General features: G+C 39.1%; 3 protein-coding genes across 3 annotated transcripts; 1 reads left to right on the top strand and 2 right to left on the bottom strand.

Moving 5' to 3' along the window:
• Positions 1 to 11,187: 11,187 nt before the first annotated feature.
• On the bottom strand, positions 11,188 to 21,130 carry GLIP6 (GDSL-motif lipase/hydrolase 6). The gene is made up of 7 exons (XM_090013172.1): positions 20,995 to 21,130; positions 19,893 to 20,004; positions 19,641 to 19,781; positions 15,142 to 15,431; positions 14,610 to 14,755; positions 12,295 to 12,760; positions 11,188 to 11,437 (listed from the first exon to the last, which is right to left on the bottom strand). Exons 1-7 carry the CDS (start codon positions 21,128 to 21,130, stop codon positions 11,205 to 11,207), a joined length of 1,524 nt encoding a protein of 507 aa, XP_089869298.1. The 3' UTR covers positions 11,188 to 11,204.
• Positions 21,131 to 26,088: 4,958 nt separating this feature from the next.
• On the bottom strand, positions 26,089 to 42,701 carry LOC149832148 (26S proteasome non-ATPase regulatory subunit 2 homolog A-like). Its single transcript, XM_090014338.1, has 25 exons — positions 42,420 to 42,701; positions 42,172 to 42,272; positions 40,075 to 40,195; positions 39,892 to 39,951; positions 39,371 to 39,438; positions 39,203 to 39,245; positions 37,198 to 37,263; positions 36,952 to 36,990; positions 36,785 to 36,867; positions 34,485 to 34,599; positions 34,323 to 34,397; positions 32,657 to 32,818; positions 30,348 to 30,455; positions 30,157 to 30,261; positions 29,919 to 30,059; positions 29,264 to 29,368; positions 28,959 to 29,177; positions 28,504 to 28,617; positions 28,206 to 28,421; positions 28,058 to 28,117; positions 27,542 to 27,655; positions 27,332 to 27,417; positions 27,118 to 27,226; positions 26,815 to 26,993; positions 26,089 to 26,431 (listed from the first exon to the last, which is right to left on the bottom strand). The coding sequence occupies exons 1-25, from the start codon at positions 42,522 to 42,524 to the stop codon at positions 26,359 to 26,361; spliced, it is 2,667 nt and encodes an 888-aa protein (XP_089870464.1). The 5' UTR covers positions 42,525 to 42,701; the 3' UTR covers positions 26,089 to 26,358.
• Positions 42,702 to 45,143: 2,442 nt separating this feature from the next.
• LOC149832149 (zinc finger BED domain-containing protein RICESLEEPER 3-like) lies at positions 45,144 to 50,844 on the top strand. The gene is made up of 3 exons (XM_090012366.1): positions 45,144 to 47,497; positions 47,589 to 47,817; positions 49,590 to 50,844. Exons 1-3 carry the CDS (start codon positions 46,770 to 46,772, stop codon positions 49,599 to 49,601), a joined length of 969 nt encoding a protein of 322 aa, XP_089868492.1. The 5' UTR covers positions 45,144 to 46,769; the 3' UTR covers positions 49,602 to 50,844.
• The last annotated feature ends 21,245 nt before the right edge of the window (positions 50,845 to 72,089 follow it).

Here is a 72,089-nt window from a genome sequence, read left to right on the forward strand (position 1 = left end):
GATCATATTCTTGTCATTTTGGTATTGTTTTTTTTATTAATCATTTTCTTTTAGCTGGCTAGATTTCTATAATCGTTTTAAGTCTTCTTAGTTTTAAGTTGCTAGATCTTGTTATTCCTTGTTAATGTTCTGTTGTCGGTTAGTTTGTTCTTAATTAAATCATGTTCTTTGTGCTATTTTATCAGATTAGTTAATATTTTAATTAGTTTTAGTTAATTAATTAGTTTTCTTCTTGAATTTGGTAAATTAATTGTTTAGATTTTTAAAATAGATTAGAATTAAAGTCTTGTTTAGTTAGAATTCAATTAGTTTTAATTACAAAACTCTGATTTCACTTTTTAGTTTAGAAAATATTGTTATTCATTTTATTATCATTTTTCTTAATTAGAAATAAATTTAGCCAATTTTTGTTCTTTCTCAATTATCAAATTTTATAGTATAGTGTAGACATATGTCTATATTGGACATATCTTAATCACATACAGTATACATGTTTTAAAAACATTTCCTCTGATATACCATTTGTTAAAGGATCAACAATCATATCAAATATAAGTAAGTAGCTAACTTTGATTTCATTTCTTTCAATCATATCATGAATATAATGGTATTTTACCATTATATGTTTACTTTTTGAATTATCAGCTCCACTCTTCATAAGAGAGATGGCAGCCTGATTATCACAATGAATCTGAATTGGCCCGTTGGTTATTTCCTGCTTCAAAATATTAATAAAGCGGCTTATCCAAACGGCAAATATGGCAACTGCATTGCATGTAATATATTCAACTTTCTAAGTATGTTGAGCTACACAACCTTGTTTTTTATAAGACCAAGAAATTGCTACTCTTCCCAAGAAAAAAACATATCAAAAAGTGGATTTACTATCATCTCTGCTACGTGCAAAGTCAGCATCAGAATATCCAATTAATTATAAAGAATCACCTTAAAAATATAATTTAAAGTTTATAGTCTCTTTTAAATATAGAAATATTCTTTTTAGTGCTTGCCAGTGTGGCCAACCAGGATTACTCTGGTAGCGAGAAACGAGGACAACAACAAAGTTGATATCCAGCCTGGTGCAAAGCATAGCATACATCAAGCTTCCAACAACTTGTGCATAAGGGACATTTAGTCTTTTCTGTCCATCACTTGGACTATCATTTTTAAACAACTTGACACATTTTACTACAGGTGTTCTAACTGGCTTAGAATCACTCATTTTAAATTTCTTGAGTATATGATTTAAATATCTTTCTTGACTTAAGCTTAACAGTTTGAAGCTTCTATCTCTAGTGATTTTAATTTCAAGAACATAGGATGTTTCTCCCATGTCTTTCATTTTGAATTATAAATTTAACCATGACTTGGTTTTGACAATCATATCATTGTTATTTCTAGTTACAAGAATGCCATCCACGTATTGTGAGAGAATAACAAATTTACTCTCATTTTTTCAGACATAAACACAGTAGTCAAACTTATTTGCCACAAACCCTAATGATGTAATAGCCTTATGAAACTTTAAGTACCATTGAAGTGGTAATTGCTTAAGTCCTTATAGAAATTTTTTCAACCTATATATTTTATTTTCTTTGCCTTTTATTATATAACCTTCAGGTTGCTTCATAAAAATGGTTTTCATAAGCTCACCATTAAGAAAAGTAGTTTTAACATCCATTTAATGTAGATCTAGGTCGTAGTGGGCTACTATCGCAAGAATTATCCTTATCAAGGCAAATTTTGCAATCGGCGAATATGTGTTAACATAATCTAATCCTTCTTTTTGAGAAAAATCCTTAATAACTAATCTTGTTTTAAATTTGTCAATGCTATCATCACATTAGAATTTCTTATTTAATATTCATTCACAACCAATGGCTTTTTTTTTCTCAGATAAATTAGCTAATTTTGAGACCTGGTTTTTCTCTATGGACTCAATTTCTTCGTCTATGACTTTAACCCAGTCTATTGACTCATGTAAGTTTATTGCCTCACCATATGACAGGTTATCTTTCATGCCATCCATGTCTAAAGCATAACATATTTCCTTTGATAGATAGACATAATAGTCATCTAAGTAAGATGGAGGAGCTTCATACCTTTTGTATCCAACCTGAGACTGTTGAGAAGAAGGAGTTATTTTAGAAGGTTCGCCGTTACTTATAGGTTCTTGTATGTCATCAAAATCATAATGTAGATTAAGAGGATCATCTTTATTTATTTCTGGAATAACTTCTTTCATGTTTTGTTTTTCTAAGAAGATAACATCACTACTTTCGATTAAACATTTATCTAAGAGATAGAATCTATAGCCTTTAGATCCTTTGGGATATTTGATAAAAATATACCTTATAGATCTGGCATCTAGTTTATCCCTTGATTGCTCTATAACTTTTATATGAGATACAAAACCCCATCTACGAAAGTGACTTAGACTAGGTTTTCTTTCTATTCATGACTCATAAGGGGTTGTGATAATAGTTTTACATGAAACTCGATTTAGGACATATGTTGTTGTATGCAAAGTTTCTCCCCAAAATACTTTGGGTAATGAAGCGTTAGATAACATACATATAACCATATCAAGAAGAGTCCTATTAAATCTTTCAGCCACACCATTTTGTTGAGGTGTATCCGAAGTAGTAGTTTGCGATCTGATTCCATTGACTTTGCAATATTCAGCAAATTCATTTGAGGTATATTCTTCTCTCTGATCAGACCGTAAAACTCTAGTCTTTCAACCAAGTTGATTTTCGACTTCTTAATGATATTCTTTAAATTTATCTAATGCTTCATATTTATAAGTTATAAGATAAGCATAATTGTATCTAGAAAAATCATCAATAAATGATATAAAATATTGCATTCCTTTATGAGTTAGAGTCCTAAAGGGACCATATATGTTTGTGTGTATGATTTCTAATAATTCGAATGCTCTAGTGACATTTTGTGGGAATGGTTTCCTTGTCATTTTTCTATAAATACAAGGTTCACATCTATGAAATGACAATTCATCAAAGTCTGGTATTAATTATAATTCAACAAGTTTTTTTTATCTTTTTTAAGTTAATGTGACCAAGTCTTTGGTGCCATACATTTACATCCGCATTAAAGACAATATCAATATAAGCAAAAGTCAAAGTAATTTTATTCATGTCTAAGTCACAAATTTTGAACAATCCCTGGTTCTAATCAAAGACCCCATCAAACAAGACTCGACCATGTTTTCCTATAGTGACCTTCCCTAATAAAAAATAAACTTCAAAACCCTTGGCAACTAAGGCTGGGATAGACACTAGATTGTGTCTCATGGATGGTATAAACAACACATTGGACAACAAAATATTATTTTTAGAGGTTTCAATCTGATAAGTCCCAACACCCATAACGTCAAAGTAGGTGTTGTTGCCCATTTACACTCGATGTTCACCAGGTTTATAGTCGATCATGTCCATCATTCCCTCCTTTGTCATAGCAATATGTCGTGTTGCCCTAGAGTCCACCCACCAACCAAAAAGTGCTTGGTCTACATACGAGCATTTCGATATCACACAAATAATATCTTGCATCTCATTTTGCTCATTGCTTCCATTTTTTGCTAGTGTTATTATTTATTCGACTCCTATAATCTCTCTTGAAGTGTCCAGGTTTTTCACACTTGAAACACTTCACTTGTGAGGCGACTGTCTGCAACTTGCAGAATGTTGGATCATTTTTTTTATCAGATTTACCATTTTCAAAGTATTTCTTTTTGAATTATAGGCATCTAGAAGGGTTATAGCCCCAAGAAGGTCCATCTTTAGTGGTGTAATTCGCTCTTTCATTCTTGTTGCATGTGTTGTTGCTCAATTTTTAGTTGAGCAGGAAGTTGTTCTAAGGTTAGGTTTTTTGGAATTCAACCTAAGAGTAGTTTGTATCATCTTCCAAGAGGATGGTAAACTATGCAGAATGATGGATATCTGCATCCGGTTAGGAATTACATTCTCAACAATTGTCAGGTCCTTGGCCATAACCAGCATTTTGTTGACATGGTCAATAACATTGTCTTCAATTTTCTTCCAAACAACATGAATTATATTGTTTCAAGAGAAGTTTAATGTATGTTTCTAAGGTTGTGTCATATTTCTTGGATATGGCTTCAAACATTAACTTTGTTATAGGGTAATCCTCAAAAACCCTAATGAGATCATCATCCATATATGTTAATATAATGGTTCTGGTCAACATGTTGTCGCTTTTATATTTGGTATATGAGGTTTTAACCTCGTTAAAAGCAATAGGACTAGGGTCACTCATCTCAGTAGTAAGAGCATTCTTGATGCCCTCCAGAGTCAGAACAAGAGGAATCCTCCTCTTTCAAATGTGAAAATTTGTGTCATTGAGTTTATCAGTTTTAGCTAATTCAGTAGTACAAACTCTACTTGACATTTTTTCGTTGTTGGTTATTTGAATATGGCATAACATGATAAGTTTAAGTCCAATATTTAACAAGTATAATGACAGAAGAATATTAGTCATGAATGCATAAAAGTGCATGTTCATAATCAAAAGAAATTTCATGATCAATTTCACTATTTCATGTAAACACAAAAAAAAATTGTATGGCAATCAAGCTCTTTGATTTTAACTAAAATTGAACTCATTTGCCGAGTCTGACCACTTTTCTATAATTTCATAAAGGTCAAAGAACAGTTCTGCAAGAATAATTCCCCAAAATAGGAATTAAATAAAAACTAGGGTTTTTTGCAAAAAATAGAACATTAACCCTATTTCAGAAAATATTTTCTAAGAGGGAGTCTTTTTCTGGAATTACCAATAAAAACTAGGACTTCTGTTGTAATTAAGGGACACAAAAGTAATAAACATCAAAGACTATGATACTGCTGTAATTTTATAACAGAAGGATATAAACAGTAATTAAATTAAAAGCAGGGGCAGTAAGGTAAATCAACTACAACAGGACATAACCATCTTTAATGTAAATATGTAGGGTCAAAAAGGTAATTTAGTCGGTCAGGGACTTGATCAGACTTTCCAGAAAAGACAGGGGGCAAAAATATATATTGACCTGGAAAAACACATATAAATCGGTCTTTTTCGAAAATAGTAGAAGCTTCTCGATGAAGCTTCTAGTTGTTTGTTTGTTTTTTGTTATTCAGCTGACAAGATCGTTGTCAGTTTGTTCGTCGGAGAGAAGAAAATCGACAATGATGCCCTATTTCTTAAGGTGTTGTAGTTGCCCAGTGGTCGTCAGAGCAACCTTGCCTGTTGTTGCAGCGAGAAAAGGAAAAAAAACAAAAAAATGGTAATCCCCTTTCCTCTTTTTTGTATTTTTTTTTACAGTGAGAAAAACCATTGGTAGATCACCGGAAAAGAGGCAGATCTATGCCAGATCTTTACCAAAAATGCCAGAAAAATAAAGGGACAAACCGTTCGGTTTGCTGGAACAAGGTTAGTTTTTTTGTTTTTGTTTTTTGTTTTTTGTTTTTTGTTTTTTTTTAAAGAATAGGGGTCGCCTGATTCCGATGACCCACTATATTTCCCTTTTCTCCCTTTTTTTTAGTTGTTGTGATCTGTTTCTCGGATTGATCACAAAAAAAAAACAAAAAAGAAAAGGATTTTGTCGATCGGCTTGCCTAATGAGGTTGTCGACGAAAAAAAATAATAACCCCCTTTCCAATGATGGCAGACATAGGCCTCGGTTTGGGGTACGTGTTCTACTTTAAAACCCCTATTTTTTGTTTTGATTTTATTTTATTTATTTACTGAGGTCGCTGGATGTCGGCGTCCTACTTTTAAAAAAAAAAGAAAAAAAATTGGAGACCCTCGCCTTTTTTGTTTCTTCCTCTTGAGGTCGCCTGAGACCTTCTCAAAACTGATGCAGATACCAGATGAGATTTGTTTTTTTTTAAGGTCGATTGATACCAGCGATGGTGACCTCGACCTCTCCCTGCTTTATTACAGAGGTAGGGGAATCAAACCCTACTTTAATATATATATATATATATATATTCTAATCCATGAAAAAAAAACTTGTTCTCTCCTCTCTTTTTTATTGCAGTAAAGGAAGGTCATTATATGCTAGAGAGGAAAAAAAAGTTAGTGTTCGCCTGTTACTAGCAACCCTCTTAGAATAAACAAAAATAGCCTTTTTTTTAATAGACCCACCTCCTTGAGAGATTTGCAACCGCCAGACTGTGTCTAGGTCTATCTCTCTTATGATTTGCAAACAAAAATAGGGGTCATCGGAATTCAACGACCTGCCTGATATTTAAAAAAAATAGCACTGACTTGTTTTGCCGATTTTTTTTGTCTCAATGATGGTTGCTCGGTGATTCGAAGATTGTCATGTGCACACCGCCAACTCTGGCTTTGATACCATTGAAGGATCATGATTACCAAGTCTAACAGGGGGTTGAGATTGGTTTGTAAAAAGCCTGCTTCAAAGGGGGGTTTTAACTCACGCTTGTATATTGGTGAGTAATCCCTCCTCCAATTTATAGAAGAGGGTTGCTGGGAGTTTACCTCCTTTTGAATAGCCGTTTACCCCAGCAATTGTTAAATTGTTTTACTTGAAGCTTATCCAGAATGAGGAGAGCATTCTTGATAAGGCCCTAATCCAAGGCAGTTTCATCCGTTAAAGAAAGAGTGAGCCTTCTTCTCTTCTCTTTAACGGATGAATGTTCTCCATGAAATATGGCCACAGTTATCAACAAAATAGACACACCAGTGTGCAGCAATTTTCTATGTAAAACGCAAAACCCTGAAAATGATATATGCAGATTTGTTGTGTTTTGTGTGGTCCAAGTACTTTCCTAAAGTACTTGGGGGGGGGGGGGGGGGGGGGGCTTGATCATTGGATCTGCTGCGTCGTGTGCTTACCTAATTAGTAGTTGTAAATTGCAATATTTTAGTTCAGCAACTTTCGCAGGTATGTAAACTTTATCCACAAAGAGTTCTTGATTTTATTGGAAATATCATTCGGTTCATGGATCGTACAAAATTCATATCATCAATAAAAATGTAAAATATGTTTATGGTAGGAAGACAACTACGTACTTGGAACGTGGAATTTTGGATGTAGCTGTTGCGGCCATCGCCACTAACCATAGCAAAGGCTCCAGTTCCTCCCCTTGCTCTTTCCATTTCTAGTGCTAGATGATCAAGGCGCACATGAATATGTATAGTATGGAGAGACATTTGAGCAGATTTTGTCTATTCATGATACAGGTGCACTAAAGTGCTCAAAATCAACATAAATTTCTTAGTCACCGCTTGCCTTTCTAATCATGGAAAACGCCTACATGCCACTGTGTCCACGTGCATCTACCAGATGAGCCAATCTATTATTAATGGTCCAAGAAAGTCTATCAGCTGCCCCGTGATACTATTAAGGAAAAACCCAGTGTGCGGATTTGGGGGGCTTTCCTCCAAGATGCCTCATTGTTTGTTTCCACCACAAAATTAACAGTGCCAACATGTTCTTCTATGATTATTATTATTATTATTATTATTATTATTATTATTATTATTATTTAATTTTCTCTTTGAAAGAACCCTGAAAATTTGTTTAGAACTACCAATATTGGTAAATAGATTGACCCCTCTTGGCCAGTGGCTTCGTAGAGCGGTCTGATGGTGGTTCCCTCCATCTTATGCCCATGTCCTGCTCCATTTGTGGATCCCTTAATGCAATGGGGACTCCTCAGTAATGCCTGGGTTCTTGGTCCTGTATAAATGAAATATCTTGATTCTTCCACATGCCACATTTCTTGCTTATCCATCCATTGCCACCAACAGATTGCTATTGTTGGATTTATTTCATCTACCACTCCAAGTCTCTTACGTCCGGGCACAAGGTTAGAGTTCTAACTCATCCAGAGTAGTTTCTCATCGATGGATCAGGCAACCCACCAGCCCAGAGCCACACTGGCGTGATTCTTATCAGACCTTGGCTAGCTTATGTTATTTCTCAGCCTACAATTGGCCCTCTTGTACAAATTATAAGGTCCTGGACATACTGGGTCAGTGTATATCTGTTTTGACTATGGGCAAGTTGGGCTTGAGTTAGGCTCAAGCTAATAAGACTAAATCCAAATTTTGGGCCCCCAGGCTTTCTTCCCTCCAAACCTTCATCAGCTATCTGCACCACAGGGATAGAAAAATAGAAGTCCATGTCTGCAATTCGCCTAAACACTTTTAAGGGAATTGGGGTCCAGATAAATTCGGCAGTCTGCTTCTCATAATAAAATTTTGGATACGGGTTTTGGACTCTTTTTATGATACTAGTCCTGGTAAAAATGGATATTATCCTGTTGATTTTCAATATAAAAGTTAAAACAGGTGGTATGAAAGCCCCCTTCTGATCCAGATCCAAACTTGTGTCCGTACCCAGATCAAGATCTTTTCTCTTCTTTTTTCTTTTGAAATGAACCCCTGGATCTGGATCCAACAATACCTGATCATATGTGTTCCATGTCAGACCCTGATCCTGGTATCGTTGTCTGGATCTGAAAATATGGGTTGGACCTGGATCAAAACTCCGACCCATTTGCATCCCTAATTCCAAGAAGGTATTTAATTTGTCGTAGAGGAAAATGGACGAATTTAACAGCCTTTCTCCCATTGGAAAATTAGGAACTTCTGCTGACCAATATATGGATCTGGGTATGGTTTGTGAAATTTCATGCCAGACCTGAGTCCGACCCGAGTTCTGATTAAGACCCATGATTTTTTAATGTAAAAATATAAAAAATTATTATTTTATCGGGTATGAACCAGGTCTGGTTCATGTAATTATTGTAGGGTCCAGGTATGACTTTTCTTATAGCAGACCCGATAGGATTATGGTCCGGGCCTGGTACCCACGCCTCAAAACAGATCTGGGTTAGGACTCACCTGGGTCTGAACCAGATCCGACCCGTTGACATATATGGTATAACATTTGCCTCTTCTCGTAAGGACTTGGTTTCTTTCACAGTCATGCTGAGGTTAGCTGGCTTCCTGGATTGATTAGTGAATCGGTGTTACACTGCTTGTATGGTTTCAGCAGATGCAGAGTAAACTGGGTTTCAAAAATGTATGATATTTTACCTCGTGATCAGCTATCATAGTGGGCTGTCAGATGCAGCTAGACTTGGAAAGAGAAACCCCTTGATCGGGTACCTGATATCCATGATTTGTAAAATAACCTTTTGTTGCTCTCTTATAGTATATCAGATTTACTGGTTGTGTAAATAGCTGTCGTATATTTTTTTTTCGGGGGTTTATATAAGAAATGTGGGATGTTTCCATCATCTTCATATGCTCGTTTTTACTGTTGCCCTTTGAGCACCATACTCATTTTCCTCCGTTGGTGATTTTCAAATGGAGAGACGTTCACATGTTTTACTATATGATTTCTTCTGCTTGTTTGTTGTATTTTTTAAGAGTTGGGGAAGTGGGTGTGCTGTAATTTCATTTGGAGTGAAAGACCATTGCAAGTTTTGCGATTTTTTCTCTTATGTTATGGAACATCAGATTTGTGGGAGGAAGAGCAAACAGTTGAACTTTATTTTTGTATGTAAATGATATTTTGTTGCAAGGGTATAAGAGTACTTTTATATGTATATATATGAACCCAATTAGTAAATATGAAAGATATTAAAATTTTAAGGAAAAAAAGGTGCAACCCCTTTATTAAATAATAGAATTTTTATGTCCAATAAAAAAAATTTGGGCCTCAACTTCTCTTACGAAATCCTGATTTGAACCATACGACTAGGGTTGTCAATGTGTCGGGTTTACACAGACCCAACCCGAACCAAATCCTATAGGGGTCTGGGTATGGTGATAAATAAGAAGACTCTATTAAGACTCGGGTCTGGACCCAAAGGTCCGATTAATACATGGACCCAGGTATAGTTTGTGAAATTTTATACCAGACCTAGGCCAGACACGCGTTCTGATTAAGATCCACAAATTTTCAATGTAAAAATGATAAAAAAATATGGTTTTACCGCGTATGGCCTGGGTCTGGTTCATGTAGTTCTTATCAGGTCCGGGTATGGTTTTTCTTATGATGGGTCCAATTAGACCTGGGTCCAGACCTGATACCATACCCAAAAATCAGGGCCAGGTCTGGTTCCACCTGGGTCTGAACCAAACCCAACCCGTTGACACCCCTACATACGACCCACTTGACCCTATTAATTAGGCCCCAATCTGAATTATGCCTAGCAAAGCCAATACCGAGACCATATGGAATTTGACTCGATATATACCCAAAATTGTTTCCAGTCCAATTTATAATATTTCAGCTTTAGGTTCATAATTTATATACGATGTGAATATACAGTGATGCAGAAGTACCTGACCTGCCAACTACACCCCTGTTCCAGGTCTTGGTCTACAACCAGCACTTGAAGGTTAACTTTAACCAAAACTTACAGCTGGGGCCGGTAAAAAAACTGAGCAGCTCGGCTTGGTTCAACTTGTTCTTGATCGGTTCGTATAACTGGTGTGCCGAGCCATGAGCATCTCTTTCAGCTTAGATGAGTGGAGACCAAACACAGGGTGCTCGGCTCGGGTGAGCTCGAAGAATGCATAGAATATATAAATATTAATACATATAAGGAGAAGGATGCATGAAAAATACATGTGTAATATATAAAATGCGTATAATTTCAAATATATATATATATATAATTAGCATAGATTATTTTACACGAGCAAGCTCGTGGCTGGTCTCGTTCAGGCACAAAACATGCGCATGAGCCAAGTCACTAGCTCTGACAACTGGTAAACAAGCCGAGTCTGAACATGCCCTGTTCGGTTCATTCGGCTTGTTTATCAGCCCTACTTACAGCCGAAGTAAGGCCTTTTTTCTGACTTATCAAAAATTCAGCTCTCTTTTCTGTTAGCCTGTTTGGGTGATGTTGGATGGTAATAAGTCTTAACCAAACCCTACCAAAGAACAATCACACTTAAGGTCACCTTCCTTAAAGGAGAATACAGATCAGAATATGAAGATGACTAACTGATTCAAGCAACTAATATTGGTACAAGATAGGACTTAGAAGATTAATTTTTTGAATAATTAACCCAAAGGAACAAGTAAGAATGTACTATTTTTCGTGGGAATGGATATAACAAAGCTCAAATTATGATAATCATGTCCACCATAGCTTACTAAGGAGATTACAAAAGGATAAAATTAATGACTAAAAACACGTTAAATTTGCTAGGGTCTTTAGATTGATTGGTGCAATCCTGTGCTTGCTTCCACCCCATATGGCCTTGGATATAAGCTTATAAGCCCTCTCTGATGGATGAAAGAAATCCCAAAACATGAACTCATTTGGTTTGCTGCAAAGCTTGTAGCCTCCAGTGCCGCACTGGCCCAAGCCTCCTAAGGTGCCACTACCACAGCATGCACTAGATGTATTTGAGAAACCTGCAGTTTTTTCACTTGTAGTTGTAAGTGCTCTCAAGTATGTATGTTACGCCCCACAAGGGCTCTGTTCATTTGGTAGGGGCGACTTGTAAATGTCACTAAGTTGACTGGATGTCACAAGTTTGAAACACACGGGTACTGTCCCTTGCCCGTAAGGTCAAAGCTGGGTGTACTAAAAAAAAAGGTATGTAACTTACCATGAAAAAGTGACAAACCATATTTTGAAATATCACTGTTTTATCGCCACACTTTCAAGACAAATAAAATCCCAAATATCACAATAATATTAAAAGTATCCCCTATTTGTAAGGTATCTCAATTTATCATGATTTTCACTTTTTTATTTATACGATATATCTTCCAATATGTTTAAATTTATCGTCTGTATTTTCTGATTCTTTTCTGAAAAACAAATTTTTAATGTGTTTCAGCAGGTTTTTTTCCTTTTGGAAATAATAAAATAAATGACTAAATTGGGTTAATAATATAAAAGGGTTTCCCAACTCGGGTTAATGGTAACCCAAGTTAAACTGATGGAGCATGCATGGGTTTGGTTAATGGAGCACAATTTTAGGTGTGTTTTTAACAATTTAAAAAACTTAGATGTTTCTTTGATTGTTGCTAATAATTTATGCATGTTTTTTTTTATTTATTTATCCTTTTTGTCAGCCAAAATGATGGGATGCACCCCTCAGTTAAAGGGCAGTGTATGACTGCGAGTCCAGTTATGTTATGATCTCAGACTCAGCAAAAAGGGTCTTGGCTTTCTTAGAAGCACATTTAATTAGCTCAAACTAGAACTTTGTGGCTAAAATTTTAAAGATATAGAACCTTGACCAATATGTGCTGATACTTACCATAGAGCTTGGGAGAGGCCATGAAGAGTTGAACAATGTCATAGACTGCTCCATAAACACCAATTGCACCAGGATAACGATGGGGTATTCCTAAGGCAAGCTGTTGCAGACGTTGATTGAAGGCCTTAACCACCATGTTCATATCCTTATGGCATGAGTCAGCACGTGAACCCGGCAAGAGCATCCGTGCCGGTATGCATCCGACTGGACCAATGCCGAAAATGGCGAATTTTCGGCCTCCGGCCTCATAGAGCCTGTTGATGTGAGACTCGACCTCTCTTGCCATTGCATCGACCAAGGCAGAAGGTGAAAGCTTTGTTGCCAGGAAGGGGATGTAATAGTCGAAGATGTCATTTGACCCTGACTCCAAGAAGAAGATTGCTTCCTTGATTGTTTTCTGTTCAATTATAAGTGCCTTTACAAGGCTCTCAAATTGTTGTAGCTGGGTTTGGGTAGATATCACCCCCTGAGAGAGAGAGAGAGAGAGAGAGAGAGAGAGAGAGAGTCTTAGTACTTGAACATGGTCCCAAACTTCTTTTCCTTAAACTTAACAGTACGAAGCCAAAATCAATATCACAAAGATCATTCTTGGGAAGATCTCCCGATAAATAAAAATTTCGATTGGTTTTGCTAAATCTCAGAAAATTGTTGGTTTTTAGAAACTATATATAAAAATAATTAAATCTTACAAAATATACAAATAAATAAAATTCATGTGTTTTTATGACATTAATATCGGGACAATATTTGATATTCTCAAAATGAGTGATATTTTGAAAACATGGCTTTTTCAGGAGCACATTGACCTTTGAAAATATCGCAAGCAAATCTCAATATTTGCAAAGTATATATATCACTAATATTGGTCAGGTAGGCCAAGATGGCGCCTATCATCCACTGCCATGTCTTGTACCAAATGGGGCCCATTAACGTTAAACTATGTGTTGGGAGGAGATAATAAAGGGTTAAAGGGTGCTAGGGCAAGTTTATAAGCACCTTCAAGTTGAGAGAGTAATTCACTTGAGGGCCATTCCCCTTGAGAAAAGGAGTCACCAAATCAAACTTTATTCCCTTTTTTCCAGAGACGAGCCTTCACTTCCATAAGCGAACTTTCTCAACATGCGTTTGGATCTACCTTGATGTCGTGTCTGACACACTTGTACCCCTACTTACCTTTGTAGATTTGAGTGTCCAAACATACAATTCCTAATAATAGACTACAACGACCTAAATGCCCTGATATTGTGCATGAGCAGCGCACAAGTTATGTGGAGTTTGTGAAGAATTCATGATCTTGGTAATTTGTGGGTTGTGGGTGTCTTGAATTTTGGACTCGTTCTGATCATAACCCGATTCAAAAATATTTTGGTGGCCATACAATGACAAATTTTATTGAGGTTTCTTGTGGTGGCAGAAGGATCGAGCCATTAGGTCCGGGACCGGCGCCCACCATAAACCTCTCTAGGGGTGCGAGGGTGGAGCCCCTGTGGTATGGACTTGTTTAGTTTTCCAATTTTTCCTTTTATATCAGCTAGGGTTTTATGCCCTTCATCATATATAAAGTGGCTTCCTTTAAGAGATCGGTATGAGACTTTCAAGTGTATTAGGGATTAGGGTTTTGAGAGCTCTGAATTTTCTCTCATCTTGCTAGTAGATTTTTCCTTTTTTTACCCATGGATCTTTTGTCTTCCCTTGTTCTTTTCTTCTTGTTATCTTGTGGTTTGCTTTGTTTTTGTTTTTTTTGGTTTACATAACAGTAACGTTTGACATGGCCTCACATGCACGATTTGAAATTCTCAAAAATATGAAAAACAATAAATGAATAGACCACACTAAAAATTAGAGTGCCTACTTGAGCTCAATTTTATTCCATTCATTGCCCAAGTCATCCCTATCTTCATAACCCTCTTTAAGATAACATTGATGCAAGTTGTTTTAATTAAATCGGAATTCGTAGATGTGCTCTACATCATTCATTTAGTGAAGATCAACATTTAAATTGTCCAAATCTGAGTTGTATGCAAGATTTTTTAGTGATTCAAAAATCAATGGTTGACAAAATGCATAATTTTGTGATTAAAAAAATCATATATTTTGGTCAAAAAATATGATCTAAGTGTCATTTCTTATCAAATGGACCATGCTGAACACATATATGAGGTAGATTGATCAAAATAACCTACATCAATAAGATTTCAAAGGGGATGAGTGGAACCCAACTGCACTTGAGCTCCAATATGGACTATCACATAATAGTTTTGTAAGGTAATTGTGAAAATAATGAAAGCCCACAAAGATTTAGTCAGTATTAGTACCATGGCTTTGTTTGTTTCGATCAGGAGGCCACTCCCAGCACTAGCAAAATTGATGCCATTTTGAGTGCAATTCTTCCAGGTGCCATTACTTATTTTCTTTTCTATCTCAAGGTATGGCTTTTGCAAATCAATCCCCAAGTATTGAGCTGCATTTTACATTATAACAATCATGATTAGGAAAATTAATTTAATATATCAATTTTGGAGGATGTTAAATTGAAAGCAGTTGAGCAAGCCACATAGGAAGGGCAGTTCATTTGATGTTGGACTTGATGTAATATCTCTTTTTCTGTCTTGCACTATCAAAAAAAAAATTGCTCACATTGATTAAATTTACACATGCACATAAAATTTGATGTTGACAACTTCAAATTAGCATGCAGCAATTTTCTATGTTTTGTGTCGCTCGAGTACTTTGCAACCCATCACTAGATTCTGGGCATAAGAATACTATTCATATTAATCTAACAGGATTCACACACACAGATACACAGCGAGAAAGAGTGCAATGAAGAGTTTAGTGTCAACTCACATATGAAATCAACAACAGTTCTCCCATTGGTGAATCTTCCAGTTGGGCGGTGAAAGAAGTTCTGGCCATAAGGTGGAAAATTTGCTTGAATGCTACAATCCTTGATGAAACGATTGTTTCCTGCATCGAAGATCGAGTCGCCGAAGGTGAATATAGCGCTTGTTTTGCCCGAGATTAGAGTCATGCAATGCATGATGGTAAAGATGAACAGGAAAACCAGTGCTCTCTCCATTTCCATGCATCCACTGGCTCTAGAAAGTGCATGTAACTGACACTGGTTTATATATAACCTAAAAAAACAGGAGACCTCAGACATCACACGCAAGCCATCTCTCTCTCTGGTTTCCTTTTTTTAAAGTTGAATCCTTTTTTAACAAACTCGTCAAAAAGAAAATTTCGGTTTCCAAATGTTTCTTGCTTCTTCCAGACTACTCTTACACTGATGACTAGCATGCCTTCTCATATATCCAGCCTAATTTTTGCATAATAATTATCTTCATATTTCTCCAAATTCTTGAGGGACAGGAATACGGTGACAAATCCCATGTCCATTTTGTGAAGGGTTTATAACTTTATTGTGGGTCGTAATTTCTATGATCTTCTAATTGCATGTTCTAATGCCACCAAAATCTGTAGTCAGAAATCTTGGTTTCAGGATCCTTTAGGAAAAAAGAAAATTCTGCGATTTATTGTTCCTAAAAATTATGGATGTATCTAAAGTTTGAAAAGTAAAAAAATATATGAGCAAATAATAAACATTAAAAATACATGGAATTTTAAATGCTGATTCAAAATGGTCTGAAATTTGCAACAGAATCATGATCTATTTTTACTATTTTTATCGAGTTTTTATCTTTTGTGAAAATCATACTAAGCTTATGAATATTAGACCAAACTCAGAAGCTTATAAAATTCTTTTTCCAGCTTTCCAGCTGGGTATTCCTCCTTCGGATCATCTTAAACAATTTAAAATTTATAATTACCATTCTTAAACTATAGAGTTCAGTTTTACTTTTGGTCTTTGAGATAAAGAGAGCTAGCAATGAATGACAGGAAGGCATTGACAAGAGAAAAAAAAAGAAAAAAGTTAAATATATAAAAAAGTGCCTGTAATTATAAAGCTGCTTTAAAAAATAATAATAATAATAATGACTGTAAAGCATTGGCAAAAAAAATAACTCAATATTATTGTATATTTCCTAATAGCCTTCTACATTAAGTATCCTCAGTGTCTTCTAAAAAAGGATACAATCCTCTGACCTATGATGCCAAAGGATCCATGTTAATCATGGCTGTCCAACTGATGCATCTGGGAGGCTACGATTAGTCCACATCCAGGTGAGAGCATGGAATCATCTTAACCGTTGGTTGGACAGCTAGGATTAAACGTAGAATGGATCCGATCATATGTCAAATGATGGGACCTTGTCCTATAAACCCTATGTAAGCTTTTGGTCACCATGTGCTTTGTTCACTAAAGCAAAAAGATTTTGACATTAACATGTGTTACGTAGATCGGAGCATTTAGTCACTTTGGAAAAGGTGGAGAATATATTCCATGGGGTGCCTAAGGCTGGCTTCTTCATTTGTACTTTTACCCTTACTTTTTCTTTCTGTCCTTTTCCTGGTGCTGATGCTCCCAGTCACGCCCTTCTCCATCGACCCAGAAAACCTGGGAAGTTCTTTTGTTTGGATATGAGAAAAACGTAAACTTACACCTGTTATGCTAAATGCCGGGTCCATCTATCTGGTTTGGAGTCAGTCCGAGTCCAAATTGAATAGCTGAGCCTAAACACAGTCCAAATGGTTCAACGGACCTGCTAGCTGTTCAAATGTTTAATCAGCTTGAAAAAGGCAGCAAATGTGCCAAGCAAGGTATCTGCATAGCAGTACTAGCATGTTTCTGTGTGTGCATATGCGCACGTGAGAGCACATACATGTGTATACGTTCGTGTATATATATATATATATATATATATATATATATATATATATATATATATATATATATAGAGAGAGAGAGAGAGAGAGAGAGAGAGAGAGAGAGAGAGTAAGGGTTCTAACATTTGGTGCGCTCTTTCATGTTTTTTACACAGTTCCAACCCCATAATGTGTTGGGCATAGTCGATTTACAATGAATCAACACTGGGATCATGTGTTTTTGATGAAAAAAATGATATTTTAAGCCTCAAAAATTTATAAAGATTTTGGACCATTGATTTTTCTAACATTATAAAAACTCACTCATGTGTAGGAATCAAACACTTCAAGAGCTGGTCCCTATAAAATCTAAGTACATGGATCACATCTGTACGGTCAGAATTTAAAACTAAATGAAAAAACACCCATCAAGCACCTACGCTTTACTCTATATATATTCCCGTGTTCATTGAAGAGGACGAAGATAATCATTCTTATGATAAATACAGCATCCTTCAGCTTGCTTACCTCAGGAACCACCAGCATATCTTCAACACTGGATCTGGTGTGTTTGGCCCATTGGGAGAGAGAGAGAGAGAGACGAACTATAATCATCAACATTACCAAACAGGTTCAACCAACATTGAACCTACCAGATAACCCACCAGGCCCAGGACATGCCAAGGAGCCCCAAAACGAAAGGAAAAAAAGAAGAAGAAAGAGAAATGAAAAATGGAAAAAAAGTTAACAGAAAAGCACGGGACAACTCCAGTTTGTCGGCGAGCGTCACCCTGGATCATGAGTGGTCCTAGTGGGCAAATTGTGTTGTAGATCAGGGATGTTGATGCGAATAATGGCATACACGTCCGCCAAAATAAGGTTCACCATTTTGTTGAACACTGCCGGAATATGCCGAAAGATAGCATTGTTGCGAGTCATCCATACAACCCACCATGACGAGAGAAGTCAGGTTCGCCAAATGATCCGCCAATAATTGCAATGACGAACTTGCTTAGGACCCCACAGCAAATCGCTAGCGAACGATTCCTGGTGCACGCTGACCCCCGGCTTATTCCAAGTTACCATGAAAATGTTTTGAAAGACAGAGCACTCCCAAAAAAGGTGAAACGCAGATTCTTCGGCCGCCTCGCACAACACACATTTACTCGGCTGATGGAATCCGATGGATTTGAGGAAATTGTCAGTCTGCACCCGATCGTGTAAGATTAGCCAAGCCAGGAAACATGATCTCGGAGTCGGACCCTTGCCCCAGAGCAGGCTCGTCGGAAACCGGTCCACCCCCGACGGAAGGAGAGCGAGGTAGCCTTCTTTTGAGCGGAAAGATTCGTTCGGAGCAAAGATGCGTCCAACGAACTGAGACTGCGAGTCAACATTTCCATTATGAAACAGAACCGCAGACCAAGCTTGGATCCATGATCGACGAAGCTTTGACATTGTGCGCTGACGCACGCTAGTGGCCCCCACCAAGGATTCCACACCTCTGTATTTAGCCAGGAGCATGCTTGCACACGAGGACCCAGGTTGGTGTGCAAGTCAGCTCTGCTTCACGACGAGAATCATACTCCTCAGCCTTGGATCCTTGATTCCCAACCCCCCCCCTGTATAGGGGAAGTCGAAGTGAGTCCCACCCTATGAGCTGGCGTTTGTTTTTGGTACCTCACCCCGACCACAGAAAGTTCGTCACTACCTGAGTTAGCTTCTTACTAACCCCCATAGGCATCAGGAACAAAGACATAAAAAATTCTGGCATAGCAGAAAGAACGTGCTTGATGAGAGTCAGTCTACCTGCGATAGAAAGGTAAGAAGCTTGCCAGCCCGATATTTTGTTCTGAACTCTTTGAATAGTAGCGCTTCAGGTTGCCGTTGTTACACGACTGATTTGGAGCGGCAGACCCAGGTAAGAAAAGGAGTTTTTTGATACCGAGCACCCGAATATCCGCTGGCCCATGTCCAGCATTGACGGAGGAGCATTGACCATGGATAGACAACACTTATCGTAGTTGATGGATAACCCTGATCTCGATAGAAAAAAAAGAAGGACAAGCTTGAATCTTAACATTTGTTGGATGGACGCTCTTCCAAAGATAATTATGTCATCTGCGTAGGTCAGGATCTGACTACGACACTCCTGAATACCGAGAGACTCAATTAGACCATCCTCCACTGCCCTCTTAACCAAAACCACAATGCCTTCGGAGACGATGTTAAAGAGTAACGGAGACAGAGGACATCCTTGCCGAAGACCACGACCAAGTTTGAACTAATTTCCCTTGACCCCATTGATCTGAATTTGTGACTGGACATTAGTAACCAGCTCATGCACCCAGCTAGAGAAACGCCTACTGAAGCCCAGGTTCGCCAACATGATGAAGAGGAAAGGCCAATGAACCGAGTCGTAGGCTTTATGAAAGTCAAGTTTAAGAGTAAAAAAGCCCCCCCCCCCCCCGCTGATCTTCAGAGAGTGCAACACTTCTGTGGCCAAAATAAAGGAATGTTGAAGCCTTCTGTTAGGAATGAAGGCAAACTGCGCCTCCGAAAAAATCCTAGGAGCGACTGACCGCATCCTATTAGCCAAGACCTTGGCAATAATGCGATATAAGCTCCCTAACACTGATATAGGTCGAAACTGCGAGATATCCGATGTGGCTTCCTCCTTAGGAATAAGTGACACAATTGCTAGGTGAACATGAACCGACAATCTGCCATTGCGATGAAACTCAGCGAAGACACTAATAATGTCACTCTTAACACATTGCCAGAATATGCGAAAGAAATCCACTGGATACCCATCAAAACCTGGAGCTTTTCACCCAGACGTATCCTGCACCGCCGAGACGATTTCTTCTTCGGTGAATAACCCCTGAATCGAGTTGGAGAGCGCTCGATCCAAGGACAAAAATAAAGTCGTACCCATATTGCCACCTGCAGCTTGGTTGCAAGAATACAGATTAGAGAAATAGTTGGTAACAGCATTGATTATCTGATCGCCCGAAAAGGAGACACCGTTGATATACATAGAGTGAATCGCATGTCTTTGATGCCTGTGTGACGCTAAAGAATGAAAGAACCTTGTATTCCCGTCACCCGCTTTAAGCCAAGTCACCCTTGACCGCTACTTCCAACGAATCTCATCCTTTAGACGCCAAGATTGCACTAGAAGAGTCAGCTCGGCCGATCTAGCATTGAGGCTTTCAATATCTGATGCATTCATATAGGTCGTATCCAAGAGAGACTGATTTATAGAAGACAGCTCACGCTCCCAATCCTCCATATTTTGGAATTTGCTTATTTTATTGGAGATAAGCCAAGATTTGATATCGCGGGATAGGCGAAAAAGTTTAACCATGCATCTAGAAGCCACCCGGACCGCATAGCAAGGTCGACTCCAAGATTGTTGGACTAATGACTCGAAACCCGCCTCCTTAAGCCACCATTGCTCAAATCTAAAGGATCTGTCACCGGTGAAGCCTTGTCCTCATCGGATCACAATCTGACTATGGTCCGAGACAGATGGTGGAAGAAGGTAACATGAAATGTCATTAATAGAACTCAGCAGATCTGACGAAACAAGCAACCTGTCTAGCAGACGAAAGCATGGTCTAGATCGTCGATTGGTCCACGAGAAAGCTTCGCCTACATGGGGAACGTAGTACAACCGGTTCATCTGAATAAAGTTTTGGAAAATCCTCATTGAAGCCGAATAGGGCACCGGAATACTTGAGTCGATAGGAGACAAAAGGCAGTTGAAATCTCTCATGATAATATGATGGTCCCCAAATGAAGCAATGACCCTATTCAAGTCCAACCAAAACTTCTCTCGCCGACTTTGACGGTGGGGACCATACATCATAGTGACCACAGCTGGATTTGCGTTTGAAGGAAGTGGAAGAGTAATGGATATGGAAAACGTACCTTCATCCACCTGTTGTAAGGCTAGAGACTGCTTCCCGAGGATGAGGATGCCTCCCGCATATTGAATCGCAGGCTTGAAAAAGAACTCTGCTACACGCCAGATTTCGGAGACGACGGATCTCGGGATATCTGCCATCTTCGTTTCACAAAGTGCAATCAGATCAGACTTTTCTTGACGGATCCAACTCGCCAGGAAAAGACGTTTGGAGGGGCAATTCAGTCCCCGGATATTCCAACACAAGATCTTCATAACTGAAAGTCCGGAAATCCCCGAGGAGTGCGGATCCTCATAGACCGCTTGGGAGAGACCCCAGACTCGCCGGAAGGAGAAAGCGAGGGCCGACGACGTCTCCTTATTGGGAGACCACCCCGCTCAAGTTGAGATAACCCCCCGACCGAAGGAGATAGGGCGCTAACGTTCGTGAAACACCCCTCATCCACGACCGAGTTCGGTAAACGATCTGTGATTGCAGCCAGGGACTCACGCATAACAGATTCGATGCTGAGTAACTGGGTTTGGGTAAGCACGAGTTCGAGCCGCCGAGCTGCATCGTCCACAGACAGACCCATAATGAATGAAAGATGATCACTCATAGATGACGAACCCGCAAGCGACGGGTAGACCAAGTTTGGGGAACCCCCCATGCCTTCGAAGTCACCCTCCCAGATAAAAGAGGTGTTGTTCAATGCAGGCGGAGCCCTGCAAAACACGGCTAACAGAGGGTCACTTACCCAAGTGATGGAGACCAGGCGAAGCGGATAGACGGTGCAATTGTTTGAGATAGACGAAACCAAGGTTGAAAGTCCATCAACTAGCCTGCAGAAAAAACGTTGTCGGATCGAGACTCCGATACTAGGCGACCTGTGGGCCCGAGCAAGAACTGAGTCCTCCAAAAAGTGAGACTTCTTTCGAAAGAAAGGCCCAATACCAGACTCCCCATAGGACATGTCAAACGAATCTGAAGATGTTGCAACTGCATAGGGGATGAGAGAACCCTTAGTCGCCCAAGCGACCCCTGACATTCCCCGATCCTCAACAACCTCGAAGAATGGATCCACCAAAAAGGTTTGCAGCAACATAACCTGAGACTCAGACCGACCGGATTCCCATGACCACAAGCATCTACCTGACCGAGGCACAGATGCCTCGTCATACCCGCCAATCCACCTGATAGCCCGCCCGCCTTCGAGCAACGAGCTCAGAAAAGATGATACTACAAATAATGATGATGACAGCAGTCTCTCACCCCGAGGATGCAAAAATCCCCCAGCCAACACAGAGGCACATACACCGCCAAGGAGCCGAGGTAGCCTGTACCCCAACGCCCCCGAGGGAGAGCAAGATGAAGACAGCGGACGAAGAGAGTCCCCGCTCGCCCAAAAGGACCTCGCGACGTCGGTAAAGGGGCCCACACCAACCACCGAACGTCGAACGGCGTGAAAACCGAGTGGCCGGCACGACCACCAAAACAAAGAGAGGCGAGATCCCATTCTATGGATCGAGGAGAGCCTGCTTGCCTGCCCTCTGGCCTTACCATCTCCTCGAAAAACAAAAAAGGTGAAAGAAAAGTAATAGTACCTTTGTCGAAAAGAAGAACATGAATAAATCGTTGGCAACCCAGAGCCCGCAATCTGTACCCCCAAGCTTCGACGAAGAGATACAGACTGATAAAACGCAAGCACCCTAGAGCATGCCGCCTGCACCCCCGAGACTGCCGCCTGCACCCCCGAGCTGCAAGAATCACAGGAAGATGGGCCCTCATAGACGACGACATCACAGTGGATAGGCGGGCCCGACAAAGCAGAGCAGGAATCGACCCGACCCATGAGAGCTAGCGATCCACTGGGGCGGTTACGACAAAGATGGTTGAGACTAAAACACTTCCCTGAGAACGACATCGGCGCGGTCGGCGACGACGACATCGGCACCCAAACAGAGCCGATCTTGATACCCAAAAACGACGCTGAAGGATCTTCCAAAATGCCGATCTGAACCCAAGGCGCGAAAGACGTTTTGCGATGGAGGTGCCTCCCTCGCGAAGAGGCTCGACCTGGGGAGGAAGGAGAAGCTACCGCCCACGAGCGCCTGAGAATCGGGTGTCGCCGAGACCTGAACAACGAGGCACAATGGAGGCATGCACGACGCCTGCGAAAGTTGAGCGAAAGGCAACCCGCGCACCACCAGTCACTCGGTAGAGCCCGGGGAAGACGAGAACGAGACAACTTTTTAGAGAAAGATTGTTGCCAGGTTGCTTTCACCTCCTGCCAGCCCCGACCGACGCTTGAACTGGGAGGCGTACGAAAGAAAAACGGAGCCCGAAGAGAGGCACCAACAGAGCAAGCCTGAAAGGATTCCACCCTGACGGCTCGAAGGAATCGCCCGACATCACAAGCAAGCAGCGATCCGGCGGCGAGACAGGACACTAAGGCCTCTGATAGGGAGAAAAATACCCAAAAAGATAGGCGAAAATGGAGGGCAACAGAAACACCCTGACGGCGAAGGGCGAAGGCAAGCCCCCAATCGTTCAAAGCCTCTAGGATAGAAGAAAGAGCAAGTTGGTTGACCCGCAGGGGGTTGGAGGCGCCTAAACCCCAGAAGAAGAGGGATGGGTTAGGCATGAGTCACAGCCAAACGACAGAAAAGATGCGGATGGAGATGACGCTTGAAGCCTGCGGGGGCAAGATGGAGGTGGAAAAGGGTGGGTGGGGTCACGAGTGGAGCTTCACAGATTGAGGAACAGGGTGGGTGGGGTCAGGAGAGGAGGCAAAACCAAAGTGGGGTCCGGCCAACAATGGCAGATCAACACAGAGAGCGAAAAAGGAGTGCCCGGCTTTGGTTGGAGGGGTCAGTGGTGGAGCCTTGAGGGTAGAGGAGCGAGGTGGGTTGGGTCAGGGCGGAGGCAGGTGGAGTCATGCGACTATGGGCGGCTAAGGGCAGAAAACAAGCAAGGCTGGCATCGACTGATGCTCGATAGAGGGAAGGGGGGATAGGGTTGCAGAGAAAGGAGAAAAACGCACCTGATGCAGAGACCCGCATGAACACAGCCAGCAGAAAGTATCGGCTACTACGGAGGGTTTGACAGAGCGAACAACAAGTGGGGAAGGTGGGATTGCTTGCAAGGGGAAACCGAGGGTGGTCCAGCCGGAAGCTCGTGATGTCCGTGTGTTGATCCGACCCTGCTCCCCTACAGTGCTCGGCCTCCTGCAAGCCCTCCAACTCTGCTTGACACCAATGACAATGATCCCCGAAAAATGGCGAGGCTTGACACCAAGGACAGCGATCCCTCTTCGTTCACATCTTCCCGAGGAGGAGGATAAGGAAAAGGAGAACAATGGTTCCCGCAGGAACCCTATATCTTGAGTCCGGCTGAAATTCCTGTGTCGACCACCATTTTCCAGTGGCCGCAATCGATGACACACTGACTCCACCGGTGGACTCTCTGGATACTGAGTCGCTCTCCCGTCAGAGAGAGAGAGAGAGAGAGAGAGAGAGAGAGAGAGAGAGAGAGAGAGAGACCACGTGGCTGGGGTTAGTACAGGAGCAGAGGCTCGAAGCCTTGAAGAGGGTGAAGGGCAAGGGTAGAAGCTGCGGAATAGGCTGGGGCTGGGTGGGTGGCAGGGTGGGGTGAGGGGCAGAGCTGCTAAGGCGAAACAAGATGGGCATGGAGGTTCTGGGCTGCCTGGTACTGAGTCGCTCTCCCGTCAGAGAGAGAGAGAGAGAGAGAGAGAGAGCAATGAGAGAGAGAGAGAGATTAATTACCAAGGAAAAGGGGAGAGATGGCAGATAGGGCGAGAGACGATAGCGGCTTGGTGTTTTCCAACAGCAGAGATGATTAGCAACGACAGGGACTTGGGGTCGCCGGGGAAGGCCTGACATCACCGGCGGCAGCAGGTGAAAAGAGAGAACGAGAGGGAAAAGAGAAGGAGACACGAGCGGAGGTGGCTCTGGGGGTATCGGTGGTCGCCGGAGCAGTTGGATGTTGCCGGAGGGGTCGCCAGAGGTCACGCCAGCGAGAAGAGGGAGAGGGAGAGGGAGAAAAGAGAGAGAGAGAGAGAGAGAGAGAGAGAGAGAGAGAGAGAGAGAGAGAGAGAGAGAGAGAGAGAGATCATAAACCAGGGCCAAGGACTAGTTAGAGGAATGAAAGACAAACGGAACAAGATTTCTAATTACCATATTTAAGAGGGCTAAAACCACAAACCTGAATGATAACCCCGAAATTAAAAAGATAATAATGACCCCAAAATAATCAAGGATGGTAACGTTCTGTACTCCCAAGTTCTTTTGACAGGCAAGCCTTTGCGGCATTCAAACCAGGATACCTCTGTTACTATAGTGCAATTTTACCATCATGTCATCTCATTCCATACCTATGCTTAATTTCAACTTATAGCAAATTTCTGAATTTTGGAAGGCAGTAAATTTCGAGTATTTTTGTGGTGTGGCTAATTTAAAAGATATAGTTTCACATCAGACAGTACCGGTTATGACTGAAGGGTGTCCTGGGCATTGGAGGTAGGCTGGCGACCACAGCCCATAATTCTTAATGACTATTTACGACCTGACTCGAACCAGATTTCTAAGCATTTTCCTCATGTAGACAAACTAGAGGTTGGGCCCGATGCAATTCGAACATATATCCTCATGGTTAAAACAGTGCAACTCTAAACATCCACCTACCATATTTGACTCCGTGCCTAACTTCACCTTCAGGAACGTCTGCAAAGAGAGGAAGGGTTGCATCTTCTCCATTAGAAAGGCAGACGCAAGTTTACTCCAGGAATGGCTAATTGGCTATAAAAAGAAACCAGGCTTGGATTGGGAGTGAACGGTAAGAAAATGATCTCTTGAATGCAAATACATAGTGTACATCTGGTCATAATGAATAGGATCAGGGAGAGTTCAGCAGCTTGCTGAATGCATTTCATTTCAGTCTTGCCAGTCTTGCAGTCTGTGGCTCAGTTCTGATGTTGCCCGTATTTTTTTCCTAAACAAATTCTTGCAATGATACAACTTCTAGCACAATTTTATCTAAAGTATTTCCTGCTACAAAGGAAAACCAAGTGAGAGGAGAAGAAACGAGCTATTACAACAGCTAGAAAAATATAAGGATTTTGAGATCCTATGGTTGAAACAAAAAGCTTCAAGCAAAATATTTTACAGTGTATAATCAATGAGACTTCTGTGAGGATCACACACCACATCCAAACACAGCCACAGGTTACACACAAGGGGTTCACCTTTTCCTGAAACAGGTGACTGTCATTGCATACGAATGCATAACTTAGACGTGTCAGCAAACACCATGCTGCTCTAATGAGGGGTCTTTGAGGAGATATGCTGCTTCTACTGGCAATCCATGCATGTTAATGCTCAACATATTCAGGGTTCTCTTTTAAGATCACAAAACCTTCCAGAACAGATGAAAGCGGAATATACCTGCAAAAGAATAACCACCAAATGCTTAATGATCTGCAACATTGGCAAAACCAAAGTTAACTCATCATTAACTGATACCATCTGGGCATGCAATTTGCAAGATACGTTGGTAGGAAAAATACAAGCAATAATCACTTAGCAGCAGCTTACAGTATGATTAATAGCCCACTGCAGATGACGTTATGTCCATTATGAATTAAAGAACTAGGCGGATGAAGCCTAGCCTTGGCTCAGGGGCAACAGTAGCCTCAGATAAGAGTCAGATTTGAGATACTTGAATCATCAGTGGATAATTAAGCATACCAAACTTGTGTTTAAATCTGAGCAAATAAGGCAACAATTGAACAATGCAGAAAGCAGGAAAATTGCTTCGGAATCCTTACTTCTCTGTTGCCAATTCTGCTCTGTCACCAGCAGCTAGCAGTACAGGCGTTGAATGTGTCTGGAATCCTGTAATTGTCTTTGGCCGACCTGCCTGACCTACTATATCAACAGCCTGCCCCACACGGACTGGCACTGAAAGGGGCTTCAGATGTTCATCAACTGTCATCAACATTCGTGGCTGAAACAGAGATAAGCAAAAAGCAAATCTTAGATCTCGGTTATCAACCTACAAAACCATTCATCCAACAAACAAAAGAAAAAGTATAATTAAGTCGCAATAAGAATAAAATAGTAGTCTGAACCTGCATCGCCAAAACAAGATAATAGAGAACATAATGGTATTTCCCCAGAATCATGGATTTCATATCAAGACAGGCATGGAGAAGAGTTATTATTCCAGCAATTGCAGAGCTGTACAAGGAACCAATTTTTAAAGTGAGCTCAACAAATTATCAAAAATAATATATTACAAACTAAGCTCTAAATTATCAAGGACTACTAAGGAGACATGCTTACTGAGAGAGTAAAAATCGATCAGAATGGTAAGGAGCAAGCGTCAGTAAACCCTTCCCCAGGTGTACAAGACCTTGAGCAATGCGCACCTAGACATGGTAAAAAAAAATATATTACTGTAAAGAAACTTTGACCATAATAATAGTGATAATGGAAGCATCAACTAAAGTTTGAAATTCTCTTGCAAAGCAAACAGAAAGGTGAGCAGCATACACAGAACAGGAGGCTAGCCTCTTTGTAGTAATAACTTGAAAGGTTACGAAGCATCCCGGCAATGCGGGCATTGTTAGTTCCAGCACCTATTAAACCTAAAGATATGATGGCAGCCTGTAACATTGACAAAGTAGTTAGATATAAGGTAATTTGAAAAAATGAGAAATTTAGACAACTCATAACATTGACGCACACCATTTGACTAGTATATAGAATTATGAACAAATAACTACAAAAGAAATGATGATTTCATACATAAGGTCACCGAGAGACCAAGTCAACAGCTAAAAAAATGACCCAATCAACAAATAAACAAAAAAATTGCCTGAAGCTTCTTATTTGGAAATGAACTAACTCAATATAACTACCCTTTAGTCATTCATCTCATAAGCTATATTAAATGGAAATGAGTACAGCTATATGATAGTGTCACCACAGGTGATTCAACATAAAATCATTAGAGAGAAGCTTGCACAAACATGCATGCAATCACAAGGTTCAATCAGGAAAGCTTACCATAGCTACTTCTGAATCTGTATCATGGCTGAGTCTGCTCAGTGTATCCATAACATTAACCTAGCACAGTCCAACAAGACCGAGTCAGGCATTTTGCTAAATGCAGTTGAAAAGTTATTAGATGCACAATATTGGCAAAAGAAACCACCTTAGGGTTGGACATGCAGAGCAAACCAAGAGCCAAAGGTACTGCTCTTCGAATATTTTGTTCACCATACTGTAACAGATGCTCCAATGATCGAATAGCCATCTCAAGTCCCAACTCTTCAGCCATTGCCACCATAGCAATTCCAAGCACAGCAGGTCCCTGGTGGGTCTCACCCTTCTCAAGATGTTCTGCACATAGTCCAAGAAGACTTTGCACCTGCATGATGACAACAGTTATTCCTGCTTACACAAGTTAATATATGTGTCCCACAGTAAAGAACTTTAGCAAGAGGGAAGACCTTCAGTACATTCCCTGTCCCCACAAAGGCACAAGACATGAGTGTCACTTGACAATATCTGGATATTTTTTCATTCAAAGTCTTTGCAACTTCCAGAGTAGCATCAATGTTATCCTGTTCCAGCAACAAATTTAGTGATGAACTCAAATAGAATCATACGATCATTAAAAAGCTCGCACACCAAAATAATTTCATTAAGAGAAACTAGGAGGTGCACATAGAAAAAGGATAGTATATATTGTTCTGGTTAGTTGCTATATCTTGCAAGAGAATGGGCAAAAATAATAATAAAACTATGAAAGTATTGAAAGTGAAGTTCCAAAAGGCAAGATTATTACCCAGGAATAAGGGTTGAGAATTAGTACAGCATGGTGAAGTTTTAAGGCTAAGGTAGCAATTAAAAAAGATACATGGTTTCGCCAATAGATAACCTGAGGCACCAATCAGTTCCATACCTGCTTTCCTAGGTAGAGAAGGCCCAGCCCTAGAGACAAAAACCGAGTTAATGGCTCACCAAGTTCAGACTCTCGTTCCATCAACACGAGAATAATGGACTGAGCAACCTCATCATTGCACGAACCCACATAGATCAACCCAAGTGAAATTGCACTAAATGCAATTACATCAATCGGTACTTTGGAATCAGTCAAAATTGGCGACAAAAGCCGAAGAACCTGCAGATGTGAATAAATGCCCTTATGGTATCAAAATTCATATCTATGCAAAAGGAAAAGGATCAAAATGATTCAAACACCATCACCTCTTCCTTCTGAGATCCTACATAGGCAAGCCCAAGACCCATGATGGCCCCAATACGGATGCTTGAATCTTCTTTGGTTACATATTCTGCTAATAGTGCATATGCCTGCAGAAAACAGTATGCGTTTGGTTTGGATATCCAACTGAACGAGTATAGGAGATTTATAGCTTATCAAATTCATTTATTGGTTGGGTATGGAAATTACTATCAAAATACAAAGAGATTAGGATGTGGATTTGGGTCAGTAGCAATACCTAAGCAGATCCTTGTAGTACCCACAAGGCAATATAAAAAGTTGAATGTTTGGGATCTATCAACCGTAATCTAAGCGACAAGAAATAGCTTTAAAAAGCTACACCAGGCACAAGAGTTTCAAATGCAATGATGAAGTATGTGAAAGAAAAAGATCAACATTAAACGTAAATTGGATTTCTATCTGGATACTATAGCTGACTGCAGAGACAAATTCAGGTCAGATCCAGTTCTCATTGTTTATTTGAATTTGAATTTGGTTGACTAATATTCAGACCTGTTTAGTATTCAGTTGATGAGGTCACATTGTAGATATTTAAATCTGAACTGAATCCACCTGTTTATGTTCCTACTTCAAGTCCCCAACAACAAAGCAAAAAAGAATTACACATATTGTACTCACAGGGTCACATTCATTTTGAACACCACAGTTGACAATTCCAACTGCTAATAGAGCTCCTGCAATCACATGAGTGTCGTTGCTGTGGAAATATTTATCAATTTGCGCAAGCCCAGTATCCACATCCCACAAGAGTATCATTCCCTAATACAAATTACCAAGTGTATCAACATCTCCAGAATCCTCCATATCAGACATCAAAATCCAGAAAAATCATACTGAAAACCAGAAAAACTTATACCAAACTCGCTGCAGCACTGGCTTTTCCATGTTCCTTGTTTTTGAAAAGCCAACTTCCTGAAGATCCACCGCTTGAAGATTCGGATGGTACAGTTATCAGCTTATCCTGTATTGAGGAAAATTAGTGAATATAAAGTTTAAATATTAGACAACCAACGAAGAATGCACCCAAAATAAAATTGCAGACTATACCTGACCAAATCCTGCATTCACAAATGCATTAACAAATGTAGCTGCCAAATTTTGTCTAGCAGAATCAACGCTAGCTCCTGCACTAGCTCGCCCATCAATCAAATGTGCCTGTCAAAGCCCGTCCAACAAAGGGTTAGAATCCATACTATATCTAGCTTTAGGTCTCTTAACGGAAAAAACAAAAAGGTGGTTATTTAACTATGTTCATGTGTTGTCTTTGAATGGATTAATGCAGTATCTAAGACACTAATCCTAAAGCAAGTCAGTCAGTATCCATTACCTGAGCACTCTTACTGGCCAGCAATGTATGTCTGACACTTTGTGGCACCAATACATGCATCAGCCTAGGTCACATGGATATGGCCATGGATACGGGGATATAACCATTTTTATGAAGTTTCCAATATAAATAATATCTAAAGGGATACATGATGGTAACTAAAATGGAGTATCCATGTGACATAGACATCAACATTTCCAGGATTGGTTTTTAGCTTATCAATTATTCAGGAATGTCACATGCATTCTTCCATTTTTTGACTTAAACATACCTCCTTTGGTTAATTTTGTCAATTTTCAGGCTATGTAGTCAAAAACGCCGACTAGGCGCCTAGGCACGAGGGCAAGAAAGTCATTTGTTTTAAAACATTAAAACACGAGAGGGGGGGAGGGTTTTATTCCCCTCTTTTTCTTCTGCATTCTGCTCTCTCAATCTCTCTCCCTTTGCTCTGTTGATCCCGCCTCTCTCGCCCCTCTGCTCTCTCGATCTCTCCTCTCGCTCACTCTCGCAACCGCAAGCTCGTCCGACCTTTGTCGTCGCCCTCACATGCACCGCCATCGCCCTCACTACACCGCCATCGCTCTCACGACACCGCCATTGCCGACTCTTCTTCTCCACACCGTTCCTCCGCCTCTTAATTTTTGGGCAGGTTTTGTAGTATAACAGGTTTACTATGCAGCTATGCATCACGGTAGAGGTATTTAGTACATTGTGCATTTGTTGATTAGTTTTATGTTTGATACATCTTTGTTGTTGGTCTTAATAATATTTGGGCAGGTTTTGTATGATAGCATCATTAACATGTTTACTATACTTGACCATAGCAATATATTATGCTTTGTGAATTTGTTGTTGTCTTGTTGATTAATTTTATGTTGGATACATGGTCATTGTTAGTTTTAGCACTTTATTTTAAATTATTTGGTATTTGTTGATAGTTGCTTGTTTTGCTTATTCAATTGTTTTTAATATTTGAGCAGGCTTTTTATCTTTTTCTTATTGGTGATTGATTTTATGTTGCATACATGTTGGATACTAATTTTAGCAATTCATTTGCATATTTTTTTTTATAATTTTTATTTTTTTAATTAAGGTACTGACTAGTCTGCCCAGTCCGCCTAGTCTCTGACTAGTCTTTTTAGGGGTCCACCGACTAGGCGCCGCCTAGTGCTTTTGACTACATAGTTTTCAGGAGACCACATATTTGAGTCTTTCAGCATTGCCATGAACCTTTCTATCCAATAGCTGGAAGCTAACAGAGCAAAAGCAGATTGGAAGACCCAGGTATAGGAACAAGCAACTCGGAACAGGGCGTCCGGGACTTCAGGTTGGAAGAGTTTAACAGAAGAAATTATTTAGAAGGCACCTGCTAAATACAAGTTCTTTAATGCAAGGAAAGTAATTAGTGTGATCCATTATAGATTCAGAATTGCAAGCTTAATCAGCTTACATGCTACCAACAATGTAATTCATGCTTCATTGGGTTAAATTCTGTGTGCCTAAAGTATGAAACATCCGCAAGAAGAACAAATTGTGCATTTGAATTGTATTTTAAACCTTTTAATTATTCCAGGTAACTGTTGATAACAACTTTGTCCAATGTTCATGATCCAAGTTGGTGAATTCTGGTTAACAAGAAAATCAGACATTGGGACTAAAAATTATAAAGGTACTAGTTTACAAATAAACATATAGCAACAAGAAAAATATGAAATAGAATTATAGGTTAGACCTTCCAGGGAAAAGAATAGATCTTCCATCATATCTACAAATGCAATACTGGATTACACCTGGGACCAAGGAATTGGGACATATATGCCTGAAATGACTGACTATTCAGACAGTGGATAATCATTGAAACATTTCCTTTAAATGAAAACAATGTGCAATTGGTTAAACATTCATAGCATACATGTTATAGCTTCATGATAAGATCACGTTGATAAAAACACTCCAATCTTTCTCTTTAGCTGTGCAGGGGCTTGTATGTAATATCTTCATCAACATTGCACATAAAATCATAAATTACCTTGTAGATGTCCTCAGGAGATTTGGGCTCCATCACCTCAATATCTCGAGCAAGTGCAAGATATCCTTCACTTAATTTTTCATTATTGATAATTTCCTGCAATAAATCCCTCTGGTCTTCATGTCCAGAGAGCATCTCATCATCAAGCTCCAATGTCACACCCTGAAATATAATCACACTGTTCATAGGAAATATCTTTCTAATGAAAAGAACAAAGCCAGAAGAAAGGAGAGCAAATGCTTATAGTAAAAGATGAAAGCAAGAATAGATAAGCAAGAAAATAAACAGATGAAGTCATTGCTTATAGTAAGAGATGAAAACTGAACAGATTTTCTAAGGACAAAAAGGAAAAAGCACTAGCATCTAAAGTGCAACGTAAGGGCTCAACAGTGAAAGCTGCTAGCAAACATATAATCCTAGAGAAGCTTTTCTCAGAAGGATATATTTTGACTATTTCAACTCTCTGAAATCACTAATATGTGCCAGCAGTGTGCCAGTACTTATATTAAAAGCTACTTTGAATTATTTCTGTCGAACTCTAGAATATGACAATCCTTGCTTTAAGGGAGTAAAGAGGAGGGAGGCGGTGTGGAAGGAAAAAGACGATATGAAGTACTGATGATTGTCCTAGGCATGTCATAACAATTAAGAAACTTTTTTCTCCATAAGTAGGAAAAACATATGGGCTGCAGAAAAGCACTTTTTGTTTCAGGGGAGAACAAAAGGCACATTTTATGGGAGCTCAGAAGTGCAATGGCACCTTTAGTTGGTATTGGTTCACCAGATAATGACTGACAGAAACATCAAATGTTAATACTAGGGCACAAACATCAAAAATAACTCCAGGGAAACACTGCAAAGAGTTTCAATGAAGGAAAGATGAATTTTGAAACCCTCCAAAGGTTTTGAAATCATTATAAAAGTGATTTTCTTTTAGACACTGTTATAATGGTTCATCTTATGAGAGAATTTTCTATATGGTACAGAATAAGTCATAGTCAATAAGATGTGCCTCATAAAGACAGAAAAGGAGTGAAATGATGAATCCTATGTTCAGTCTATTATAGATCATTGATAAAATTTTATTAACTAATGCTAGTTTTCATCCCAACTGGACTAAACTTCTACAAGTAAGATCCATCAAGACATGATAAACATGCAAAATCTTCCCTTAAATTAGACAATTATTCAAATGTTCAACACACGTTACCAAAGGTCATGATAATTACACAGAAATAGAATGCTTACATAAGCGTCATCAGTGAATCATGATTTCATAAAAGTGGTTTCGTGATGAGGGCAGAAAGCAGTTGAATAACTGGAAAAAATGAATTAAGTTACTGATGTCTGAGTATTACAAATATACATTATAGAAACAGATTCATCATATTTTCACGCCACTAAACTGCAGTGTGAAGTATCACAATCAACTAGTCACTAGGATGTATAACCTATCAAATTCAACAATCAACTGTCATAAAGTGCACATAGTTGTGATCTTGTAATATTAATAAAGTGATCAATACTGCAAAACTAAAATAGTAAATAATAGTAATTACAATGGCTTGAAATGGTGTACCTTAGTAAAAATTAAGTAACTGGGCGGGTGAGAATTCCAGAGAAACAAAGGTTCAAGGGAAATTAAGACATACAAAATTCACCCTACCTGGCGAGCCAAGATATAACAAAGCTGCTTCTTCTGTAGAAGATCTTCACAAGCAGTGAACGTTTGCTTCACATACTGGACACAGAAATTTGCAGTAAATACTCAAATTATACTAATTGAAAGCAAATATAATGAGCATTTAGTTTGAGGCATGAAGCACACCTGGGAATTGTCCATGCAAAGTGCAACACGAAGCGCATTTGTATACTCTTCAAACTTCATATAAATGGAATATGCTATGTCAAGCACTACAGTATCATCTGGTCCTGGCAAGTAACTGTAAAACAGTTGCATAAGAATTCACGGTTGTAAACTGAATTGTGAAAGCAGCAACCTTCAGCATCATGGTAATGAACTATTTGTTATTGAGAATACTATTTAACACTGCAATGGCATCTCCAGAGTCGGATACTGATGGATTGAACACAACATGCAAAGCAGAAACTAGGAGTGTGGAGAATGTATACAAATCATAGCTGGAAAACCCAGCGATCTGACTCGGGAATCATCCAAGTCGGATCGGATCGGCTAGTGACTGGGCCACCAATCCAGCCCAAACCTGTTTTAGCCAGGTTCAGCTGTGGATTGGCTAGGAATCGCCCGACTCGGCAACTCGCCGAGTCAGTCCTGAATCAGATGATTCAGGACTGATACATGTTGAACCGGTATTCATACTGGTTCATCCCGAGATAAAGCAGTTTTAATGTTAAAAATGTATAAAAGGGGGGTCGACCAACTCTTCCCCTTCCCCATTTTCCGGAGAAGCTTCTTCCCCTCCCCTCCCCTCCATCTTCCAGACAGGCGAGCATCGAACCTCTCAGAGGCTGAGAGGCGAGCCAATGCTCTCTCTCTCTCTCTCTCTCTCTCTCTCTCTCTCTCTCTCTCTCTCTCTCTCTCTCTCTCTCTGTGAGGCGAGCATCTGAGAGGCAAGTCAATGCTCGCTCTCGCTCTTTGTCTCTCTCTGCAAGGAGATCCTCTGAGAGGCAATGCACGATGCACAGCTTATTTATTTTTTATGCAGATATTTTGTAGTTTTTGTTCTTTGATGCTTTGATTTAGTGAATTTGTAGCTTGGAGTTTGATTATTTGTATTCACAATGTAGAAAACATAGTGTTATATTCAATATTTAAAGTATTATTTAAAAAAGACTAAAAAAGACTAGGTCCTAACCCGTCCGAGTCTACCCGCTGACCTGCAAGTCAAGGGTCGGGCGATCCAAGCCTGAGTCATAGGTTTGCCAACTATGATACAAATAACAATACAGAATAATATCACCATTTACATGCTAACTGAACCATAAGGACACCAAACAAGTCTACATTTCCAATCTATTATTTCAAAGGGAAGAGAAAAAAAACCATGTTTACAATATCAATCCTATAGAAAAATTCTGAAAACAAATGTTAGTGTAGATCTGAAAACATGGTTCAAGATCCAAAAACATAGATCTGATACCAAGATTAGGAGTCATGTTAAAGTGCAATAAGTTACTCGCATTCATGGCCATGGGACATAAATTGATTATTCACATTCTAACAGAAGTAATATTTTCTTTGAATGAGAAAGCCATTATGTACCAATAAATAGACTATATTGCCTCCTTTAGTGGGATAGCATCCGCCAGATGTTGGTGCAGTCAACACTTAAGAGTGACGGCAATAAGTGCAGAAGCAGCATTTTCACGTTTGGGCATGTCTAGTTGACATGGTTAGCAGTACTAAAATCTTGATTGCAAATTATGCACCTCTCTAAACATACATTCAAGCTATCACGCCCATTTGGAAGGTTTTGCTGCTCCTAACTCATATGCCCTGACAGAATAGTCATGTATATGAAACATTGCAGTATTTAATTTCAATAGTTAATTGAAAAAGCTGAGTTACTCCCAACGTTTAATACTGGTACAACATGAAGCAATAACCCCTGTTGACAATAGCTTGAAAAAAATTTGGATTAGTCCTGTATTTCTCAAAGGCTGCTGCACAGCACTCGAAGCAAGGTCACCTGCCATCATCCAAACATGTTCATGCTGAACCTGTGCATGCGACTATGTCACACCAAAACTAGATTTTAGTGCAAAATTGATTGTTCTGATGGTTGAACTTCCAATTGGCTAATAAACAAATATACTGTAAACCGACCAGGACAATATCTGGAGAATCCATCTCAAGAAAGACAATAAAGATATTACAAAGTATTCAATTATACAATAGGATAGACAACTTTGAGGAACGGATGGCCGTAAGGCAGATATACGGTGTCTTCAACACCAAGTGACCAAAATTCATCCAAGAATATTATACATGTGCACCCAAATCAACCTCAAGAAGCAAAACTTCATATGTGAAAAAATCAAGAAATATGGAAAAAGTCAATCTCACTGTTTGCTGAGAAGATTACTAACAACAGTACCAAAATATGGAAAGACAACCTTGAAAATAATAATAGGATAAGCACACACCTAGCAAAGCTTGTAAGGTACAAGCATGTTCTTTTGTAGTTTGTTGAGTCAATATGTTCAACTAACAAATCTAGGTCTTCAACCTGGAGGCATGAATGTCTACGTTAGTAACATTTCAAAGCCCCAGTCATCAAGAAAGCAAATAGGAAACATGCCAGAAAGGATACCTCCATTAAAAGATCAACAGCTTCGGGTTCTGCATTGTGCTGCATCATGTTCAAAAGAAGAGAATATACAAGAATCAAGCAAGATATGCTGGACACAAGAAATACTAATCACATGTATATGTGATGAATGTAATGTACCTATGTCAAAGTTACACTGAAAACATCCATGGTTACAGATAAATCATAAAGTATAAAAGGTGCAAATCTCCTTCATACAGTACAATATAATCATTAAGATAACAATACCTTCACATGAAAAGCCACTATTTGTTGAACCAGTTCCATCAGATCATCTATTGGAGCTTCCTCAACCTGCTTAACAAGGACCGGTATTGGATGAATCCTTTAATCATCAACATTTGATATTTCAATCACAAGAATAGCGACCTTCATATGAAAAGGTTGGCATTTAATATTTTTTTCTTAAATGTTTAAAACATTGCAATCATGTTTTGATTGTGCATTTTGAAACATTTAAGTTTTTTCTTATTTTAAGATTTTTTATATTTTTATTTTAAATAATTATATTTTTTGTGGGTTACTAACTGATGCCTAGGCTACGTCACATGGACACTTCACTTATCATGTGCATCTTTGTCGACACAACACGACACTTGGATACTTCACAGACACAACATGACACTTCACATAATCAAACCCATTTCACACAGTCAACATTATGTCATTAGCTTTATCTATTTTCTTTTATAATCTTATTTACTTATTTCATATTTACTAGAGTTTTTCCTTTGAAAATTTGTCATCAATTTCATTACATTTTAATTTTAACTTAATTTTATTATTTTATATTCTTAACTACAGTGATTTAGAATCGTTTCATACACACATACATACATTTAAGTGTGTGTACAGCCGTATACATGTGTGTTAATTTTTTATAATTATCGTATTGTACCCGTGTATCTGCATTGTATCTCACTCCTGCATCCGTATCCATGTGACATAGTGCCTAGGCACCTGACAAAGCTTTGCCTAGCACCTAGAGGGGTCAAACCTAGGCACCACCAGTGTCACCTACATCAGTAATATTTTGAAAATATCACTTTAATATCCGCTATTTCAAAGCAGCTGATAATATCTGGAATATCTTGCGATATTTTCAAAATATCATGGTATTTTTGCGAAAAACTCTTTTTTAATATTTTAAGTTTGCATTTACTATTTTTTGTTTCTTTTATATTTTTAAAACCTTTTAAAACTTGTTTCTCTATATTTTTGGAAGAAAAATAATGCAAAACTTATTATTTTCTTATCTTTTTATTATTATTTGTATTTTGTTCAATTTTTTGAACTCCTAACTGAAATTTCCCACAGAAATACAAACTTTTGAAAATCTCTCCAAGAAAAACCATCACCAAGAAATTACCCTGAATGATATAGGTAACTATGGGCACTACCTAACACTTTTAACTACTAAGGTCCAAGACTTGTATAATATAGGAAGGAACCTGACTCCAGATCTTTAGAACCCATGATTTTGTCAAAAGTGTTTTTTCTCATTTAAGGAACAGAAGATTTGGAGGATTAACCTAGCTGCCCTAAAATCAAGTTACATAGATATAAAGAGCTCTTGGGGGAAGCAAATTAGGGTAACTTCTATAACTTCTTGCCTTCAGCATAAATCTTTGATATTCTTTGATGAATGAATATGATGCTATGGAACTGGGCAGGTTGGTGCCAACGGTTTGCACCCAACATTACAAAAGTCCAACCTGACTCAACCAGATATGGAACTGGGCAGGTTGGTGCCAACAGTTTGCACCCAACATTACAAAAGTCCAACCTGATCAGAACCCATTACAGATGCAACTGGACATACATCCATACAGTTTAAACTCTAAACCGACTGATAATAACTCAAATTGGACTGCTTGGGTCCAAACCCCAAAACTGACTCAGATTTGCGTCAAAACCTGAACCGCACCTAGCCCTACCAACCTACACCCATAGAAACAATGGTAGCATTCACCGACATGGTGGGATATCACAACAATGTGGTACCTTAGCTACCATGAGTTATATTACACAATTAAATTTCTCTTACATATTTTCACAAGCTTACTGAAATACTTCACCTACAAAATATCATGGCATACAAGAAAAGCATTCATTCTTCACATATACTAAGGAATCAGTAATCAAGAAAAACTTGAGAAGATCTTCAACAAGCATACGGCCTGAAAGCAGAAAGGCCCGTCATCTAGAAAAAGTTTAAAAGATGGAACCATACCTGGCGCTTTGTGAACTCCTGTGAGATTTCTCCAGCTAGGTTCCTAACCCATAAAACAACATGAGAAAATATTCTAATTCCTACTTAATAAAAACAAAGAATAGTTTGTTTGTCTAATTGGTTTCAGTATCAATAACAAACACACTTGTTGTGTGTTGATATGTGTACCTTACATATTCATGCCCCCACGAACCAATATCACCCTCTGACCCCAACAGCCTATATTTTAAGCTTTCCTGGGAAAACCCAAAGGAATCAATGGAACCAATATATTGGAGAGAACAATTAAAACAAGGGAATTGAAAAAGACAAAAACAAGAAACTAACTAAGATAGTGGTGTGGTATGTTAAATTTCAACATAACATGAAGGAATGAATGGCAGCACCATCAACAACTAAATCAGACAGAAAATTTATGTAAGCATAAAAAATAAACTAATAGTATGAACTCTGTTCAATGAACTCCTAAGCCCATTCAGATATCTTTTGAAAATCACATGATGTGATGAAAGTGCATGGACATCATGTCAAGTTTTTTTATGTAAATGGAAGAGTGACAGGATGGTTATTGAACTTGCATGAAAAAAGAATTTCACTAGAAAAATGCTCCTTAAGATAAATACAGCTATCCATGAGATCATTCAATCTAGTGACAGACAAACACAAAATTCAGCAATAACTGCAGTTACCCGTTCTCCTTCAGCAGACATAGTCAAGGCCAAAACAGAAAGTATATCCGCAAGATATTTCTGCAAATGAAGACAAGAAAGTGAGTGCATGTACTGTCCACTACAAAGTGTTAATATGGACAAAATCAGACTATGTTCTACATAAATATAAAGTTTTGATATGGACAAAATGATACTGTCTACCTTGAGATCTGTATCTGTCATGGTCTCATAGTAGGCTTTTAGTGTCCCATAATGAGAACGAAGAAATTTTAAAGGCTTAGGGACCGAGGTCATGGAACTTGTTGATGTACGGATTTCTTGCCTGCAAGCAACACAGGTAATAGTGAACTCAGTCAGGAAGCAACAGTCATTTATTGGGAAGCTGGTACCACTAAAGTAAGACATGACATAACATAAAAAATGGTCATGATTATTTTAAACCAAAACATGACAGCAAAACGATTAAAAACAACAAGATGAACCAACTAGTTACCAAAACTGCTGCTATCAACCTTGAGCAAAGGCCAGCTACTACCGATGTGATATAGACATGGATTAAGGATGCAGAGATGCTTGGTAAGACTGCACATAAAGTAAAATGGATCCATACTACTGGTGACATCAGCAAAATCAACCAGATTAAGACTTACACATATTCCAGTCTTAGGAATTGATCGGTTGGGCCACTCCTCAAGTTGAAGCAGCACAGCAGATCCATTACAGGACACCAGCAATAACCTAGGATTAGGGATGCAACGGTTCGGATTTCAGATCCCAATATACACTGGGGAGTCGGATCAGTTTGGATCTGGGACACACATTTTGTAAATTCCCCTTCCTGAATCCGACCCGTTTGTAACCTACCTAGCACCTCAACCGTAATTTAGGTCAGATGCACTTTATACAAGTACTTTAATTGACCCATCCTGAACAGAAAATGTGAAAAACATAGTCTAGATTGATGTGGTGTAGCACTTTGCTCGTTCACTATCATGCTCTTATGGCTAGTGATTGCACTGTGTGTGGAACAGAAGCATGCTCTGAGCCACATATCTAGCATAGGCTGCTTCTCCAGTGTTGCTGAGATTGTAATTGGTAAAGGTGCAGGAATCTTAATGCAAACACTTGCTCAAGAGTTACGTGGGGGTTGTATAGGGAAACATGAACTTTCTGATGGTATCTTGCTGGTGATGCTTTCATTTTTAGCTAACTATGACAGTTATCAATCAAGAATACCTTTTTCATTCTCTGTGAAGCCGATAATGGACAAGAATTATGAACATCGTGTATGGTTTCCATTTCCATCTTCTTATGAAACATTACCAACTAATGTTGTAATTATGACCATAATAATGGTTGTGGGCTATGTGGGTGATTTTGAAGAATGTAGCTTATTGATTCTCACGCATTGTAACCCATCAAACATGGCAAACTGTTGAGAGAAAATAAGATCAAGACAACATGTGGGAAGGTCAGTGGATAAGTGTACTTCGGTGGGACTTGCCTTGTTCTTTGCACTGATTTGGTTGGATTTAGGATCACGAACATAGATAATGGTGATTCATGGATAAGTTTCAGCACTTGTGAGGACATGGAATAGGTTCCAGGGTAAGCAGTCTTGCTTTGGTTTGATTGAACTAGGTGTAAGACGCTAGGTCAGAAAATCAAAGGCATTCACCTGTGGACGATGGATAGGTTGATATATATATATATATAGAGAGAGAGAGAAGCAATTTTTTCCAACAAAAATATGGCAACAATTTAAGCTATTGGATCTACATACATTAGGACAAGTTTGAGAAATGGATCGGGGTTATGCAATTTATGCCTTTAAGAAACCAAGGAAACAACCATTGAACTACGGATACTAAAGGGCAGTTTATTATAAAACAAAAGGCAGCACCGTCCTGTTTCTAATATTCTATCAGAATTGCCTCCATGAACACCGTGGAACAAGCACATATCTTGCATACAACACAACGACACGAAAACAAATCAAAAACTCCAAACAGAAAACCCTTAAACGAAAATCTCCACTGAAGCAAATCATATCTTCTCTCAACAATGCAAAACAGCGGTAATGAATAAATTCCCACCTTTTTTTCCTCAATGAACGGCAACCACCAACAGGAAAAAAAACTCGCATTATCCGAACACCACCAAACAAGCAACACCAAGAACTAAACCTCAACACAAACCCAACCACCAATCTCAAAAAAATGCAAAACTCAACCCAAGAAAATCAGAAAGGGCAATAAGAGAAAAAACTAGAATTACTCCCAAAAATCATCCTCATACCTCATACTCTCCAGGGCAAGCTTCTGCACGCCAGGGTCAGAATCCTGAACCCTTTCTACGTAGAGCTCGAGCTGCTGCTTCAGAGCCAAATCCTCATCGGACTGTCGATGGAACGTGAAAACAGAAACAAAATCAACAACGACCCACAATCAATTGGAAATCGATCGAATCGATACAAATAAATGGAAAGAAATCAAATCTTTTGGGGAAGCAGCAATTGTTCACTAGGGTTTCTTCTTTTCCTTTACCAAATCTTCCTCCTTCTTCTCTTCCTTCTTCTTCTTGGGGTCCTTAGACGGCACCTTAACAGACGCCTGATCAGCATTGACGCTCTGGTTGGGTTCGGGGGCCATTGATCCTCGAGAGAGATCGAGAGAGAGAGAGAGAGAGAGAGAAACACCCTAAAAGTGAAATACAAGAATATCATAAACTTTAAAGGTCCGATTGATGGGATAATATCGGGTTAGTAACGGGATACTATCAAGGTTAAAGTGCGATATCGTTAAAACATTGGCCATGTTTCTTACATAGTTTTGAATGGTAGTAGCTCGGACTTGTTCGGACATCTGCTTGCTGTTTAGATATTCCCCGGTTGATCTTTCGGAACAGGGCATATCAGTATTGGAACACGCCATATGCATTGGCTTGATCGGTGACACGCGATAGGCAACGGTATATCGTTGTATGATGACACAAATGTGAAGCATTGTTTGATAATGCCAATGGATAGGAGGATATTGCTTTTAGAGATTTGGTTAAGGACTTATTGACGTATAAGTTTTCATCTGTAGTGGTTGAACGCACAGAAGTGCATGTGGATTAGGGTTAATTTCTACAGAAATCATATTAAGTGATTTTAACTGAGTATGGTGACTCGGGACTAGGCGAGTGAATGCCTAGGCACCAACGAATGAGTTTGGATGATACTTTTCACTATGGTGTTAATCATCAATTGGTCTTTAGACTAAGAGTCAAAAAAATTAATCACTTTGATAGCGAGGTTTTGTCATGATGTGCATATGGAGTCGCAATACACTTCATAACTAAGGCATCCATGCGTTGTTGGCTTGGGTGACTGAAATTAAAGAAAAGTGACTTGTAATGATACTTGAAGGCTTGACAAACATCGATAAAGGCTTTGGGGATGCGCCATACTTCTTATGACCCGCATTGAATGTTGGTTAAGTTGGTAATGTCGCATAGGCATGTTTTGGCCTATGACAACATACACTTGCTTGTATGAGCAGCAAAATATGTTTGGTCATTTGGTTGGAGGTGCTAGCCGGTATAGAACGATTATACACGTAAGTGGCTATCAGATGCTCGACCATTATGTCGAAAGGATTTCTTAAAAGAAAAAAAGTTTGCTAAATGAAAGTTTTGTTAGGTAAGAAGATTACGTGTGGGAAACATGTGTTGTGAGGCTGACTAAGCCGCAAGGCCTAGTGTCGTACAAGTGTTCCTTGGCTTGAAAGGCGAAAAAGTTGGTCTTGAAATTTTAGCCCGTAACATTTAGGGTGCCTTTGCATGTCGATGAATGGGGGTGTCTTGGCATCCCCTTTCATGGATTCCACTGCAGCAGAATTGGAAGGGAATCGTTTGCCGTAGAAAAGAGGGGTCCAGATTGCATTTTGGCACATCCATCCAAGTAAATTCATGCTCCCATGTTTGTTTCGAAATTTTGGTCCCTGCAGAAATGCTAGTCCGTTGATGTTTTTTCGCTAAAAAATGTTCATTTTTTGTGACATGCAAATACCTCCTTAAGGCAATGCCAAAAAAGGGCCTCAAGCGCAGAGTCTCTCCATAAAAACTAAGTCCGACCCACACCCGTCGAACTTGGTTTCCACTGAAAAGGCAGGGCTTCCATTGAAACAAGAGCCTCTTTCTTTGCTGGAAGAGAATCCCATGTCCTAACAGGTTGTGGGGCCCATGAAAATGGATGTGGCATCGTGAATTTCCGTGGAAACCCACTCTACGCTTAGGAGTGTCAACGGGTTGGGTTTGGTTCAGATCCAAGTGAAACCACACTTGAACCTGATTTGAGACAATAATACTGAGTCCAGATCTGGGCCCAATCTAGCCCATCATAAGAGAAACCATACTCAGATCCTATATAGATTACATGAACCAGACCCAAACCATACCCGATAAGATAATATTTTTTATCTTTTTTACATTGAAAATTTACGAATCTTCTTTGAAACTAGAGTCGGACCCAAGTCTGGTGTGAAATTTTACAAACCAAACTCGTTCTATATATTAATTGGACTATTTGGGTTGTACCCAGCTTCTAATCGGTCATTCTTATTTATTACTAAACCCTAACCCTATACGGTTTGGTATGGGTCGGGCCTAGCTACATCTCACCTCAGTATGAACCGTTTACAATTTTCTGATACGGCTAGAGGGGGAGACCCATACTATACCAACATCTCTTTTGGTTCTTCGGTCATCCAGAGGTGTGTATATTCTCATTCCGCTAGGATTCAGTATCATGAGTCATATATCATCGACTTTTTTTCTGAAAAAACAGTCTTCCAGTATCTAGTGACGGTTTATGTCATGATTAGTATAGGAGTTACTGGATGAGTAACCTGTTCCGCCTAGGGATGGCAGTGGACTGGGGGAAAGCGGGGCCCCGCCCCGCCTCGCCCCGTTTGGACCGGGGATGGAGGGTATGAAACGGGGATGGAGGCGGGGACGAAGGTTAAAATCCATCCCCGTCCGGGGGTGGAGGCGGGGATGGACGTGCACGTTCCCCCGCCCCGCCCCGCCCCGCCCCATCCCCGCCCCATCCCCGCCCCGGCCCATCCCCGCCCCGGCCCCGGCCCATCCCCGTCCCGGCCCCGCCCCGCCCCATCCCCGTCCCGGCCCCGCCCCGGCCCCGCCCCATCCCCGCCCCCAACCCTTATACTCTTAGTTGTTTTATTTACTAACCCTAACTTCCTAATCCTAACCCTGGAGCCGCCGAGCAGGGCCATCGTCTCTTCCCCTTCCCCAATCCCCATCCGCACTGTCATTGGAGCCGGGCTGTCGCCGACCACCATTGGCCGTCGCCGACCACCGTTGGCCGTCGCCGACCATCTCCTCCCTCTTTTCTTTTTCCTTTCCCCGTCTGTAGCCTTGCATCGTCGGAGCAGCGTAAGTTCTCTTTTAGCTTGAATAGTTTAGAGCATAGCGCCCGCTTGATCATGAGTAGGTCAGGTGATAAGAGTAACTACTTGCTTGGCCTGGGTGGGATAGGTGATCAAGCGTTAGCCTTTGTTACTTTGCAAATTGAAAGGGGTTAAAATATGGTAGAGAGCAAGCAAGGTAGCTTGTCGAGAAAAAGAAAAACAGGAATTTTCCAAAGCTGATATTTGAGAAATGTGGAATTTTGAATCTTCTATTAGTAGAAATGTTAAGAATCTTGGAAATTTTGCACACTTGGTTTCATGTAACCACTCCCTAGATTTGATGAAAATCTGGAACTTTTTGTTGGTATTTGGTAGTACATAAATAGTTGGAATGACAAAAACCGTGACAATGTGACTTTTTTACTTTTTTTTTATCATCCAAATGTACCCTAAGTTTAAAATCCTAGGTTTCGTGAAGGATGCTTCCTTTTCTTAATGCTTTTACTTCATGGCTTGGATACCATTCTTCTTGTTAGTCTATAAGTCACCATGTGAGGCGATTTTCTGATTTATGCAAGTGACCACAAAAATCTAACTCGATTAAATGAAGATGTATGAAAGCAATTGAATCCAAGCTAATTTTTCAAGAAATTCATTCTGTCAATGTTTCCTGATTAAATTACGATAAATTATATAAAGTAATCAGCTAGAAATATTTTCTGGGCAGCTTACAATTATGCTTACTAGTGCAACTATAATTTGGTTTGCGAAACACCTGGTTCAATGCTATTTCTAGAATGTCCGAGCCCTAAGATTCCCTTGTTCTTAAAACTTGGTTGTTTTATTTTTTGTTGCCACATGCAAAATCGTCCACCTTGACATGGTCATAACCCTTAGGCCAGTCCAGATGCATCTTTGATATCAAATGTGCTCAAGTTGACCTGTACCTTGAATGTACTATGATAATCATGCAAGCCTGACTGGAATGCTTTTGCATTTTTCAACTGCATTTCTTGGGGATTAATTTAAAGTTGTAAGGATTAATCCATGGTTGGTAATAGCTTGTCCTTAAAGGTCATGTTTTTTATTTTCTAGTCTGGTTGTCTGGATCTGTACATTGCTATAAATCGTGGTAAGTTTATAATGATATTTTCCTTTTATTTGGAGTACAGTGAAAATATTTGGATATACTAAATATTCAGCTTGGACTGTATGATAATTATGTGTCACTCTACTACTTGATAGCGTGCCTTTCTCTTTATTAAATATTTTTCATCGAAGTTTCAAGCTTATTGCACCTGCTAACATCCAAGCCATTTTCAATTTTGGTTGGTTTCGGTTGGTTCAAGTTGTTTCTGTATAAAATTTAATTATGGAGAAATCAATTAAAGTTCATATCTGATAAGCAGTCTGAATATTTGTTGATAGTCTCTTTTTTGTGAATGTTTTGTAGATCTATAAGTTGGTGGCCAGTAATTTGATATGGAAGAGGAAGAACCATTAACCAATAAATTAAGTTCTCAACCTTCCAGTTCACATAGTATGTCTCAAGCTCTGGTTACACCAGTTGATAGCAACCATGTTTCAATGGAAGATAATGAAGATCAATCAACTGATTCAGGTAGATTTGCACTTGAACAGACAAGTAGGCATAAATCAGTTGTATGGAAACATTTCACTAGGAAAAAGATTGGTGGAAAGGATAAGTCAGAGTGCAATCATTGTCATAAATGTCTTGCTGGTGGTGCCAAGGCTGGAACTACTCATTTGCATGATCATATTAAGATTTGTCCTAGGCTTAAGCATAATAATATGAAGCAATATATTTTGGCTACAAACAATGCTACAGTGAATGCCGAAAAAACAATAGAGAATTGGCAATTTGTTCAAGATGCTGGAAGAAGGGATCTTGCTATGATGATTATTCTACATGAATATCCTCTTAGTATGGTTGATCATTATGGGTTTAGAAAATATTCTAATACTCTTCAACCCTTGTTCAAAATGATTACTCGAAACACTGTAAAGAAAGATATTCACAAAATTTATAATGTGGAACGAGACAAGACAATAAAATTGTTGGAAAAAACTAAGAGTAGAATTGCCATCACTACAGACATGTGGACATCTTCCAATCAAAAGAAGGGATACATGGCTATCACTGCACACTTCATTGATAATTCTTGGAGATTGCAAAGTCGAATCATAAGGTACTTGTCAAATGTCAATCATTTTTTTTTAATTCTTACTAACATGTTTTTGCAATATCAATATTTAATCGCCTTATTAAATTATGTTCAGGTTTTTATATGTACCTTATCGACATACCAAAGAAGTTCTTGCTGAGTGTTTGATGGATTGTTTGTTTGAGTGGAACCTTGATAGAAAGTTGATAAGTTTGACGATGGATAATTGCACCACTAATGATGCAGTTGTAGATATTTTATTGGATAAACTTCCATTTGGTTCATTAATATTACATGGACGGTTGTTTCATATGCGTTGTTGTGCCCATATTCTCAACTTGATTGTCCAAGATGGTTTGAATGTGATTGAAGAAAGAATTGAAAGAATTCGTGATAGTGTTGCTTATTGGACATCATCTCCCATGAGAATACAAAGATTTGAAGAGTCTGCTCATCAAATGCATATTTCAATTACCAAAAAACTTGCTCTTGATGTTAAAACTCGATGGAACTCAACTTTTATCATGCTTCAAACTGCTTTGCTTTATAAAGATGTTTTTACTCGTTTGACATATCGAGATCTCCACTACAAGCGTTGTCCGACGGAAGAGGATTGGGAGGTGGCACAAGACAATTGTGAGAAATTAGAGTTATTTCATCGTGCAACAGAATTATTTTCAGGTACAAAGTATCCTACAGCAAATGCCTACTTTCCAACTATTTGTGGGATTAGAGTTGAGATGACTAAGTGGCTAAATGATCCAAAAGATGTTGTGAAAAACATGGCGCTTAGAATGCTAGAAAAATTTAATAAGTATTGGAGTGTGATCCATGGTATTATGGGAGTGGCCACTGTTTTAGATCCAAGATACAAGTTGAGCATGTTGGAATATTATTACAAGAAGATTTATGGAGACAATGAGGCTTTAAATGAAATTATGAGGATTAAGAATCTTTGTGTGGAGTTGATTAGTGAATATGAAAAACAAGAAAACAACTCCAATGAACCTGAACTTTTTCCTCCTCCTCCTCAATCAAGTATTGGATCCAAATGTTCACTAATTGATGATCTTTCTGACTTTGATAAGTTTATACAATCTAAAGATATTGAAAAAGCATGTGGGAGATCAGAATTTGAACATTACTTAGAAGATGGGATGATACCAAGAACTCCAGATTTTGATATACTATCATTTTGGAAGTCAAGTGGTCCCAAGTATCCTCTTCTACAAATGATTGCAAAGGATATATTTGCCATTCCTGTCTCCTCAGTTGCTTCAGAGTCTGCTTTTAGTACAGGCGGAAGGGTGATCAGTCCACATCGTAGTAAACTCCTTTCAACTACAGTAGAGGCTTTGATGTGCTCTCAAAATTGGTTGTGGGCTGAAGCACGAGGTAATGAAATTTCATTTTTTTATAATTAGTGAATGCTTATGTTATAATGTATAACTAATGCATTATTTTTAATTTATAGGTTCATCATCATCGAAGGATCCACAATGTTACACATTCTTAGAAGATATGGATGTGGTAAATTTTATTCTTTTACTCACTTCTTTTATCTGCTACTATTACTTGTTAACAAAATCTATTTTGTTTGGTTCATAGGAAAGTGAAGTAGAAGATACAAATGCTATCAATGCTGATGATATTTAGAGTTTAATGAGCTAATGGTAATTCTTTGATGTTCAACAAAATCACTTAATGTTGTATTGCAGCTAATGATATAGTGCATTTGACTATTCCACAGGTCTTGGTTGTAAGAAATGACTTGAAGATGGGGAAAGGGAAGATTGCTGCTCAATGAGTTACAAACTTACACGAGTTGCCTTTATTCATGAAAGTTCCTGTAGATGACACAATTTTACTTCTGCCAGGGTGAGTGCTCAGACCTATGCGGTATCTCAGTGAAACATCTTAATAGGTCTAGCTGTGGATTTGCTGATGCTTAAGCTGTTCATGCATGTAATTTGTAAGGAGATGCCCTTAGTTTGATATATAGTCTCGTTAGTAGGCCAAGCTGGACGTTCAATGGTTATCTGCTGTATGCTTGATTAAAGAGAATTTTGGCTACTATAGCCCATGATAGTTGATAAAGTTCACAAAATCCAAGTAGGTCACTTGTTAGAACTTATCTTCAAGGATTATTCTGTCCAATCTAAAATAGCTTTGATATGTAAGTGTTTGGTTCACATATGCTGACTACTTATAACAGTTGCTAAAGAAAGACTGCTGATTATTTATGTACCATTGAGATAAGGGCATGTTGCTACATTAACCAAGTTAATGTAAATCCAATGCTATCTAGATATTGTGGCCAAGTTCCATTTCTTGGATCCTGAACCAAAATGTTATTTGGAGACGCCTAGAAGTCCGACACTTTTGTGTTCAGTCATGTTTGATACTGACACCGACACCAACACTTCTTGACATGGGTTGGCATGATTATTTTCTAACTTTAAAGTGCCCAATACTATTGGTATGCTAGATATGGCATGTCATATGGTGAATAGTGATGACCTCTAGCAGAAAATAGCCTTTTGAGCTTTATTTTTCACAAGATCTTAGAAGTTTTTCATCAAAATTTCAATGTTTTTACAAATTATATGTGTAGGTTTTAGCAGGTCTGACAAAGTCTCAGGCACGTCACTATGCTGTTTGTAGCTCTTCAATCCCAAAGTTTTTCCGCCTTTTTTGTCACAATAGCTTCAAAAATAATTTGAATCTACTTAGTGCAGTGTTACCTGTGACTGTGAGCATCTGCAAATTACAGAAGAAAAATGGATATGTTGATCAAAAGTTGGGTTTTCTCTGTTGCTATATGGAATAATTGAGCTAAAATAAGGTAGCTATGAACTAATAGTGGTATTACAGGTTATATTGGTTTTTAACATATGATCCATTATGTTTACAAACACCTTCCCTTGCTTGAATGAATATTTGTGAGACTTATGCTTTGGTCTGGGGGTGGGGGGAAAGGGTGCATTTATTGCCTTGTTTTTCATGACTGCGTGGAGTTTTGGCACATTGCAAAAATTAAAAGCTAAAAAATAGTAAATGAAGGTTGAAACTTTCTTAGATTTGTTGTGAACAAAATGGCCTGATTTCACTGAGATACCCAAAAAAACTCTAACAACATGTTTTTTTCTAGTCAAGTTGGGTTTGTCACCCTTGGCGGTATTGTTGAGTTTCTGCTATTGTAGAGCTAAGGCCTGATTTCTCTGTTGGTGTTGGTTTGATACCATGAATTTCGTGGAAAGAGCTGTAGCAAGTTTATAGGTTATGCGTTATCTTGACTGTTTTCCATGTGGATGAATTCATTTATCATCAACTGGAATATTAACGTGAATGATTTGTAAGTAGGGATGCAATTTGACGGGGACGGGGGACGGGGACGGGGACGGGGACGGGGACGGGGACGGGGCGGGGACGGGGACGGGGCAGGGACGGGGCGGGGACGGGGACGGGGACGGGGCGGGGGTGGAGGACATGAAACGGGGATGAAGGCGGGGGTGGAGGATAAAATCCATCCCCGCCGCGGAGGCGGGGCGGGGGTGGAGGATAAAATTTTGAGGCGGGGCGGGGGTGGAAACCTTGTCCCCCGCCCCGCCCCGCCCCACTGCCATCCCTAGTTCCGCCTGAATATGGTTGGGGAGGTGGCTCGTGGTAGTCTTAGTATGATGCCTATAGCAACGATGGCACTGATGGGAGCAAGAGTCAAGGGCACCACTGTAAGACTCTACACTATTGCAAAAGGTCGAATTCAGGGTCGAAGGTGGGAATGATGCAAGAAATCGCCACTGAGAGATAATTTAATCACATCTTTGCTTCCTAATTTTATTTCCTTGTTTTTTAAAATTCTGTTAGTACTTGTATTGTTCATAAATCTGCCCTGTATAGCTCTTCCTGTAGTCCTGAAAGAGGGCTGGAATGGGGACATGTTCAATGGAGAAGTGTTCTTTCAACCCCAAGGGTGACAACCCTAATTGGACTCTGCAACCATATTTTTTATGTAGACTGACTATCTAGTGTTTATATTTATTTAACTGTTAATAGTTAATTGTTGCATGTCTACGTAGCCCAACCGTTGGGTGGTCCTCATAAGTTGTCTTATGGCTATATAACTTTATATCTTCCGCTTAGTCATAAGGTACATCTTGTGCTACCAAACTCGTTCTTAATTTAAGAATTAATATTAGCATACAACCTTGAGTAGTATTTTATTCTATGTGAACTTGTACACTTGCCACTTCGACATGCCTGAGTTTTATCTAATTCACATGTTTAATAAAAACTTCTTCAGTGACCGATCACTACAAGAAAAATGTTAATTAGCGACGGAAATTTGCGATGGATTTTTTCCGTCGCAAATTAGCGACAGATTAGCTAGAGAAAATTTTCTTAATGAATCCGTCGCTAAGTAGCAACGGATTAGCGATGAAAGTTGTTTCATCGCTAATCCGTCGCTAATTAGCGACGAATTAACGACAACAATTATTTCGTCGCTAATTCTCAATACAAGAAAAACATTTTAGCGAGGGAATTTTTCCGCCGCTAATTAGCGACGGATTAGCGACGAAATTTTTTCGTCGCTAATCCGTCGCTAATTTTCGATTTAAACCGAGCGCGAAATTTTCCCTCTCTCCCTGTTTGAAATTTAAATCGACCGCGCTCAATTTAAATCGACCGCGCTCGATTTAAATCGACCGCGCTCGATTTAAACCGAGCGACGTCGGAGAGCTTATTGGAGAGCATGTACATGAGAGTGGAAGACGGTGACGCCGAAGGACAGTCGGCGATCGCTGGAGGACGTCGGCGCCGGTTCACGGAGGACGACAATGCCGATTCACGGAGGACGGCGACGCCGGAGGACGGTCGACAATCGCTGGATGATGTCGGCGCCGATTCACGGAGGACAACAACGTCGGTTCACGGAGGACGGTGACGGCGGAGGATGGTCGGCGATCGCTGGAGGACGTCGGTGTCGGTTCACGAAGGACGATGACGCCGGTCCACGGAGGATGACGGCGACGCCGGTTCACGGAAGATGACGGTGCCAGTTCATGGAGGACGGCGACGCCGGAGAGCACCGGTTCATGGAGGACGGCGACACCGGTTCGCGATGAGGCAGAGCGATCGTTATGTGCATGCAATGCCTGTCGGGTGCGGTATAAGTCCCGCTTAGTGCTGCCGGAATACCGCCTGACAAGGATCAAAATTTTTTTATTTTTTTTTTAAAATTTAGCGACAGATTAGCGACGGATAATGTCCGTCGCTAATCTGTCGCAAATTAGCGACGGAATTAACGACAGATAATTTTTTCCGCTAATTAGCGAGCAAAAATTCGCGATGGCCTCTATCCATCGCTAAGCCGTCGCTAAACAGTTTAGCGACGGCTTAGTGACGGATTAGCGATGGATAGAGGCCGTCGCTAATCCACGGTTTTCTTGTAGTGGACTTGGTCAATAGATCTACTACTATGTCACTTTAATGAACATAATTAATTATTATTTTATTCTTCATAAGTATATCATAACTTCAATATGCTTACTCTTAGCGCTATCTGCTAGTAATTTTTTTATCACAATAAATTTGAATTGAATGCTTGATCTTCTCGAGGATGATTTCAGTACTCGCTAGATAACGATTTGTTTCAGTATTCGCTGGATAGCGATTTGTAGAAGTCCTCACAGCTGAATGACAATTCAGTTGTTCAAAGTTTTGATGATCAGCGATTTATATATCGATGGCGATTTGTGGTTAGTGCTTTAAGCTGCATAGCGATTTGTTTCAGTACTTGTTGGAACATATGTTGAGGTAGACCACGATTGTCATGTTATAGGCTATATATTAAGCCTCCTCAAGTATGTTGTGCTTCGAACTCTGGCTTCTTGCATGACTATCAAAATTATTATTAAGTGAATTCGTAGTGAATTGAATGATCTCCTTTATGTTACTAAACAACCAATTGGGATTGAATCTTGTGTACAAGATGTGAAGATTTTTTTGGACATGAAAGCTAATGGTGTTCGAACCATTGGAATATATGTTGAGAGTGGATTAGGGAAGACTGACCATTGCCAAGGCTATTTACAACCAACAATTTACCGAATTTGAGAGTAGCAGCTTTCTGTTTGATGTTAGCAAAATGTCAAAACAAAGCAATGGGCTCATCTCTACAAAACCGTCCGAATAAAGTGCAATTACATGGCACAAAATTTGTGCATTAAGCACCTAATTGCCCTCCATCAGGCTTTGGGCCCCACAACTGAATGGAGGGTGAGCAGGTGCTTAATGCATAGATATTTGTGTAATCATATTGCACCTGATCTTTTCACCTCGTAATTGACATTTTAAAAGGAAAAGATACATCCATATCTAGGGTTGAACAAGGAATTAACATGATTAAGCAGAGATTTGGTCGCAAAAAAGGTTCTTAATTTTTATGACGTCGACCATGTAAATCAACTTGATAAGATTGGTTCGGTACATGAAGTAGGATCATTATTACAATGAGAAATAATGAAGTTCTAGTACAATATCAGTTGAGAGAGCATGATATTTACAAGCCTAAAGAGTTGGATGAAGTTCAGTCGCTTTAATTGTTCATCTGTCACCCCTTTGTGAGAGATCAACCCATGAATGACTTTGTTGAGTTATCGAGAAAAGTTATCCCAGTTACGAATGGGCTACCTTTGGCAGTTAAAGTACTTGGATCACTTTTTTATAACACAAGATTTGGGGATGAATGGGAAGAAATGTTAGAACAGTTGGAGCAAGTTCAAGATAGAGATATTTATGACAAACTGAAAATAATTTATGAGGGATTGTCTCATGAAGAGGTCATTTTCTTAGACATTACATGCTTTTTCGTTGGAACACGTAAAGAAAATGCAATATTTATGTGGAAGGATTGCTTCCTTTTTCTAACTAAAGCAATTGAAGTTCTTCACAAATCTCTCATTAAGTTACAGAGTAACAACAATGACACTTTTGTTGGGTTTCCCTCCTTACGGGACTCATCTAGCTTGGAAATGGATCGTCTGATAACTAATCATTTATGACATCATCAGTAGTTCGATGCATATTCGTTATCGCGGCAGAATTCCCAAGCACAATGCTTGATCTTCTCGATGATGATTTCAGTACTCGCTAGATAGCGATTTGTTTCAGTATTCGTTGGATAGCGATTTGTAGAAGTCCTCACAGCTGAATGATGATTCAACTATTCAAAGTTTTGAGGATCAGCGATTTGTCGATGGTGATTTGTGGTTAGTGTTTTAAGCTGCATAGCGATTTGTTTCAGTCCTTGTTGGGTAGCGATTTGTAGTACTTGTTGGATAGTGATTTGTTTCAGTACTCGCTGGATGGCGATTTGCAGTATTCGCTGGATAGCGATTTGTTTTAGTACTTGTTGGATAGCAATTTGTTTTAGTACTCGCTGAATAGCGATTTATGATAAGATGATTCAGGTGTATTGTAAGTTATACAAGACGTTTAGTCTTCCGCATTAAATGTGAGTCTCCTCCTCTATTTAAGGGATGGATGAGAGAGAGAAAAGTAGAGCTGAAAAGCAGAAAGAAAGTGTGAGAAACACCTTTTAGAGCATTGAAAGAGTGTGAAAAGAACAAAGCAAGAAGTGCTGCTACATTTCTTTCAGGACAACTTTGTGAGGCTGTGTCTTTAGAATATTCGTTCTTTGTTCTTCAGTGAGGTATATCCTCTTTGTTTATTCTACGTTACACCGTATGTGTTTATAAGGCTTATGCTTTTTGGCCACTTTGTAATCTTTGTTTGAAAATAGTAGAAGGTGCTGACCTAGTGGTCATCGTAGACGTACCTCAGTTTGAGAGAGAACCACGTAAATTTGTGTGCTATTTTTGTTTTCGTTGTTGGTTTACCTTTCTTCCACTGTCATCGTTGTATTGCCTCCATCGATTCACACTTGTGGAAAAGCCAGTTTTTTCCCAACATTTGGTATCAGAGCCTTGGTTCCTCTAGTCTCAGCTCGTTATATTTGTATGTGAAGTCATGGAGAACAATGTCGGTCATATGATCAGTTTGAATGGCACAAACGGGATGATCTGGAAAACAAAAATAAAAGACCTCTTAGTTTGTAAAGATTTGGATGGACCTATAGAGGGTGATAGTGGTAAACCAGAAGAGATGAAAGATGATGAGTGAAAAAAGCTAGACAGGAAAGTTGTTGGTTTTATTCGGCAATAGATCGATGGTAGTGTTTTTCATCATATATCCATATAAACTTCTGTGCATGATCTTTGGACCAAACTGAAAAGTCTTTATGATAGAAAGATGACAATGAATAAAACCTTTCTATTTTGAAAGCTTGTAAACCTTAAACATAAAGAGAGCAGCTCTATTACAGAGCATCTAAATGAGATCAAAAGCATTGTAAATCAGTTGGCTACAATGAAAATCACTTTTGATGATGAGTTGCAAGCCTTATTGCTCCTTAGTTCCCTTCCTGAGAGTTGGTAAACCTTAGTGGTCATAGTTAGTAACTCCGCACCTAATGGAATGATAACGATGAGCCAAGTTACCAGCAGTCTACTGAATGAAGAAACTAGGAGAAAATCATCAGGTCCTTCCCTCTTCGAGGCACTTGTGATTGAAAATCAGGGGAGAAGAAGGAGTAAGAGCAAAACTTCGCACTATCGTGACAAATCCAGTGGTCACTCATACTCGAGTTCAAAGAAAGACGTCGAGTGTTATTATTGCCACAAGAAAGGGCACATGAAGTAGGAGTGTAGGAAGCTTAAGTTCAAGGAGCAGAACAAAGAGAAAAGCTCAAAAGAAAAGCAAAGTGCCACAACCGCAGTCACAGATGGAGAGCTCATGGTTATATGTGATGGTACTAGCATCAATTTGATTAGTCAAGAGACTGATTGGGTAATTGATTCTGGAGCTTCATTTCATGTTACCTTGCAGGCTGATTTCTTTACTTTCTATTCGCAAGGTGATTTCGGGAATGTTCAAATGGGAAATGAAGATGTGTCAAAGATTGTTGAAATATGCGACATTTGCTTGGAAACAAACGTTGGCTGCAAATTATTGCTCAAAGATGTTAGGCATGTACCAGACATCCGACTGAATCTGATTTCTACCAGAAAGTTGGATGATGAAGGCTACAACAACACCTTCAGTGACGGAAGGTGGAAGCTAACCAAAGGCTCCTTGGTGGTAGCAAGAGAAATGAAGACTTGCTCCCTCTACACTTTGCAAGCGAAGATCTACAAGAATGTTGTGAATGTTGTGGAGAATGGCTTGTCCACAGAGTTATGGCATAAAAGGCTTGGGCATATGAGCGAGAAGAGGCTATAAGTCTTGGTCAAGAAAGAGCTCCTAGTAGGGGCAAAAGGTACATCTTTGAAACCATGTATTTATTGCTTTCATGGTAAACAGAATAGAGTTTCTTTTCATAGAAGCATTGCATCTAGAAAATCTCATGTTCTAAATCTTATACATTCTGATGTGTGTGGACCTTTGAAGGTCAAGACACTTGGTGGTGCATTGTATTTTGTGACTTTCATAGATGATCACTCTAGGAAAGCCTGGGCTTATACACTGAGAACTAAAGACCAAGTTCTAGATGTATTCAAGCATTTTCAGGCCATGACTGAAAGAGAAACTAGCAGATAGTTGAAATGTGTTCGCTCAGATAATGGTGGCGAATACATTAAGTCATTTGATCAGTATTGTATCAACCATGGCATCAAGCATGAAAGGACCGTGAGGATGATGCCTCAACAGAATGAAGTTGCTGAGAGAATGAATCACATCATTCTTGAGAGAGTCAGATATTTGTTGTCACACTCTAAATTTCCAAGATCTTTCTGGGGTGAGGCAATGAGGACAACAATTGATCTTATCAACTTGTTTCCTTTTATTCTCTTGAAGGGATATGTTCTAGAGAAAGTTTAGACTGAGAAAGAAGCTTCTTATTATTACTTAAGAGTGTTCGGCTGCAGAGCTTTTGTTCATGTTCCGAAGGAAGAGAGGTCCAAACTTGATCCAAAGGCCAAGTAGTGCATATTTCTTGGCTATGGCTATGAAGAATTTGGCTACAAACTGTATGACCCTTTTGATAAGAAGGTGGTCAGAAGTCAAGATATTGTCTTCTTGGAAGATCAGACCATTGGAGACATTGGTAAGTCTGAGCCATCAGAGTCCAGTAAAGGTGATCTTGTTGATTTAGATCTTCTTGATGCACCAGATGTTCATGATTTCGTGGAAGAGATGCCACATCCTCATAATGATGTAGAGGAAGAAAGTGTTGAGACAAAAATTTAGGGAAAGCCAACACCCCAAGAGTCACTTTCTCAGACTTTGGTAAGGTGGTCCACTAGAGAGAAACAATCATCCAGAAAATACTCATCAAATGAGTATGTGATGATTACAGATCAAGTAGAGCCATAAACTTTTGAAGAAGTTTTAGAGAATGAAAACAAGTCTGAGTGGCTCAAGGCAATGAAAGAAGAAATGAATTCATTGCATGAGAATCACACATTTGATCTGGTAAAGCCACCTAAAGGGAAGAAGGTGTTGAAGAACAAGTGGGTCTTCAGACAAAAGACTGATGGGAACGTCCTTCAACCTAGATTCAAGGCACGACTTATCGTGAAAGGTTTTGGCCAGAAAAAGAGAGTTGACTTTGATGAGATCTTCTCACCAGTTGTGAAGATGTCCTTCATTCGAACTGTGCTCGGTATAGCAGCAAGCATGAATTTAGAAGTTGAGTAGCTTGATGTGAAGACTGTATTTCTGCATGGTGACTTGAAAGAAGAAATTTATATGGAGCAACATGAAGGCTTCATTGACAAGGGCAAAGAACACCTTGTCTGCAAGCTAAAAAAGAGCTTATATGGATTGAAGCAAGCACCAAGGCAATGATATAAGAAGTTTGATTATTTTATGACTGAGCATGGATATTCAAGAACCTCCACAGACTATTGTGTGTTTATGAAGAAATTTTCAGATGAAAATTTTACCATTCTCTTGCTTTATGTGGATGATATACTGATTATGTGCCACAACATCAGCAGGATAAGCAAGCTGAAGTTGGAGCTGAGTGAGACCTTTGCCATGAAGGATTTAGGTTCAACAAAGCAGATTCTTGAGATGAGAATCGTTCATGACAGATCACATGGGTTGATCTGGTTATCTCAAGAGAATTATATCAAAAAGGTTCTTGAGAGGTTCAACATGGATAAAGCAAAGCCTGTCAATTATCTTCTTGCAGGGCATTTCAAACTTAGCTCAAGTCAATGTCCTGCAAATGATGAAGAAGAAATCAAGATATAGAAAATTCTCTATGCTTCGGTAGTAGATTCTTTGATATATGTTATGGTCTGTACTCTACCAGACATAGCTCATGTTGTTGGATTTGTTAGTCGAATTTTGTTAAATCTAGGGAAAAAACACTGGGCAACAGTGAAATGAATTCTAAGGTATCTTCAGGGCACTTTGAAGATAAGTTTGTGTTTTGGAAATGGTGATGGTGAACCTATTCTCGATGAGTTCATAGATTCTGATATGGCTGGTGATGTCAATAGTAGAAAATCTACTTCTGGGTATTTGATTACTTTTGCAGGGGGAGCAGTTGCATGGCAGTCAAAATTACAAAAATGTGTAGCTCTCTCCATCACAGAAGTTGAGTTCATCGTCATTACAGAAGCAAGTAAGGAGTTATTGTGGGTAAAAAAATTCTTACAAGAGTTGGGCTTGAAGCAAGAAAGGTATGATCTTCACTGTGATAGCCAGAGTGTAATTCACTTGAGTAAGAATTTCTCATTTCATTCAAGATCAAAACATATTGATCTTTGATACCACTAGATTCGAGATATCTTGAATAACAAATTGCTGTAACTTGAGAAAGTTCACACTGATGATAACACATCAGATATGTTGACTAAGGCATTGCCCAAGGACAAGCTTGAGAAGTGTCGATTACTAGACGAAATGGTGGAAGCCTCCTCATAAGTCAGGAAGAGGCAAAATTGTTGGGTTTCCCTCCTTATGGAACCCATCTATCTTAGAAATGGATTGTCTGATAACTGATCATTTATGACATCATCAGTAGTTTGATGCATATTCATTATCACAGCAAAATTCTCAAGCATGATGCTTGATCTTCTCGAGGATGATTTTAGTACTCGTTGGATAGCGATTTGTTTTAGTATTCTCTGAATAGCGATTTGTAGAAGTCCTCACAGCTGAATGTCGATTCAACTGTTCAGAGTTTTAAGGATCAGCGATTTGTCGATGGCGATTTGTGGTTAGTGTTTTAAGCTGTATAGCAATTTGTTTCAGTACTCGCTGGATGGCGATTTGCAGTATTCGCTGAATAGCGATTTGTTTCAATACTCGCTGGATAGCGATTTATGATAAGGTGATTCAGGTGCATTGTAAGTTATACAAGACGTTTAGTCTTCTGCATTAAATGTGAGTCTCATCCTCTATTTAAGGGATGGATGCGAGAGAAAAAAGTATAGCTGAAAAGCAGGAAAAAAGTGTGAGAAACACGTTTTAGGACACCGAAAGGGTGTGAAGAGAATAAAGCAAGAAGTGCTGCTACACTTCTTTCAGGACAACTTCGTGAGGCTGGATCTTTAGAACATTCATTCTTTGTTCTTCAGTGAGGTATATCCTGTTTGTTTATTCTTTGTTACACCATGTGTGTTTGTAAGGCTTATGCCTTTTAGCCACTTTGTAATCTCTGTTTGAAAATAGTGAAAGGTACTGACCTATTGGTCGTCGTGGATGTACCTCAGTTTGAGAGGGAACCACATAAATTTGTGTGTTGTTTTTGTTTCCGTTGTTGGTTTACCTTTCTTCCACTGTCATCGTTGTATTGTCTCCATTGATTCACACTTGTGGGAAAGCTAGTTTTTTTCCAACAACCTTTCTAATGCATGATCAGATATGAGATATGGGAAAGAAGATCGTTCAAGAACAAGACATTGTATACCCAGAGATGTGCAACAGGTTGTGGGATGAGGATGACATAGTGCAAGTGTTGCAAAATCCACAAGATCTAATTCTTGTTAACTATCAATTAAGATTAAGATTTTCCCCTTTTTCATATATAGTGGGTGAGGACTCAATCTACTGGACTGCTTTCAACTCAGCTAACTCCTATTAAAAATCAAATTGATTCATTGGTCGATGTCTGTTAATCAATCAACAAAGAATAAGTGGTAGCCTAGAGTGTTGACATAAAGCAACTTTTGCCACACTTGAATGAGCATATCATGGAGCTTTTTGAAAGGCTCAGCAAGGGTCTAGTGAGTCATGAATGGATTCATGTTTGATATAGACACTTTACTCAAAAGAGATGTTGGATTCTGACCCAAGCATTGAAGGCTTGGTTGGTTTACATTGTTGGATTCCATGAGAAAATTTTACATGAGAAATTACATTGACTTTCTTCATGACAGGAGACTTTCATTGTCCCTTATTTTTTAAATTCAATAGCTTGGTCTGGTGTACTTTTTGAATGAGACCAGATAACTGAGACTAGAGCCAAACTATACATAAAAAAAAGCTCACTAGGCCCATCTAAATCAAGCTAAGAGAGACCCAAGCCCATCAATGAATACCTAAGGAAGAACCATTCAACATGGTCCTTCGCTGCTTGGGTGACTAGAGAACTCATTCCCTAGGTGCTCATCCACTGGGACGAGCGCATCCTGCCTAGAGAGCTCATTCCCTAGGTGCTTTTAATAAATGCTACCAACCCCATGTTTCAGGGACATAAGGTATCCCACGGATACTTTTTGTCCCTAAAATATGGGATGCGAAGGTCAGATGGTTGGGGTCCGACTTTTGCATCCTGGACAAAACACATCAGGCAGTTGCACAGAGGAAACATGTCGAGTCAATGTTCATGAGAACATTAGTGATTATCAAGATAACCACAAAAGTAATAATAACAATCACAATAAGGGAAATTTTCGAAAACACACCTAAAGTGTTGGCGATAATAGAAAATACACCTAAGCTTATGATATTCTTAAGAATGCACCTTTTTATGCTTCGTTAATTAAAATCATACTTTCATCAATTTCATTAACCCAAGTTGGGTTAAATTTATTAATATACCCTGAAAGCAATATATTCTTTTGGAGAAAATTCACAAAAACACACCTAAGTTTAGGTAATTACAACACACATCTAAACTTTGACACTGGATTTTCTTAATTAACCATGATAGAGTTTAGATGTGTTTTTAAAAATAGTGAAAACTTTGGCATGTTTTTATTATCACTCAAAGTTTAGGTGTGTTTTGAAAATTTTCCTAACAATAATACCAACTCCTCAATAGGGAGGCAGGCCCATTAAGTGACCCATGTCCCTAGAAGGTTCTTTGTCTTTAAAAAAGAAAATTAATAATAATACAAACTAAAATAGCATACATTAATCCTAATGCCAAAATAAGAGGGAACGAATGTGTTATGTTTCTTTATCACCTTTTCTCTAATGCATGTTATCATTTTAACCATGACTTGGCTATGGAAACAAGAATTACAAGCTGCAATGTTATCGCTTTACTGATTTTTCTCTAAGCTGAAACCAAAACAAATTGGAGAACATCACCAACATGATGTACTCTTTTTTCTTTTGAAATAACACAAACATATGTACACAAATAGATCATGCATTTTGTGCCTATGTGGTTTTTCTTATCAAAAGGAATGATTTGGAGATGTTTTGCAAATTGAAGGTTCTCAATCTCACTGGTTGTTCAAAACTTGCTACTTCTCCAAATTTTTTAAATTTTCTATGCTTAGTGAAATTGGTACTTGATGGTTGCAAGAGCTTAGTTGAAGTTGATGAATCAACAAAGCATCTTCAAAACCTAGTTTACTTGAGTATGAACTGTATTTCTTTAATGAAATTACCCAATGACATTACTAATTTGGGCTCTTTGGAAATCCTCAACCTTTTTGATTGCTTCAATATTAAAACCTTGCTAGACAATTGGGCGAAATGGAATCATTAGCTGAGTTCATCCTTGATCGAACAAAAATAAGTAAAATATCTAATTCCATAGTGGACTTAAGTAACCTCATTAAGCTATCATTAGAGGATTGTGAATCATTGGAAAAGCTCTCATCATTCATTGGAAAAGTGGATGCTTTGCAGCAGATCAACCTCCAAAGAACTTTGTTAAGAAATTTACTGGAGTCCACAGGCGGGCTCAAAAACCTTAGGCAATTGTCTCTAAAAGGTTGCAATTAACCAGAACTACCAGACTCAATTGCACACTTAGAATCTCTAGAAAATTTCATTCTTGATAGTACTTTATTAACAATGATATCAGATGAAATTGGCAATCTAAAGAATATATAAATTATCTCGAGAATGGTGTGAATCAGCAGAAAATTTGCAATTTTTTTTTGGAAGTTCAAAAGCTTCATCAGACTCCATCACTAGTGGAACTTTATTAAGAAGATTATCATATCCCATAGGATACTTGAAGAGTCTGCATCAGATATTCATAGGTGGGTGTGCATCATTAGAAGAACCAATCAATGATTGCACTTTGTTAAGAAGATTACCTGATTCCATAGGAGACTTAAAGAACCTCCATCAACTATCAATATATGGTTGTCCGTTATTGGAAGAGCTTCCAAGCACCATTGGGAAGTTGGAGTCCTTAGAAGAGATCATTCTTGTTGGTACTAGAGTAAGAGAGATGCCTGATTTTATAGGGGAGTTAAAGAACCTTTATAAGCTATCTCTGAAGGATTCTGAATTATTGGAAGAAGTACTATATTCCATCAAAAGTTTGGAGTCATCAAAGGAGCTCATCCTTCATGGATGCACTTCATTAAGAACAGTACATGATTCATCAATAAGATAACTGAAGAACCTTTCTGAATGGTCTTTGAAGGGTTGTAAATCACTAGAAGAACTACCAAATTCATTTTAAAACGTACAGTTCTTGAAAGAGCTCATCCTTGAAGGTACTTCATTGAGAAGGTTACCTGATTCTACAGTAGGCATAAAGTACCTTATTGAGATACCCTTAAAAGACTTTGTGTTGGGAAATAAAGTGACCCTCCGTATGTGACTCTTCCCATGCATCATATATACCGGTGACCCTTCAGAGGTATCCCTTAGATACCTATATATACCACATGATAGGCAATGGTGTGGCAAGTATAATTTTGAAGGCTTACAGAGATTGGTCCATGCTCACCCACTGCTTGAAGGCTTGTACTCATCAACAAGAGTAGTTCGACTGGGGAGACCATCCGTCTCTCACATCAGTGCAATGGCAGGGACAGGTATGTGGCCCTATCCCCTTCAAAAACTATCTGTTATACACAATGTGTATGCTCCTTCGATACTCCACATTGTGGTATCAGATCTAGGTTCTTCATTGTCTCTGTTTTTCTCATCTTTGTATTTCTGTTAAAACAGAAAGAGGCAAAAACAGGAACCGAGCGTGCCCATGTCTCAAACTGGGTCCTTTTCTAGAACTAGTTCTGACTCAGATCCTTTTTTATCTGAGTCGGATCCAGTTGGACCCAACACGAACAAAGATCCGGTTCTACTGAACCAGGTCGGATCGCTCATCTTGAGAATCAAACTGTTTTGGTTTGAGACTCGAGCTAGTGACTCGACTCAGTTTTTTCCCCTTCCCCTATCCCGATCGATGACATCTACTGTCGGTCATCACTGGGATATTTCATTTTAAAAAAAAAATTATTTAAAAGAAGGGAAGGGATTTACCGCCAGGATCGCCGGATCCGGAGTCGCCGCGGGTTGACGCCAGGGAGGGAGGTTTCACTGGCCATTGTCAGGGAGCTGAAACCCTTGTTTGTTGCCATGAAAACGCCGACCACTGGTGTATGTTGTCGTGGGTTGCCTCTGACCGACGACATGGATCGTCATGAGGTGATTAGGATGATTGTCAACCCACAACTTCACTTGCAGGTCAGGGTCAAGGAGCGATGCTAAGAAAACCTTTTTCCTGGTGTCGTTCTGCACCCCCTTGCTAGAGACGCCGATCGTCGATGGTCCGCTCGACTTCTGTCGCTCTTGGTCCGCCCGCCGCTTGTCGTTTCCCCTTTTAGGGTCAAGGAGCAACGTCGAGAAACAGTGTTGTTTTTTCCCCTTACCGGATATGTCGGTCGTCCGCCCGCCGCTTCCCCTTTTCTCTCTCTCGAAACTCTCAGAAGTTTCGAGAAGATGAAAATAAAAAAAAACCTATCGAGTTTTTACTTAAAGCTTTGGATCGGGTCTGGAGTTTTTAAACCCGATCCACCCGGCCCGTGGTGGGGTTTGGGTCTAGGACATATAATCCAGATCCATTTTTGTTTTTGGATTCGGGTTTACTTCAAGTTCTAAGACCCGGACCCACAACCTGGATCCATTAAGTTTTCCGGATCCGGGTCTGCCACTATCACTGACCTGACATAACAACCCAGATCCATTAAGTTTACGAATCCTGGGTCAATGAAGTGCTTCGAGATCCAAAACCAAGATCCGAATCCATTTATTTTTTGGATCCTGGTTCCACAGATATTTTGGATTTGAACCCGGCATAACGACCCAGATCCATTAAGTTTACAGATCCTGGGTACTATTTATAATTAAACCTGACCCGATCTGATCTAGTTCCCATTCCGAACAACAGGGAACAAATCGATTCCAGAACAAATCTGTCTGGAATATGACAAATTGGTTCATTAGGTTCTGACCGGTTCTGGGACCGGTTCTATCTATTTTAGACCGGTTTTTTATATTCTGAGATCGGTTCAGAGTTGTACATAACTGGTTTGAGGCATTTTAGGGCCGATTTAGTGTTTTCTGAGACTGTTTCTGTCCATTCTGGTCTAATTCATTATATTTTGGATCGTTTCAAAGCCTTTTAGAACCAATTCAGAGGTTTTCTAGACCGGTTCACTACTTTTCTGACCGATTTAGAGGCTATTTTCACTGGTTCTTCATGTTTTGAATACCTTTTATGAATAAAATGACCAGTTTGAATGATTTTAGTGTTGGTTCAATGGCTTTAGGGCTTTCTTGGACGGTTTTGGAGTATCATTGTGATTGATTCATTCAGTTTTAGAATCAATTAAAGAGTTTTAAGCACATTCCATGTATAACACTTAGTTTATTTCACACATTATGTTATGATGCATGATATTTTTATTTATGATTAAGAAATACATATTTTTTGTGCATCATATGGATAATATTGACATAAAGAATGATATTTTAATTTTGATTAAAATGCATTTGTAATCACCAAAGTGGTCAAATATATGCTTAATTAAGTTATTTTGTACCAATAATGAAATGAGTCAATATTGGAATTGTGCTAGACTTAATGAAATTGTGGACTACCCAAAGCCAATGATGTCATGTTCAAAGTCTAGCAGGATGAAATGAAAAGAGTGTATCCCAGCACATGAAACATGTAGCACCCAAAGGTGCCATGTCGACTTGTCTCTGGCTACGTGTCCTTTCAGTTTTATCAAATAGTGGGAGGCAAAGTGCATTTTCATGTTATGGGTACTCACCAAAGTGGGACCATAATAACCCCTAGCACTTGCCTAAAAAAGTATAAATTATAAAGAGGTCTTATTATTGCATTTACCTTTTCAAATCTCGAATGCGCATGAATATTTATGAATGCCTTTTTTTGTCATTACAATGTCCAATTCTATGGTTCTTGATGGTCAAAGTCATATTCTTTTTCTAGATTTAGCCTTGCGCAAGCCTGAGCCTGCACCGTTAACTGACAATAGCACAACTAAACAGAAAATTGATTTTGATAAGTGGAAGCACTCAAATAGACTTAGCCTACTGTTCCTGCAGTCTCGTGTGGCTAAGAATATTAAGAGTGCTATACCTACATGTAGAATAGTAAAAGATTTTTTAGAAGCTATAAAGGCACAGTTTGTCAATTGGCTAGCACCTTGATGACAAGGTTAATATCTATGAAATATATCGGTGGGGAGAGTATCAGACAATACATTCTAGAAATGAGAAATATAGCAACTCAATTGAATGACATGAAGGTCAGCATATCTGATTCCTTCTTGGTCTACTTAATAATGACTTATCTGCCTAGTGAATATAGACCCTTCAAGATCTCTTACAACACTCATAATGATGAATGAACATTCAATGACTTGATGTTTAAGTGTGTTGAGAAAGAAGAGAGACTCAAAGGAGAGAAGATACATAGTGCTCACGTATCTTCTCATAAAGGTCATAAAAGACATGGACCAAAGAAGAATGTCAATAAGAAAAAGGCAAAAAGGAACTCAGATGCATATGTGTCCAATGGGTCAGGCACCAAGTCCAATAAAGAATCTTCTATCAAATGTTTCCTTTACAAGAAGAAGGGACATTTAAAGGCAGACTGCATGAGGCACAAGAAATGGCTGGCAAAAAAAGGTAATTCGTCATTTGTTTCTCATGAATGTAATTTGATCAACATTCCAACTAATAGCTGGTGGATTGATTCGAGTGCCACTGTCCATATTGCCAATACCTTGCAGGTCTTCCTAAATAAAAGGGAACCAATGGATCATGAAAAGAGCATCTTCTTAGGAAACAGGATGTAATCACATGTTAAAACCGTTGAAACCTGTAGAGTGATTTTGAGAAATGGGTTTATTTTGGACTTATTTGATACATTTTATGTACCAACATACAACAGAAACCTCATTTTTTTTATCAAAACTGGATTTCAATGGATATTGTTTTAAATTTAAAAATTCAAAAATGACTATCTATAAGAATTCAGTTCTTGTTGGTTCCATAAATGTATGTGATAGATTGTATCGTCTGAAAACTAATGTCTAAATTTGTGAAACCCTTTCTTCAGAAAATGTGTTGATTGACAATAAACATGGCTTATTAGATGAACAATCCTATATGCTCTGACATCGTCGTCTGAGACATATCTCTAAAGATAGGATCCAACGACTTGTGAAAGAAGGGATTCTTAAATCCATTAATTTCACAGTCAAGAAACCATGTTTGGATTGCATAAAAGGCCAAGCAAACCAACACATACAAGAAAGGTGCCAAAAGGAGCAATCACAAGTTGAAAATTATTCACACAGATGTATGTGGACCCTTCTCTCCTTGCCATATAGGAGAAAGGTACTTTGTCACATTCATTGATGATTACTTCTGGTATATGTATCTCTATTTGTTATTTGAAAAATCTAAAGTCTATAATATTTTCAAAGACTTCAAGAAAGAAGTAGAGAAACAAACAAGAGACATAATAAAAACAGTAAGATCAGATCAAGGTGGCGAGTACTATAGGCATTTCACTGCGATGGGTCAACAGGAAGGACCATTAGCGTGATTTTTTAGGGAAGAAGGAATAGTCCCTCAGTACACCATGACGAAAAGTGCATACCAGAATGGTGTAGCTGAAAGAAGAAATCGCACGCTTAAAGAAATGGTACGTGCAATGTTGAACTACTCAACCCTTTCCATTACCCTTTGGGGTAAAGCTCTGCGAACAATCGTACATGTCTTAAACAAGGTTCCTACTAAGGCTGTCTCAACAACACTTTATGGGTTGTGGACAGGTAGGAAACCGTGTCTAAGTTACATGCACATATAGGGTTGTCCTGCAAAAGTAAAATTGTATAATCCCCACATCAAGACTTTTGACCCCAGAGCAATTAATTGTTTCTTCATTGATTATCTAGGAAGGTTAAAAGGTTTCAGGTTTTATTGTCCATCTCATACACCATAAATAGTAAAAACAGATAAAGCTAGACTTTTAGAAGATGGTTCAGTTGGTATAAATGCATTGCAAAACCTCTCTTTTGTGGAAATTCAGGATAAAATTACTCCACCTGAAAATTTAAAACTTCCTTTCATTATTCATTCGAATGATGAAATAGAAGTTGATTATGTTAGTAATGCACCAACTCAAGAAGAACCATTTGTGGATCATGCTGAAAAGCATCCACATGTTAATCAAGTTAGTTCACTTGTCAAGAGATCCATAAGAATTAAAAGATCAGTTATCCATCCAGATTATGTGGTGTATCTACAAGAGACTAATGATTTCATAAATATTGAGGATCCATCTTCTTTTAAAGAAGCTGTTGAGTATGAGCAATCTTCATCTTGAATAGAGGCCATGAAAGAAGAACTAGACTCTATGGCCAAAAATCAAGTATGAGATCTTGTCAAATTGCCTAGAGGAGTCAAGCCCGTAGGGTGCAGGTGGGTTTTCAAGACCAAAAGAGACTCTAAAGGCAATATCAAAAAGTATAAGGCAAGGCTGGTTGCTAAAGGTTTCACTCAAATGGAAGGCATTGACTATAATGAGATATTTTCTTTTGTCTCGACTAAAGAGTCAATGAAAATTATTTTTGCCTTAGTAGCTCATTTTGATCTAGAGCTACACCAAATGGATGTAAAAAAAACTTTCTTAAATGGTGAATTAAGTGAAGAGGTATACATGGAACAACCTTTAGGTTTTTATAAAGATAAGTCAAATTGTTTGGTTTGCAAGTTGAAAAAGTCAATATATAGACTTAAACAGACCTCACGTTAATGGTATATAAAGTTCACCAAAGTAATTTTGACCTTTGGATTCACTAAAAACATTGTTGATCGATGTGTATACCTCAAGACAAGTGGGAGTAAGTTCATAATTCTGGTACTTTATGTGGATGACATCTTACTTGCAACCAACGATAAGGATATGCTGACAGAAACCAAGTAGTTTTTATCCTTCCATTTTGAAATGAAAGGCCTGAGAGATGCATCCTATGTTCTCAGCATTGAGATCCGTCGAGACATGTCTAAAGGTATACTAGGTATCTCTCAAAAAGCTTATATTAATAAAGTTCTCAAAAGATATGGGATGAAGCATTGTGCTCCTATTACAATACCCATATTAAAAGGGGATAAATTGAGCCTTAAAGACTGCCCAGAGACTGAAGAAGAAAAAAGACAGGTGACCATGATACCATATGCATCAGTGGTCGGTAGCTTGTAGTACGCTCAGACATGCACTCGCTCTGACATATCATTTGTAGTCGGGGTTCTTGGCAGATTTCAGTCGAATCTGGGTCTAGCTCACTGGAAGACTGCTAAGAAAGTCATGCGCTATCTGCAAGGGACAAATGACTATATGTTAACTTACATAAAGGCGCACCACCTTGAGGTTATTGGCTATTAAAATACAGATCTAGGAGGTTGTCCTGACAGTAGAAAGTCTACCACAGGATACATATTTCTGATAGTCAGTGGTGCAATTTCTTGGAGGAGTGGGAAGCAGTCCACTACTGTTGCCCACACCATGGAGGTTGAGTTCATATCTCTATTCGAGACAACTTCACAGGCCATTTGGTTGCAGAACTTTATCTCAAGACTTCAGGTGGTTGAATCCATTGGGAGACCACTAAAAGTATTTTGTGATAATAAAGTCGTTGTATCCTTCTCTAATAATAATAAAAGTATTACGTCTTGTAAGCATATAAAGTTGAAGTATTTTGTTGTAAATGAGAGGACAAAGAATCTTTTAGTGTATATTGATAACACAGGAACTAAAGAAATAATAGCTTATGTGATCACATTTTGGTAATAAAGATATGATTCTCTCTTTCCTTCTTTTGTTGGTTATGCATTAAGTTTGCTCATAAAGTTTAAGAGTTTAGCATAACAATAAATTTAGACTGATAAAGTGGACTTAAGACCTATCCACATAAACTTTCACATACTCAGGTCAAGTGGGAGAATGTTGGGAAATAAAGTGTCCTTCATATGTGCTCTTTCTCATGCATCATACCTTTTGGTATGATGCATGATGACCCTTCAAAGTTATTCCTTAGATACCTATATATACTACATGATGAGAAGTGGTGTGACAAGTGGAAATTTGAAGGCTTATGGAGATCGGTGGAGATCGGTCCCTGCTCACCCACTGCTTGAAGGCTTCTACTCATCAACAGGAATAGTTCGGTTGAAGAGATCGTCAGTCTTTCACATCAGCGCAATGGCAGGGATAGGTATGTGGCCCTATCCATTTCAAAAACTATCTGTTATACACAATGTGTATGCTCCTCCGATACTCCCCACTCTGAGCTGTTTGAAGTACCATATTCAATTGGAAGCTTGGAGTCTCTCAACCTTGATTACTCTAGAATAAGAAATCTACCTGATTCCATAGTACATTTGAAGAATCTCTACTTGCTATCTCTGAATAAGTGTGAACTACTAGATTAAATTCCCCGTTTACTTAGAGAACTGAAAAATCTTGAGAGCTTAATGATGAATTATTGCAAGTGCCTCAAAGTCCTTCCAGAATCAATTGGATCACTAGAAAGACTCAAGACATTATCAATGAATGGATTGGTGAGCATAAAAGTTCTGCCTTCCTCCATGGGAAATCTGAAAAGTCTTGTTCAATTAAACATGTCATACATTGGAATCAAAGAAATCCCTGAAGACTTTGGATGCATCATGAAGCAGAAAGTTCTAGACATAAGTAACAACCCACAGCTAACCATACTTCCTTCTAGTTTCTTTCAACTGAGCTCCTTAGAGAAACTGGTTGCCCATGGATCTAACTGGCTAGAGGGTGTTGATGATGCTTGTTTCAGAAGGTTATCATCATTATATACGCTAGACTTAAGCCATAGTGAATTCAGAAGACTACCACCAAGTGTTTGTCGACTTCCTCATCTCGAGGAACTCATTTTAGAGGATTGTAAACAGCTCCAGTCTTTGCCTCGATAGCCTTCATCTCTGCGCGCTTTTAATGCCAATGAATGCACTGCATTGGAGTCAATCTCAGATCTTCCAAAAGTGGAACTCTTAGTTCAACTAAGTCTATGCGGATGCAAGAGTCTTGTTGAAGTTCATGGCCTTGAGCAATTGAAATCATTGCTACTTTTGTACATGAGTGGTTGTGAAAAGCTTGGTCCGAATACAGAACCATGCCTCGCATGTGTGAAGATGCTCAACATAAAGGATGCCAGATAGAACTCCACTGCTGTTAGGATGTAACCCATCGCTTTCATCAGTCAATCCCTGTAAGGCGTGGGGGTCGGTAGACTACCCAGGGTTTACTTCGTAGGGAGACCCATTAGATGACCTACATCCTTAAGAAGGTTCCTTATCAAGAAAAAAAATGCAGTATATTGTGGCTTAACAATTAAAGTTCACCAAGTAATGGATCTGGATCTAAGTTTGCCCATAGACTGTGGATTAGAATCCAGATTAAAGCCTTGCTAGGTGACACCAAACCTGTTTAATGGGCCAGATCGGGCACATCCTAGTATTTGCTTAGGAAAAATAAACGTGGGTGTTCCCAACTTTCCAGCGTATGGATGCAAATGGAGCCGGTTCAATTAGACCATGCAATCGGATGCTTCTTTCATTCTTTTGGGATAATGATCAAACAATAGAATCAGAATGTGTTTACAGATTATATGGTTGGATTGTTTTCAGATTAACATTTTGTGATAAATTAAAAAAACTTATTTTTGAAAAATCTTGTAAAAATATTGGTATATGAATATCTGGAAGCCCACAAGGGCTTTACACACCTGGCTAGGTGGGTCCACATCAACAGTTTGATATCTGG

This window comes from Nuphar pumila, chromosome 7 (assembly GCF_984573655.1).
Source record: "Nuphar pumila chromosome 7, dmNupPumi1.hap1.1, whole genome shotgun sequence".
NCBI classification, from domain to species: Eukaryota; Viridiplantae; Streptophyta; class Magnoliopsida; order Nymphaeales; family Nymphaeaceae; genus Nuphar; species Nuphar pumila.

Coding starts and splice junctions, on each gene's coding strand:
- GLIP6 (XM_090013172.1), bottom strand. CDS start 21,130: ATGGCAGATATCCCGAGATCCGTCGTCTCCGAAATCTGGCGTGTAGCA. Junction 19,782..19,892: donor GCGGTGCAGGATACGTCTGG/GTGAAAAGCTCC, acceptor TCGCAATGGCAG/ATTGTCGGTTCATGTTCACC. Junction 15,432..19,640: donor GTCTTGGCTAATAGGATGCG/GTCAGTCGCTCC, acceptor CTGTTTTTTTAG/GTTATATATAAACCAGTGTC.
- LOC149832148 (XM_090014338.1), bottom strand. CDS start 42,524: ATGGCCCCCGAACCCAACCAGAGCGTCAATGCTGATCAGGCGTCTGTT. Junction 36,991..37,197: donor TAGTGGCTTTTCATGTGAAG/GTATTGTTATCT, acceptor AACATGATGCAG/CACAATGCAGAACCCGAAGC. Junction 34,600..36,784: donor TACCTTACAAGCTTTGCTAG/GTGTGTGCTTAT, acceptor ACTGTTTTACAG/TTACTTGCCAGGACCAGATG.
- LOC149832149 (XM_090012366.1), top strand. CDS start 46,770: ATGGAAGAGGAAGAACCATTAACCAATAAATTAAGTTCTCAACCTTCC. Junction 47,498..47,588: donor TTGCAAAGTCGAATCATAAG/GTACTTGTCAAA, acceptor AATTATGTTCAG/GTTTTTATATGTACCTTATC.